General features: G+C 34.1%; 3 protein-coding genes across 3 annotated transcripts; all 3 read left to right on the forward strand.

Moving 5' to 3' along the window:
• The first annotated feature begins 1,413 nt into the window (after positions 1–1,413).
• LOC139515593 (uncharacterized) lies at positions 1,414–25,411 on the forward strand. Its single transcript, XM_071305186.1, has 4 exons — positions 1,414–1,777; positions 3,287–3,513; positions 19,612–19,819; positions 21,777–25,411. The coding sequence occupies exons 1-4, from the start codon at positions 1,507–1,509 to the stop codon at positions 24,386–24,388; spliced, it is 3,318 nt and encodes a 1,105-aa protein (XP_071161287.1). The 5' UTR covers positions 1,414–1,506; the 3' UTR covers positions 24,389–25,411.
• A 10,271-nt stretch (positions 25,412–35,682) lies between these two features.
• On the forward strand, positions 35,683–36,123 carry LOC139518204 (uncharacterized). The gene has a single exon (XM_071309890.1). The coding sequence runs from the start codon at positions 35,683–35,685 to the stop codon at positions 36,121–36,123; it is 441 nt and encodes a 146-aa protein (XP_071165991.1).
• An 8,793-nt stretch (positions 36,124–44,916) lies between these two features.
• On the forward strand, positions 44,917–45,483 carry LOC139518205 (uncharacterized). The gene has a single exon (XM_071309892.1). The coding sequence runs from the start codon at positions 44,917–44,919 to the stop codon at positions 45,481–45,483; it is 567 nt and encodes a 188-aa protein (XP_071165993.1).
• The last annotated feature ends 5,350 nt before the right edge of the window (positions 45,484–50,833 follow it).

Consider the following 50,833-nt stretch of genomic DNA (forward strand, 5'->3'; position numbering starts at 1 on the left):
CTACAAGACCTATATAGTCATTCCCCGTGACACCCCTCATTATTTTTCTCTAGAATCCCTGGAAGAGGCCGACCCTCCTAATTTTTTTACATTTTTTTCAAATTTTGAGCTCTAGATTAAACAATGACATAAAAGGTGCTATGTTTTACAGGGTAGGACTACTTTTACATACGTTCTTAATTGAAGAGGGTGCATAGGTGGCCCTACACCTACAAATAATCCGTTGATAGATGCATAGTTATTGTGGTACTGAATATTAGCCTAAAAAGTTATGCGACTTGTTAAATCAATAGATTGGATAAAAACCATTTCAAAATTGAGTTTAAATTGCTATATTTTAACTGATTTTCTGCCTTTTTAAATATTTTTTTATTTAACGGCCGTTGTTGTCTTATTCTGTTTTTTGGTTTCTCGATATATCGCCTTATTGTTCGCTGGCTTATTGTTCGCTAGCTATTGTTCGCTAGCTTCTGCCTGGTGGGTATTTTTGCGGTATGCAAGTGACCTCAACGTGACCCTTCTCGTTAAAATCCGTTGATCGCAATACGCATAAGTCTGTCATTGCCTCTTTGTTTATTGTTTACTACAAGTTAACAATCGGTAAACTGCGACTTTAAAACACGACATTTAAGTATAGCTGCCATGTTTTCACACAATATTAAACAGACAGAGAGGAAAAACAAATGACGATTATTCGAAACGTTTGCGTAAAAAATGATAAAATCGTGCACAGAAGACATAGTTTGTTAAATATACATGCATTGGTTCAAGAATTGCATAAACATTATTTTTCACCAGTCACTCGTTTCATATATGACTTTAAGGAGGAATTTTAGTAATTTATTATAAATATTTTTCATAAGAAATTTTAAATATTTCCACTTATTCAGTATATATTTTGAATAATATTGACAATAAATCTTTAAGCGGACATTTATTACATTTGTTATACATATATGTGACGGAGACTGACAACATGAGTCCAGATAATATCGGTTTCCTTTTGTCAGAGATTTTTGATAAAAATCTTATATTTTTTTGCCAGAAATGTTATTTCTGGTTATTCCGGTTATGAAACTGTAACTGTTTCCTTATACTAAAATTTATGTTTGTGATGTTGAAAATAGATTGAAATTAGACAAGTTTTCCTGTTTCCTGTTTACTGATATTTTACTATACAAACCATATTTTGTCCTGAAAATACTAATCTCTGGTCAAGAAATGTCAATTTGCACTTCTCTGACTTCTCTGGTGGTATGAAAAACTAAAAAGATACCAAGGAGACAATACAAATTCATAAGCTCAAGAAAGGAAACCAACTTCATCTTGGCATGAAAAACAAAGAAATCAGACTTTGATTCACACTGAAAAAATGTTATACATATTAATTTCTTCTTTTTATATCTTTAACAGGTGATTGACGCTGACAAAGAGGAAAAAAAAAACATCGTTCATGTTTGAAGAGTTTGGATCAAAGTTGTTTCACACAGGCTGTAAAGTTTAATCATGATTTCAGTTTCACAACTCACAGAAGAAGAGAGAAACTTCACCAGATTTTTCTTTCTCAACTTTAAAGTATCCCCAGACATTGCCAGGCGATTCTTTGACGGAGTTTTCCCGCCAACAAACTTATCCCAAACTATCAACACTAACACGCATGCCATTATCAGTTTAAATAAATCAAGAAGAATCAATGCAGCCCAATTAGAAATACTAAGGGGTGTCCAAGGGACAGTATGGCCATCGCATCTTCCTCCAATGCCTGTTGGAACAAAAGGTAAATAGTGATGATATACTTAATATTTTTATGCCCCAACTAGTGGGATTCTGTTTTTCGGTCTGTGCTTTCGTGTCGTATGTTCGTCCGTTCGTTCGCCCGTCCGTTCGCCCGTCTGTCCCGCTTCAATTTAAAGGTTTTGGTCAAGGTAGGTTTTGATGACGTTGAAGTCCAATCAACCTGAAAATTAGTACACATGTTCCCTATGGTGTGATCTTTCTAATTTTAATTCCAAAATAGAGTTTTACCCCAATTTCACGGTCCACTGAACAAACAAAATGATAGTGCGAGTTGAGCATTTGTGTACTATGGACACATTTTTGATTTGATAATGCATGCGAATTCTGCTGAGTAGTATAAGTGAGCCAAACTTATGATTGTGAAAATTTAACTTGCGCAATATAGGAGGTTTATCAACACCTTCTAATGGCTGGGATCAACTTCCGCATTCAAATGATACGGTACCGGGAGCGAACTTGGCTACACTGAAGTGGTACAGAAATCAGTTGGCCCACACGATGAGTATACGCGTACGGTCCAGCTGACCATACATGTTTTGTGATCATATGGAATAAATTCAAACAAACATTTATCAAAATCTTTATTTTTCGTTATACAAATTGTTATAATTACAGTTAGATGGATAAAGTGAATAAGCGAACAATTGAAATTGAATATTTGATTATCCGATAATTCTATTTTGGTACTCAAGGTGTCACTGGTTTCCACAAAGAACGTCATATTTTTTTTTACATTAACATGTTTTGTTCATGCATGTTCCTTTGCTTATACATTTTTTGGTGAAGTTCCTAAATATTCTAAAACTATTGTTTCCCACTCTATGTTTACTTCCGATAACTTCAATTTCAATAAGCATACTGGGCTGCTATTAATGAATTACTGACATGCTAAATACAGGAGATTAACAGATTAAATAAGCGTGATTTTTTTAAATAGTTATAATATGAAAAGTTTTTATTTCAATTACTATTGAACTTTTTATATCAATTTCATATATAAGTTATGTTGATCTGCCATATACATTTGTATCTAATAAACTTGACCAACTTCTTAATATTAGTCAGACCGTACGCGTACAGTCCAAATACTCATACGGTCTGGAACATATACAATAATATTCAGTTTGATTTTATTTTTAATACCGATAACAAAATCAATATTTATACCAATAAAAACAATATGCAAAGATCTCATTGCAGTAAATTTGTAACCTTTAACATGTTTAAGAATAAGCTTATTTATAAAAGAATCGACAAGTTTACTTTTATTTCCGGGCTCGGTAAACAGCAACACTAAAATTAGAATGACTGTGCCATCCCGTTTGAAATAGATTTTTTTTACAGGTATTTAAAAATGTACAGTTTACAAAGTATACATTAAATGGTGTTATACTGTGATTAATTTTAAAAGACAAAGACATTCTTGAAAAGGGCTCAAGTTTGAAAAAGATCTGTAGAAATCTTTTTTTCCTTAATTGTTTTATTCTAGCTACCTCTTCTAAGGACTTTGATCTGACAATGATGATTTGTCTGCTGCGCAATATAGGAGGTTTATCAACACCTTCTAATGGCTGGGATCAACTTCCGCATCCAAATGATACGGTACCGGGAGCGAACTTGGCTACACTGAAGTGGTACAGAAATCAGTTGGCCCACACGACAGTTACTTCTATGGATAACAATGAGTTCAATGACACATGGACTCTTGTTGAAAAGGTACGCAGTATAAACAACCAAGGCACATTTCTTCATTTAAAAAAAATAAGTCATTGTAATTTAGACACGAAAAGTACGAGTTATAGAAAATTTCGGTGGCTTCAGCTGGTGTACAATTTGTCCAAGATAAAGCTAGAAAAATATTCTTCTCTCAGTCAATGCTCCCGACTATCGAAACACAGTGTTAATTGTTCAATGTGTATTTTATATTGAATGCACTTTAACCAAGATCATAAGAAATACACTTTTATTTAATGTATCATAATTTACTAAATGGCAAACTATAAGCACAAACCCATTAGCAGACCTATAGACTATATCAAGGTAACTTTTTGCAAGTGTATGAAAGATTGTAAGGTTTATTGTGAGTTCCATTTAAATACGGTATGAAACTTGACTTCAGATGGCGTAAAATATATGAACGTCAAGTTGGTTACCTATTCCCTATTCCCAATTCGTTACCTATTCGTTACCTATTCCCTATTCCCTATTCGTTACCTATTCCCTATTCCCTATTCGTTACCTATTCGTTACCTATTCCCTATTCCCTATTCGTTACCTTTTCGTTACCTATTCCCTATTCCCTATTCGTTACCTATTCGTTACCTATTCCCTATTCCCTATTCGTTACCTATTCGTTACCTATTCCCTATTTCCTATTCGTTACCTATTCGTTACTTATTCCCTATTCCCCATCGTTACCTATTCGTTACTTATTCCCTATTCCTTATTCGTTACTTATTCTATTTTTAATATCCTTCCCCCTTTTTAATTAAGTCTCCCAAACAAAGTTTGGAGACTTATTGTTTTTGCTCAGTTCTTATTATTTTTATTATGTCACCCGATCGACAAGAAAAATGGTGAAAAAATATAATTTTGGAGTTCCTTGAATTATTTGAGAATGCTTAAGCTTAAAATCTTTAGATTTTAATACAATGTAGGTGCCCACTATATACTGGTTTTGGATGATTTTGGCACATTTTGGAACTGCTATGTTGCCATGGAAACTACACCAAAAATTTCAAAAATATGGAAATGCTCCAATTTTTTTGAAACTTTAGCATAACGATGAGCAACTTTGGTAGATGTGGAATTTGGCGTTGGAACTTCCAAAATGTCTGCCGTTTCCATGCAAACAATGAAAAAAGGTCAAAATGCTCCAAAAACTTCCGGGTTTGGTGAATAACTTTGGTATGCTTGAACTTAAAATCATCAAATTTTTATGCAATATAGTTGTCCACTATATACAGGTTTTAAATGATTTTGATAATCATTGGAACTACTATGTTACCATGGATACAGGAGCAAAATTTTCAGAATGCTTCAAAATTGATGAAACTTGATATGATTGTTAACTGTCAAGTCTAGATATGACTTTTCAAGTTGGAATTTCCAAAATGGCCACGGTTGCCATGGAAATTGCAAAAATGTCAAAAATTCTCAAAATTGTTTTAACTTAATGAAATTTGATATTGTTGGTAACTGACAAGTTAAGATGAGACTTTTGACTTTGAAATTTTCAAAATGGCTGCCATTGCCATGGAAACGGTATAAATGTGAAATACTTTAAAATGCTCTGAATATACTGAAAATTTACAAAAAGATGAATAGCCATGCATATTTGGGCATTTACTGTTAAACAAGTTTGAAATGGCTGCCGCTTAGTGGCAATAGGGGGAAGGGTGACATCCGCTATTGCTTGCAATGGCAATTCTAGTTATTCTTCTTCTTCCTCTTCTTCCTCTTCTTCTTCCGCCACTTTAAAAATGAACTTGTCCGCAGCATTTCTCCTAAACTACTTGTCAGATTTACTTAGGGTTTCATAAAATGTTAGACTAATATGTCTAGGTGAGCCATCAATCGTTCATTTGTGCATTGGGGTCTATTAAGGGGTATTTGGGGGGGGGGGCAGAAAGAAGGGAGGGGTTTATTATAGAACCCTATAGGATTTTATTTTCTAAAATTTTCAAATGAATATAACTTGAAAACTGTAAGTGATAGATACATGCAGTCTTCAGAAATGATTAAAGGACAATAAAAACAAATCACATGAAATATAGGGGAGTCCCTGAGGGGTCATCCCTACCCCCTTCAATTCGAGGATATGCTTTTAACTTGTAAACGGTCCAGATCCCCACCCCTAAACCATATATATTCTTGTATGGGACAATAAAACTAATCAAATGAAATTAAATAAAAGTTCCTTGGGGTCACCCCCACCCCGTTCAATTTGAGAATGTACTAGTATCTTGTAAACCTTCCAGATCCCCACCCCTAAACCATATATATTCTTGAATAGGACGATAAAACAAATCAAATGAAATTAAATGGAAGTCCCCGGGGGTCATCCCCATCCCGTTCAATTTTAGAATGTGCTATTATCTTGTAAACGGTCCAGATCCCCACCCCTAAACCATATATATTCTTGTAGGTGACAATAAAACTAATCAAATGAAATTAAATGGAAGTTCCTGGGGGTCACCCCCACCCCGTTCAATTTGAGAATGTACTATTATCTTGTAAATGGTCCAGATCCCCACCCCTAAACCATATATTTTCTTGTAGGGGACAATAAAACAAATGAAATGAAATAAAAGGAAAGTCCATAGGGGGTCACCCCACCCCCTCTTGTTTGAAAACTTATAAACAGTCAACATCCCCACTCCTAAACTATATATATTCTTGTAAGGGACAATAAAACTAATCAAATGAAATTAAATGGAAGTTCCTTGGGGTCACCCCCACCCCGTTCAATTTGAGAATGTACTATTGTCTTGTAAATGGTCCAGATCCCCACCCCTAAACCATATATATTCTTGTAGGGGACAATAAAACAAATGAAATGAAATAAAAGTAAAGTCCCTAGGGGGTTAGCCCACCCCCTCTTGTTTGAAAACTTGTAAACGGTCAACATCCCCACCCCTAAACTATATATATTCTTGTAAGGGACAATAAAACTAATCAAATGAAATTAAATGGAAGTTCCTTGGGGTCACCCCCACCCCGTTCAATTTGAGAATGTACTATTGTCTTGTAAATGGTCCAGATCCCCACCCCTAAACCATATATGTTCTTGTAGGGGACAATAAAACAAATAAAATGAGATAAAAGGGAAGTCCTGAGGGGGTCATCCCACCCCCTCTTGTTTGAAAACTTGTAAACGGTCAACATCCCCACCCCTAAACCATATATATTCTTGTAGGGGACAATAAAACAAATAAAATGAAATGTAGGTAAAGTCCCTGGGGGTCACCACCACCCCCTCCTGTTTGAATACTTGTAAATGGTGGAGATCCCCACCAGTAAGCCATATATATTCTTGTATGGGACAAAAAATCAAATCAAATGAACATGGGACCATATGAATTGCGAGTTATGGGAGCTTTGTTTGGGAGACTTCGTAACAGCATCCTGTTACAATTACTTCTTGTTGTTTATACTCTTATATCTGGTAATAGTTCTTAATTTGTTGAGGTAAAATGATCTTTTTATGACCTTTTTATATGTGTTTGAGCTCAACCGATCCTTTTACTCTATGTTCGATACTCATTTGTTCCTTATTTGATTTTTATACGTTCTACCTTTTAACTGCTTTATGTCCGTATGTTTGAAGATGGATCTTGGTTCGAAGGAATGAAATCACCGTGTTAGCGCTTGCATAAAAAAAAAGATGTAGTATGATTGCCAATGAGACAACAACCCACAATAGACCAAAATGACACAGAAACTATCAACTATAGGTCAATGTACGACCTTCAACAATGAGCATAGCCCAAACCGTGTAGTCACCTATAAAAGGCCCAGATATGACAATTTCAAACAATTCACAAAACTAACGGCCGTATTTCATATACAAAAAAATTAACGGAAAACAAATATGTAACACAAAAACAAACGATAACTACTTAATTTCAGGCTCTTGTCTAGGGACAGGCACATACTAACATAATGTGGTGGGGTTAAACATGTTAGCAGGGTGTACATCGTTTCGGAGCATGCTATTACCTTGTTTAATTCGTTCCATCACTCGCTTATAATTCGCTTATAATACGTGTATCATACGTTTCACCTTTTAAAACATGATTTTCAATTGTTTTGTTGTCTCTGGTGGTAGATTTGGGTTCTAAGAGGTGATATAACTCTATAAGCGCATATGTACCCGTTCCAGCGCTCGGATAATACCCTGTTAAATATTCGTTACTTATTCGCTTTTAATACGTTTGTTGTACGTTGCAGCTTTTAGAAAAGGATTTTCAATTGTGTTCATATCTCTGGTGGTAATAATGTGTTCTTATAGATGAAATATCCCTATTAGCGCGTATGTACCCGTTCCAGCGCTCGGATAATACCCTGTTACTTATTCGTTCCTTTATTGCTTTTAATGCGCGGGGTAAGTATACGTTGCACCTTGAAATAAATCGTTTTTTAATTGTGTTCATGTCTCTGGTGGTAACAATGTGTTCTTAGAGACGAAATGATCCTATTAGAGCGCATGTACCCGTTCCAGCGCTCGGTTAATACAGTGTTACCTATTCGTTACCTATTCACTTATAATACGTTTGTTGAACGTTGCACCTTTTAGAAAAGGATTTTCACTTGTGTTCATGTCTCTGGTGGTAACAATGTGTAATAAGAGATGAAATGACCCTATTAGCGTGCATGTACCCGTTCCAGCGCTCGGTTAATACCATGTTATCTATTCGTTACCTATTCGTTACTTATTCGCTTTTAATACGTTTGTTGTACGTTGCACCTTTAAGAAACGGATTTTCACTTGTGTTCATATCTCTTGTGGTAATAATGTGTTCTTATAGATGAAATACCCCTATTAGCGCATATAACCCGTTCCAGCGCTCGGATAATACCCGGTTACTTATTCGTTCCTTATTCGCTTTCAATGCGCAGGGTATACGTTTCACCTTGAAATAAATCGTTTTTTAATTGTGTTCGTTTCTCTGGTGATAACAATGTCTTCTTAGAGATGAAATGACCCTATTAGCGCGCATGTACCCGTTCCAGCGCTCGGTTAATACCCTGTTACCTATTCGTTACCTATTCACTTATAATACGTTTGTTGTACGTTGCACCTTTTAGAAAAGGATTTTGAATTGTGTCCATGTCTCTGGTGGTAACAATGTGTTCTTAGAGATGAAATGACCCTATTAGCGCTCATGTACCCGTTCCAGCGCTCGGTTAATACCCTGTTACCTATTCGTTACCTATTCACTTAAAATACGTTTGTTGTACGTTGCACCTTTTAGAAAAGGATTTTCAATTGTGTCCATGTCTCTGGTGGTAACAATGTGTTCATAGAGATGAAATGACCCTATTAGCGCGCATGTACCCGTTCCAGCGCTCGGTTAATACCCTGTTACCTATTCGTTACCTATTCGTTACTTATTCGCTTTAAATACGTTTGTTGTACGTTGCACCTTTTAGAAAAGGATTTTCACTTGTGTTCATGTCTCTGGTGGTAACAATGTGTAATTAGAGATGAAATGCCCCTATTAGCGTGCATGTACCCGTTCCAGCGCTCGGTTAATACCCTGTTACCTATTCGTTACCTATTCGTTACCTATTCACTTATAATACGTTTGTTGTGCGTTGCACCTTTTAGAAAAGGATTTTCACTTGTGTTCATGTCTCTGGTGGTAACAATGTGTAATTAGAGATGAAATGACCCTATTAGCGTGCATGTACCCGTTCCAGCGCTAGGTTAATACCCTGTTACCTATTCGTTACCTATTCACTTATAATACGTTTGTTGTGCGTTGCACCTTTTAGAAAAGGATTTTCACTTGTGTTCATGTCTCTGGTGGTAACAATGTGTAATTAGAGATGAAATGACCCTATTAGCGTGCATGTACCCGTTCCAGCGCTCGGTTAATACCCTGTTACCTATTCGTTACCTATTCACTTATAATACGTTTGTTGTGCGTTGCACCTTTTAGAAAAGGATTTTCACTTGTGTTCATGTCATTGGTGGTAACAATGTGTAATTAGAGATGAAATGACCCTATTAGCGTGCATGTACCCGTTCCAGCGCTCGGTTAATACCCTGTTACCTATTCGTTACCTATTCGTTACCTATTCGTTACTGATTCGCTTTAAATACGTTTGTTGTACGTTGCACCTTTTAGAAAAGGATTTTTAATTGTGTCCATGTCTTTGGTGGTAACAATTTGTTCTAAGAGAATAAATGACCCTATTAGCGCGCATGTACCCGTTCCAGCGCTCGGTTAATACCCTGTTACCTATTCGTTACTTATTCGCTTTAAATACGTTTGTTGTACGTTGCACCTTTTAGAAAAAGATTTTCATTTGTGTTCATGTCTCTGGTGGTAACAATGTGATGAAATAACCCTTTTAGCGCGTATGTACCCGTTCCAGCGCTCGGCTAATACCTTGTTACCTATTCCTTACTTCTTATTTCAAGGTGCAACGCATAACACGCGTATTTAAAGCGAATAAGGAACGAATAAGTAACAGGGTATCAGCCGAGCGCTGAAACGGGTACATATGTTCGATTAAGGTTATTTCACCTCTAAGAACCGACAGTTACCACCAAAGACACAAAAATATTTCTTTTTAAAGTGCAACGCATTACACACGTTTTAAAAGCGAAGAAGGAACGAATAAGTAACAGGGTATCACTGAGCGGTGAAATGGGTACATATGCGCTAATAGGGTTTTTTCAGCTCAGATCAGAGAACACATAATTACCACCAGAGACGTGAAAGCAATCGATAATCGATTTATTTCAAGGTGGAACGTATACCACGCGTATTTAAAGCGAATAAGGAACGAATAAGTAACAGGGTATCAGTCGAGCGCTGAAACGGGTACATATGTTCTATTAGGGTTATTTCACCCCTAAAAACCGACAGTTACCACCAAAGACACAAACATATGTCTTTTTTTAAAGTGCAACGCATAACACACGTTTTATTTTTTAATTTAAACATATTTATTTATAGTGGATTGGGAAACAAGTTTTGCAACTTATATTTACCCCTTTCCACTTTTCGGGTGCGAGTGCTGCCTTGTAGAAGCATCAGCCTACTCTTTTGCGAAATCTACAAGGGTGTCTTCAACGTGCAAGAGATATGGCTCTCTCTTAACACGGGTCAGCCATTTATCGTCCCCTTCCGACGGACTATCATCGTTTCCTGAAGACCATAGTCGCAAATGGTGTCAAGCTATAGCCGAAAATTGAGTTCCTGAAATTTTCATCCCGAACGGGAATTGAACCAGGAACCATTGTGTTCGTAGTCCGATGCACTAACCGCTACAACACGTTTTATAAGCGAATAAGAAACGAATAAGTAACAGGGTATCAGTGTTGCGCTGAAACGGGTACATATGCGCTAATAGGGTGTTTTCACTTCAGAGAACACACACTTACCGCCAGAGACATGAAAGCAATAGATAATCGATTTATTCCAAGGTGCAACGTATACCACGCGTATTAAAAGCGAATAAGGAACGAATAAGTAACAGGGTATCAGTCGAACGCTGAAACGGGTACATATGTTCTATTAGAGTTATTTCACCTCTAAGAACCGCCACCAGAGACACACAAATATTTCTTTTTTAAAGTGCAACGCATAACACACGTTTTAAAAGCGAATAAGGAACGAATAAGTAACAGGGTATCAGTGTAGTGGTGAAATGGGTACATATGTGCTAATAGGTTTTTTCAACTCAGAGAACACATAATTACCACCAGAGACATGAAAGCAATCGATAATCGTTTTATTTCAAGGTGCAACGTATATCACGCGTATTGAAAGCGATTAAGGAACGAATAAGTTACAGGGTATAAACCGAGCGCTGGAACGGGTACATACACGCTAATAGGGTTATTTCATCTCCAAGAACACATAGTTACCGCCAGAGACAAGAACACAATTGAAAATCATTTTCTAAAATGTTCATTTTTATACAAGCGCTAAAAGGTGATTTCACCTCTTCGAACCAAGAACCAGATCTTCAAACATACGAATATAAAACATTTAAAAGGTAGAACGTATAAAAATCAAATAATAAACAAATAAGTATATAACATAAAGCAACAGGATCAGTTGAGCACAAACACATATAAATAGGTCATAAGAAGGTCATTTTACCTCAACAAGTTTGGATCTATAACAAGAGATAAGAATATAAACAAGCTTAAGAGTGCACACGCTGAAATGTCTCGCCTTCTTTACTAATCATTGATATTATGTTGATAGTCTTAAGTATAAAGCTTTATAACAACTGTCACATAACTTAACATTTACCAAGATAACAAAACCCAAATTGAATGAACCAGGAAAGTGAGGTCAAGGTAAGATGAAACATGCCAGACAGACATGTACAGCTAACAATGCTTTCATACAACAAATATAGTTGACCTCTTACTTATAGTTTAAGAAAAATAGACCAAACACAAAAACTTAACACTGAGCAATGAACCGTGAAAATGAGGTGGAGGTCAAATAAAACCTGCGCGACTGACATACAGATCATATAATATTTCCATACACCAAATATATAAGTTGACTTATAGCATATAGTATTAGATAAAAAGACCAAAACTCAAAAACTTCACTTTGACCACTCAACCATGAAAATGAGGTCAAGGTCAGATGACATCTGCACGCTAAACATGTACACCTTACAATCATTCCATACAACAAATATAGTAGATCTATTATGTAAAGTATGAGAAAAAGAGACCAAAACACAAAAACTTAACTATAACCACTGAACCATGAAAATAAGGTCAAGGTCAGATGACACCTGCCAGTTGGACATGGACACCTTACAGTCCTTCCATACACCGAATATACTTGCCATATTGCTTATAGTATCTGAGATATGGACTTGACCACCAAAACCTAACCTTGTTCACTGATCCATGAAATGAGGTCGAGGTTAAGTGAAAACTGTCTGACGGGCATGAGGACCTTACAAGGTACGCACATACCAAATATAATTATCCTATTACTAAAAATCAGACAGAATTCAACATTACAAAAAATCTTAACTTTATTTTCAAGTGGTCACTGAACCATGAAAATGAGATCAAGGACATTTGACATGTGACTGATAAACTTCGTAACATGAGGCATCCATATACAAAGTATGAAGCATCCAGTTCTTCCACCTTCTAAAATATAAAGTTTTTAAAAAGTTAGTTAACACCGCCGCCGCCGTAGCCGCCGTAGCCGCCGTAGCCGGATCACTATCCCTATGTCGAGCTTTCTGCAACAAAAGTTGCAGGCTCGACAAAAATTAAAAATGGTGAGGATATCAAAAATTGAATAAGTAACGAATAAGGAATAAGTAACGAATAGGTAACGAATAGGGAATAGAGAATAAATAACAAATAGGTAACGCATAGGGAATAGAGAATAAATAACAAATAGGTAACGCATAGGGAATAGAGAATAAATAACAAATAGGTAACGCATAGGGAATAGAGAATAAATAACAAATAGGTAACGCATAGGGAATAGAGAATAAATAACAAATAGGTAACGCATAGGGAATAGAGAATAAATAACAAATAGGTAACGCATAGGGAATAGAGAATAAATAACAAATAGGTAACGCATAGGGAATAGAGAATAAATAACGAATAGGTAACGCATAGGGAATAGAGAATAAATAACGAATAGGTAACGAATAAGTAACAGGGTAATAACCGAACGCTGGAACAGGTACATACGCGCTTCATCTCTAAGAACACATTGTTACCACCAGAGACATGGACACAATTCAAAATCCTTTTCTAAAAGTTGCAACTTATAACAAACGTATTATAGCCGAATAAGTAACGAATAAGTAACAGGGTATTAACTGAGCGCTGGAACGGGTACATACGCGCTAATAGGGCCATTTCATATCTAAGAACACATTGTTGCCACCAGTGACATGAACACAATTGAAACTCCTTTTCTAAAAGGTGCAACGTACAACAAACGTATTATAAGTGAATAGGTAACGAATATGTAACAGGGTATTAACCGAGCGCTGGAACGGGTACATGCACCCTAATAGGGTAATTTTATCTCTAAACACATTGTTACCACCAGAGACATGAACACAAGTGAAAATCCTTTTCTAAAAGGTGCAACGTACAACAAACGTATTTAAAGCGAATAAGTCACGAATAGGTAACGAATAGGTTACAGGGTATTAACCGATCGCTGGAACGGGTACATATGCGCTAAAAGGGTCATTTCATCTCTAAGAACACATTGTTACCACCAGAGACATGAACACAATTGAAAATCCTTTTCTAAAAGGTGCAACGTACAACAAATGTATTATAAGTGAATAGGTAACGAATAGGTAACGAATAGGTAACAGGGTATTAACCGAGCGCTGGAACGGGTACATGCGCGCTAATAGGGTCATTTCATCTCTAAGAACACATTGTTACCACCAGAGACACGAACACATTTAAAAAACGATTTATTTCAAGGTGCAACGTATACCCTGTGCATTAAAAGCGAATAAGGAACGAATAAGTAACCGGGTATTATCCGAGCGCTGGAACGGGTAATATGCGCTAATAGGGGTATTTCATCTATAAGAACACATTATTACCACAAGAGATATGAACACAATTGAAAATCCGTTTTTTAAAGGTGCAACGTACAACAAACATATTAAAAGCGAATAAGTAACGAATAGGTAACGAATAGGTAACAGGGTATTAACCGAGCGCTGGAACGGGTACATGTACGCTAATAGGGTCATTTCATCTCTAATTACACATTGTTACCACCAGAGACATGAACACAAGTGAAAATCCTTTTCTTAAAGGTGCAACGTACAACAAACGTATTTAAAGCGAATAAGTAACGAAAAGGTAACGAATAGGTAACAGGGTATTAACCGAGCGCTGGAACGGGTACATACGCGCTAATAGGGTCATTTCATATCTAAGAACACATTGTTACCACCAGAGACATGAACACAATTGAAAATCCTTTTCTAAAAGGTGCAACGTACAAAAAACGTATTATAAGTGAATAGGTAACGAATAGGTAACGAATAGGTAACGAATAGGTAACAGGGTATTAACCGAGCGCTGGAACGGGTACATGCGCGCTAATAGGGTCATTTCATCTCTAAGAACACATTGTTACGACCAGAGACATGGACACAATTGAAAATCCTTTTCTAAAAGGTGCAACGTACAACAAACGTATTATAAGTGAATAGGTAACGAACAGGTAACAGGGTATTAACCGAGCGCTGGAACGGGTACATGCACGCTAATAGGGCACTTCATCTCTGATTACACATTGTTACCACCAGAGACATGAACACAAATGAAAATCCGTTTCTTAAAGGTGCAACGTACAACAAACGTATTTAAAGCGAATAAGTCACGAATAGGTAACGAATAGGTAACAGGGTATTAACCGAGCGCTGGAACGGGTACATGCGCGCTAATAGGGTCATTTTATCTCTAAGAACACATTGTTACCACCAGAGACACGAACACAATTAAAAAACGATTTATTTCAAGGTGCAACGTATACCCTGCGCTTTAAAAGCGAATAAGGAACGAATAAGTAACCGGGTATTATCCGAGCGCTGGAACGGGTAATATGCACTAATAGGGGTATTTCATCTATAAGAACACATTATTACCACAAGAGATATGAACACAATTGAAAATCCGTTTCTTAAAGGTGCAACGTACAACAAACGTATTAAAAGCGAATAAGTAACGAATAGGTAACAGGGTATTAACTGAGCGCTGGAACGGGTACATGCACGCTAATAGGGTCATTTCATCTCTTATTACACATTGTTACCACCAGAGACATGAACACAAGTGAAAATCCTTTTCTAAAAGGTGCAACGTACAACAAACGTATTATAAGTGAATAGTTAACGAATAGGTAACGAATAGGTAACAGTGTATTAACCGAGCGCTGGAACGGGTACACGCGCGCTAATAGGGTCATTTCATCTCTAAGAACACATTGTTACCACCAGAGACATGAACACAATTAAAAACGATTTATTTCAAGGTGCAACGTATACTTACCCCGCGCATTTAAAGCAATTAAGGAACGAATAAGTAACAGGGTATTATCCGAGCGCTGGAACGGGTACATACGCGCTAATAGGGATATTTCATCTATAAGAACACATTATTACCACCAGAGATATGAACACAATTGAAAATCCTTTTCTAAAAGGTGCAACGTACAACAAACGTATTAAAAGCGAATAAGTAACGAATATTTAACAGGGTATTATCCGAGCGCTGGAACGGGTACATATGCGCTTATAGAGTTATATCACCTCTAAGAACCCAAATCTACCACCAGAGACAAATAAGCGAGTGATGGAACGAATTAAACAAGGTAATAGCATGCTCCGAAACGATGTACACCCTGCTAACATGTTTAACCCCACCACATTATGTTAGTATGTGCCTGTCCCTAGACAAGAGCCTGAAATTAAGTAGTTATCGTTTGTTATTGTGTTACATATTTGTTTTCCGTTAATTGTTTTGTATATGAAATACGGCCGTTAGTTTTGTTGTTTGAATTGTTTGAAAGTGTCATATCTGGGCCTTTTATAGGTGACTACACGGTTTGGGCTATGCTTATTGTTGAAGGCCGTACATTGACCTATAGTTGATAGTTTCTGTGTCATTTTGGTCTATTGTGGGTTGTTGTCTCATTGGCAATCATACTACATCTTTTTTTTATGCAAGCGCTAACACGGGGATTTCATCCCTTCGAGCCAAGATCCATCTTCAAACATACGGACATAAAGCAGTTAAAAGGTAGAACGTATAAAAATCAAATAAGGAACAAATGAGTATCGAACATAGAGTAAAAGGATCGGTTGAGCACAAACACATATAAATAGGTCATAAAAAGATCATTTTACCTCAACAAATTAAGAACTATTACCAGATATAAGAGTATAAACAACAAGAAGTAATTGTAACAGGATGCTGTTACGAAGTCTCCCAAACAAAGCTCCCATAACTCGCAATTCATATGGTCCCATGTTCATTTGATTTGATTTTTTGTCCCATACAAGAATATATATGGCTTACTGGTGGGGATCTCCACCATTTACAAGTATTCAAACAGGAGGGGGTGGTGGTGACCCCCAGGGACTTTACCTACATTTCATTTTATTTGTTTTATTGTCCCCTACAAGAATATATACGGTTTAGGGGTGGGGATGTTGACCGTTTACAAGTTTTCAAACAAGAGGGGGTGGGATGACCCCCTCAGGACTTCCCTTTTATCTCATTTTATTTGTTTTATTGTCCCCTACAAGAACATATATGGTTTAGGGGTGGGGATCTGGACCATTTACAAGATAATAGTACATTCTCAAATTGAAAGGGGTGGGGGTGACCCCAAGGAACTTCCATTTAATTTCATTTGATTAGTTTTATTGTCCCTTACAAGAATATATATAGTTTAGGGGTGGGGATGTTGACCGTTTACAAGTTTTCAAACAAGAGGGGGTGGGCTTACCCCCTAGGGACTTTCCTTTTATTTCATTTCATTTGTTTTATTGTCCCTTAAAAGAATATATATGGTTTAGGGGTGGGGATATGGACCATTTACAAGATAATGGTACATTCTCAAATTGAACGGGGTGGGGTGACCCCCAGGAACTTCCATTTAATTTCATTTGATTAGTTTTATTGTCACCTACAAGAATATATATGGTTTAGGGTTGGGGATCTGGACCGTTTACAAGATAATAGCACATTCTAAAATTGAACGGGGTGGGGATGACCACCGGGGACTTCCATTTAATTTCATTTGATTTGTTTTATCGTCCTATTCAAGAATATATATGGTTTAGGGGTGGGGATCTGGACGGTTTACAAGATACTAGTACATTCTCAAATTGAACGGGGTGGGGATGACCCCAAGGAACTTTTATTTAATTTCATTTGATTAGTTTTATTGTCCCATACAAGAATATATATGGTTTAGGGGTGCGGATCTGGGCCGTTTACAAGTTAAAAGCATATTCTCGAATTGAAGGGGGTAGGGATGACCCCCCAGGGACTCCCATATATTTCATGTGATTTGTTTTTATTGTCCTTTAATCATTTCTGAAGACTGCATGTATCTATCACTTACAGTTTTCAAGTTATATTCATTTGAAAATTTTAGAAAATAAAATCCCATAGGGTTCTATAGTAAACCCCTCCCTTCTGTCTGCCCCCCCCCAATACCCCTTAATAGACCCCAATGCACAAATGAACGATTGATGGCTCACCTAGACATATTAGTCTAACATTTTATGAAACCCTAAGTAAATCTGACAAGTAGTTTTGGAAAAATGCTGCGGACAAGTTCATTTTTAAAGTGGCGGAAGAAGAAGAGGAAGAAGAAGAATAATAACTAGAATTGCCATTGCAAGCAATAGCGGATGTCACCCTTCCCCCTATTGCCACTAAGCGGCAGCCATTTAAAAAAATGATTAAAATTGAATGCACAAATATACATGTCTATACATCTTTCTGTAAATTTTTTAGTTCATTTAGATCATTTTAAAACAAATTTCATTTCTGTCGTTTCCATGGCAACGGCAGCCATTTTGAAATTTTCAAAGTCATAAGTCTCATCTATACATGCCAGTTAATCAAAATATCAAGTTATATTAAGTTCAATGCATTTTGAAATTTTTTTACATTTTTGCAGTTTCCATGGCAACGGTGGCCTTTTTGGAATTTCCATCATCAAAAGTTTCATCCAGACTTGCCAGTCTACAATTATATAACGTTTCATAAAATTTTGAGCATTTTGAAATTTTTGAAATTTTTGACACTTTCGATGGTTCCTATGGCAACAGAGACCATTCCCAAAAGTTAATGGCATATACCACATCGGTACATGGGAGGGACCATACCATCAAAGTTTCGATCAATTTGACCTACCATTTTAAGAAAGTAAATGCCACTTTAAGGTTTTTGAACCATTTTGACCTGTTTTGCATTGTTTCCATGGTAACGGCAGACATTTTTGAAATTCTAACGCCAAATTCCACATCTACCAATGTTGCTCATCGTTACTGTAACGTTTCGGTAATTTTGGAGCATTATGATATTTTTGAAAATTTTGGTGTAGTTTCCATGGCAACATAGTAGTTCCAATGATTGCCAAAATCCTCTAAAACCAGTATATAGTGGGCACCTACATTGTATCAAAATATAATGATTCTGAGTTTAAGCATATCCAAATAATTCATTAAAACCAAAAACTGATTTTGTCACATTTGTTCTGTTACCATGGTAAAGGCAGCAATTTGTTAGTTCCAAAGTTGCTCTGCAACTCGAAAGTCAGGGTTCCTTGTTATAGTGAACTATCATTTAGATTGGTTCCTTTGGTTCCGAGATAGCGGGCGGACAAAATTAGGTGGAAGAAAAATAATAATAGGGAAAAAGAAACAGAGGAAAAGCAATATGTCACCCAACATTGTCGATCGGGTGACATAAAAATTATAAGAACTGAGCAAAAACAATAAGACTCCAAACTTTGTTTGGGAGACTTAATTAAAAATGGGGAAGGATATTAAAAATCGAATAAGTAACGAATAAGGAATAGGGAATAAGTAACGAATAGGTAACGATAGGGAATAGGGAATAAGTAACGAATAAGTAACGAATAGGGAATAGGGAATAGGTAACGAATAGGTAACGAATAGGTAACGAATAGGTAACGAATAGGGAATAGGGAATAGGTAACGAATAGGTAACGAATAGGGAATAGGGAATAGGTAACGAAAAGGTAACGAATAGGGAATAGGGAATAGGTAACGAATAGGTAACGAATAGGGAATAGGGAATAGGTAACGAATAGGGAATAGGGAATAGGTAACCAACTTGACGTCCATGTAAAATATTAAAACTTTGAAGGTTTTCGTAATAAATATGACAACCTAAACATTCTAAAGATTAGAAAATAAGTTGATTTATGCTTAAAGTTTTTTCAAATGTCAAATAAAATTTTGTATGTTGAAATGTTAGAAAAAAGATATGTCACTATGATGATTAGCTTAACGTCAATTACTTGTATATTTTTCTCATTTTAGGCATTGATATCTTTAAATAAAGGTCAAATACCAAACGAGGTCACTGAAATCTTAAATTACGATCTTGATGGAGAACAAGCAAAATCATTAGCAAACTCAGAACTCAAGCAACTGAAAAAAGAATACATGGTTTGGGAAAAGAAAAAAGAACAGATAGAAAGTGATTTCAGTTATTACAGAAAAGGGAATCTCCCTAAAAATATTGCAGGTTTGTTTCAATTTTAAAGATATAACCATTTCCTAGTTTGAAAACGATAGGCGAAAGATACAAAACGGATGCTCAAACTCTTAAGTCGAAAAATCCGCTGACAATTTTATGGCAAAAAATGAAAAACGAAAGAAGACAAATTAAAAACCAATTGTTCAGAGAACAATTGCAGGTCTTTCCACCAAATATAATGTATTTTAATATGAAAGTTGTAAAATTAAGTTTAGAATGATAGCGTATTGTATGCTGATTCCAAAAATATATGGTTTCTATACAATATTTTTTAAATAAGGGAGATAATTTGTTACTTCCGGTTTGAAAAATTTACTTCCGATTATATTTTGATATTTTCTTGACACTGATTCCAAAAATATCTGGTTCCATATACTTTTATATTAATAAAGTACACAAAATAGCTACTTCCGGTTTACACTGGGTCACGTCCGGTTGTTTTTTCAAGGTTAAATGGTTTGATACCTTTTGCCAAAAGTCTCATGGCTTTATCATGTATACATATGAGGTAAAAGCAAAGGTCAAAATCTAGAACATCAAATTAAGCTATGACCTTGAGATAAATTTCAAGGTCATAAACCAAGTACCTAAAATCAAAAGACCATAGGTCTTAATTATATTTGGTCAATGAGTTATATCACCATACTCGTATTTTTAAATACAAAAGGGGAGAAAACTCCCTTTTACGTTCAAAATACCCTTGCGATCAAAATTTACGTGTTACGACATGTCTCAACTAATAATTTAGTAAAAATAATTTGATGATATCTTATACGGTTTTTGGGAATAAGTGAAAATAAGCCAAATTCAAAAAAAGTCAAACATTAGAAAATGACCTTGACCTTTGACCTTGACCTTATTTTCATTTTTTTTGGACCAGGGACCTCAAAACAAAAGATCCTAGGTCTTTATCACTTATGGTTTACAAGATAAAAATGCATATCACTTATATCAAATGCATAAGGGGAAATAACTCTCATATGGAGCATTCATATTGCTTCGGTCAAAATAGGACAAATCATGCGAAGGATATAACAAGCAATTTTATAAAATAAATTTGTCATTATCTTTTACGGTTGGGAAGGAGTAGTGGACACAAGGAAAACAGTGTTTGGGGAGATAACTCCTACAAAGAAAAGTATTCGGTTTCGCAGGGTAAATTTGAAAAGTTGTTCGATATCATTAAATTTGATAAATTGTTCGATATCATATACCAAATATCTAAGTGACATATTGCGAAACAAATATTTATTGCAAGAACAAAATTAGGCGGAAAAAAAAACCAAAAAAATAATCAGAAGAAAAACAATAGGTCTTTCCACAGAAAAGTGGAAAGACCTAATAATAGTATACAAAACACAACATAGAAATCTAAAGACTGACCAACACGAACCACACAAAACAGGGGGGATCTCCGGTGCTTCGGAAGCGTAAGCAAATTCTTCTACTAAAAGAGGCACCCGTTACATTGCTCCGAGTAAGTATACACCCAGTAATAAGTCTAATAAGTTAGGTCACATTCGAGGAGGACGGGATTGTGGTAACGACAACTGGAATCATGTTATATATGCCCGAACGGTCAACCATCTCGTGATGGCGTACATTTTCGAAGGGATGATTTCGACTTCACAACTTGGAACTCCTGATTTGATTACAAATGGGATATATATATTCCATATACAGACGCTGTTGGTATGTTTCTTCATAGAAATAGAAAGTTAACAATTTGAAAGTTTGAATTATCTTCTGTGTTGTTGTAATGTTTTGTTTTCAACTGACCCTAATTTTTAATTTATAAGTCGAGACGTTACTATGTGTGTCCGAATTTTGGTTGTCTCTTTAATTTGAAAGTTGACATTTCCTGTTTTTTTAAGAAGTTTCTCATGATTGGGCCGTTTGATTGCTTCTATTTTAAATATATACAATATGAACATTTTATTTACAGAAGCGAATGCAACTTTAGTTGAAACATGGCTTAATGATGACAAAACGTTTTACGAAACAGAGGGATCGGAACTTGTTTATGATAAACTACATGAGTGTAACTGTATTTTGGTGACATCTAGTTCAGGATTAGGAAAGACGGCTATCATCCGACATATTGCATTAAAATTTGAACAGGAAGGTTTTGAAATTATTAACGTTCCTATAGAGTCACCAGAGTATATAGTTAAGTACAAAACAAATAAAAAACAAATATTTCTCATTGATGATGTCCTTGGTAAATACGATTTAAGTCCGACACTGTTGGAAAAATGGGAAAGAATAAATGAAAAACTTATCAGCTGCATGGAAACAGAATTAAATTCAAATAAAATATTGTGCTCATTAAGATTACAAATAGCACGCAATAAAAGATTTGAAAATGCATCGACAATTTTAAACAAAGAAGTCATTGATTTAGAACACGAGTTTTATGCACCTTCAAAAGAGGAAAAACAGGAAATGTTGATGAATCATCTTAGGACAAATGACTTAGAAAAGGAAATTAAAATACAGGAGGTTGAGATAATGTGTGAAACGACTTATGCATTTCCTCTTCTTTGCAAATTAGTTTCAAATGATGAGGAAATATTTAAAAAAAAAATCGAATTCTTTAAGCAACCATTATCATTGTTTAGGAAGGAACTTGATACAATGATTAATGAAAATAAGAAGCTATATTGCATTTTGGTAATATGTATGGTGTATAATGGTTCATTTAGTAAAAGTATATTTGATGTTGACTCAGATGAATGTGATGAGAAAATATACAGAATTATGAAAACTTGCAAACTTCAAGAAGACATGTCTAAGAAAGAACTTGAAGATATCGTGTTTTCTGCTATAGGATCGTATTTCAACAAGGATGGCTACAATTTCCAGTTTATTCACGATGGATTTAAAGAGACTGTTGGTTGTCATTTCTATACATTTGATCCGAAAGTAATGTTTTCAGACTGTGATATCTTGTTTATTAGAGATCGGGTCAGAGTTCATTCCATTGAAAAAATGAATGAAAATGTTGATGAAAATTTTGTGATCATTCAGGAAGATGAATTGAATGAGAATCATTTTAATTCGTTATTTGATAGATTGTCGGATGAAGTAAATAGTGGGAGGTTTTCCAGTTTGTTGATGAGCCAGCTTTTTAAGAATAGACATTTTGTGTATAAATTTGGAACTTTTTATAAAAATAATAAGGGCATGCAAGGATCAACAAATTCGTTTTTGAAGAAGGTGAGCTCCGAACGGATTTGGAGCCATTTATTTAGACAAGTTAAGAATCTTTTTGAAACAGATCAGTCAGTCAGTGTAGCGATAAAGGTAAAAGAAATATTTATATCGAATGAAGAATTTATAGATAAGCAGCATGCCATTAGTCGAGTTATAGAGGCCATAGCTGCTAGAAGTACATTTATATACTGGATTGTGGCATTTGGCTGTAATGAATTATATCAATATGCTTGGAGCAAGATGACATCTTTGGAGCATAGATGGATTTTGGGAAGAGATTATACATACAACCCCTTAGTAAAGTCATTCTTTCCTCTGGCTGTGTTGGGTGGTAATTTAGATATTGTAAGACAATTAATTTCTACTGGTGCAGATGTTAATTGTTTTTCCGAATTTTGGGAAACACCTTTATATCTAGCAGTAAGGTCCGATAATATTGATATGGTACGCTTACTGGTGAGTAATGGAGCAAAGGTAAACCGACGAGGCTGGTTTGCAATGAAGATTCCAATAGCAATCACTTCAAAGAAACAGGAAATTAATAGTTTGATTCTTGAATACGATTCAAACCAGACTGAGCTTCATAAAGCAGTCCAACATAACGAATTACAAAATTTAAGATCAAATATTCGGTCAGATAATATAGATTCTAAAACAAAGAGCGGGTGGACAACTCTACATTACGCTGTAATATTGAATAATTTAGAAGCTGTAAAGATTTTATTTCATGAAGAATTGCCGCAAAACCATGATTCTTATTTTGACTTTACACAAGATGAACAAGAGAGCGCATTATTGTGCAAAGAACCGACACCAAAAATAAACATTACTGACAATAATGGACTTACTGCTATGCATCTAGCAGTTATAAATGATAATATCGAGATGATATCTGTTCTGCTTCGTTATAAAGCTGAGGTGAGGGTTCATGATGTTTTTAATAGAACGCCGTTACATTACGTAAACAGTGAAAGAGCATTAAAATTACTGCTGTCTCATACCTCTCAGAATCTGTGTTCAGAAGATTATCAACGCGTAGAAGAGGGGGGAGTGCTCGGAAAGATATCAATGTCAGTTTTCAGGACCATGTGTTTAAATATTACTGTACAAAATTCTTTCAGAAATATTAGTCGTGACTATTTAAACATGCCAGACAGGGAGGGTAATACCCCCTTGCATATGGTTATAAACAAGTGCCTTTTAAAAAAGGAAATCACTGGTTGTATAGAAACATTGTTAGAGAATGGGGCAAACCCTTATCTATTTAATGATAGTGGCACTTCATCATTAGAGTTGATTAAAAAAAAACAATTTCGATACAGTCAAAAACACAAACAATAGTGAAAACTATAAACAATCACATGCGAATATTTATAACGTATTTGCTTTAGTTATGTTCATCTTAACGGTAGTGACTTTGGGACTAGCGATATATCTGTCCTCTGTAATTAGAAAGGAAAGTCAAACTGAACTTTTCTGCGTTGGACAAGGTGCAGGATCTATTCATATTTCCTTGGTGCAGGTGACTAGAAGCATAAACGTTGTAATATTTTCTTTTGTACTTCTTTGGTTATTATCACTTACCTTTTACATGACGTTTTCTGATCTCCGTCGACGATGTTTTGGTTTGTTTTTAGTATTAACACTTCTGGGCTGTGGTTCTTTCATATTATTTGGTCCATTTGTATGTATTCAATTCATATACAGGTTTATGTATGGAATGATTGTAGTTGTAATGATATGTTCAATCTTTATAAAATTGATGTCAAGTTTAACACCTATAGTATTAGTATGTTGGAACAGAGGGAATATAGCTGTTCTAATGTGTTTATTCCTTATGATCCTTGCTATTTTCTATGTATTTGTATCTACAGCATCTACTGATGACGAAAAATTTGATAATTTTGATTCCATGCGCAATATAAATACAATGAACATTACAAATTCAAATTGTACAGACTTTAGATCTGTAAATATCACATGTACAAGTTTAGCCTATAATATAACTTATAAGAATGGTGTTGATTTCTCAGTACAATGTCGTACTGACCCAAATATTACAAAAGATATTGTTACACATGGTACACTTACAGTGGAAACAGGATTTATAGACTGGTCGGAAATAGGACTAATGTTTTTATTTTGTTTGAATCTTTCATTGCATGCAACATGTGCCTATTGTTTCTCACACTGTATACTTGCAATATTTGTTAGGAAAATAATCGACCGGGAAAAATCGTTCCCGATTCTTAATCGAGTGGCAGTGTCCTTTTTATATTTAGGTATATTGTGTCATATTATGTTTTGATATAAGCAAGTTTAGTAGAATGTTGTAGTAAATGAAAATTAAAACAATAAAACTAAGAATGATGTTTAATAAACTCATCATAGATACCAGGATTACAATTTTATATTTACGTCAGACGCGCGTTCCTTCTACAAAAGACTCATCAGTGGCGCTCGGATAAAAAAATGTTTAAAAGGCAAAATAAAGTACGAAGTTGAAGAGCATTGAGGACAAAAAATCCTAAAATCCTAAAATCACCAAATTAACCTAGCAATAGTTAATAGTAAAAACTGGAAAGAAATAGCAGGTGCTCCGGAAGGGCCGCATCGTAATATTCATAGACACACTTACGAGAAGAGTATTATCAAAGGGATAATTAACCCCCCTCTTTCCAACCCCCCCCCCCAAAAAAAAACCACCAAACCAGTCAAAACAAAACACAACAGAAACAAACAATCAAACAAACAAGTCGTTTATTAAAGTTACATATGTGTTTAAATTAATTTGACTCATCTTAGATCGTTTTCATCCGACCGTCGTTAATTTAAATCAAAGTACTGAATTACTGAACATCGGATGACCGCAAGTTCTTGTGGATGGTCAAACGCACATGTCAAAGAAAAAGATCACATCTCTATACCTGAAACTGAGGTTAATGTACAGAGATGTATTTTTTTCTGAGAAAAGTTCGTGCATGGATGATAGATAAATGACAGGAAATTCAACCGCAACGTAATAACTATTATATTGTAGTGATACAAATCAATATACCTGGGACTATTATACTAATATGATAATAGTCCCAGAGTTTAAACTAGTTTTTTGTTATATATTATATTAATATAACAGTTACATGTCTAAATAACTTTCATCCATTTGTATATCATTCTTTTCTACTATTCTAATAATAGTGCAGTGCAAGTGCAAATCGAAAAGATTGGATATGAGAAGATGTCATATTTTCCCGCAAAAACAATTACAGAGTTACCGGTCCTTGCCGGGAGTGTCGCAAGTGTTCTTGAGATATTTTTCCGCAAGCTTTAACACAATATTTCGGTATGTGTGCATAGATATTATCAATGATTTTTTACTTTTATATATATATCTAACGACAAAAAGTTTTCATATTATTAATTTGTGTTTAAAAAAAATATTTATAAGAGTATCCATTGAAAAATGAATTTAGAACCAGCGATAAGGAATGTTATTTTGCACTAGATAATGTCTGCGGATCTATAATTTTTATAGATCGGTTAAAATCCCCAAACAAATTTGCATAATGGAAATTTAGGTGATAGCAATACATCGGAATGACCTCAAGGTCATCATCTATGTAAAAAACAAATTCTCTGAAACCACTGGGAAATCTGAACCTGCAAATTCCCCTTAGGGTATATATATACAATTCGTCTCAAATTTAGCCCATAAAATTTTCCCTGAGAGTATTTCAACCCCTGTATCTGAGACACCATGGCAATACCACCTAGACTTTCCATCGCTATATACCACTTGACCAACTAGGCTATATAAAAATAAAGCTTTTGTTAGTCTGATAATGCCTTCCTCATCTGCTGTATCTAGGGTTGTTACACAGTGCATGATGTACAGTGGCAAGACGATGGTATATAAAGGCAACAGTAGTATACCGCTGTTCAAAACTCATAAATCCATGGACAAAAAACAAAATCGGGGTAACGAACTAAAACCGAGGGAAACGCATTAAATATATAAGAGGAGAACAACGACATAACACTAAAATGTAACACACATAGACAAAATCCCACGAGAATAACAAATATAACATATATATATAACATCAAAACCAAATACATGAATTATGGATAGACAAGTACCGTGACACGTCTTATCGCAATGTGAATTTACACTCAAAAATAAGAGAAAACAAACGACACAACGTTATAATGTAATACACACAGAAACGAGCTATAATATAACAATGGCCATATTCCTGACTTGGTACAGGGCATTTTTAAAGGGAAAAAAATGGTGGGTTGAACCTGGTTTTGTGGCATGCCAAACCTCGCACTTTTATGGCCATGTGAAATATAACATCAAAATGACAACACAGGACTACAATATAAATAAATTGGAGAACACAATTGACAAAGAATCACACGAACAACAGTATAACGTGCAGCTCAGCAGTTTTTTGTTTGACGTAATAGATGATAATTTTACGTATCACGCCGCTACAAAGGTAGGACATCAGATGGATTGACTTCGAAAGACAAACAAAGAGTTAAATCTTTTTTGATAGAAAATCAGAGCTTCATCTGATGTTGACTTCGGACGGACCAATATTGTAAAGGATACTACAGATACAGTTAAGTCGGCCTCATATCTTGACTTACATCTAGAAATTGACAATGAGTCGGTTTAAAACAAAACTTTACGACAAAAGAGATGATTTCAGCTTTCCAATTGTGAACTTTCCATTTCTAAGTAGCAACATTCCAGCAGCACCTACATACGGGGTATATATCTCCCAATTGATAGGAAATGCAAGCACGGGTATCGGATATGTTCCTAACGTCGTAACTACAACCCCCTTCCCTTTCATGAATTTGACCTACCGAATTAGACTATTTACCGGATTTTGTTATCACATAAGCAACATGACGGGTGCCACATGTGGAGCAGGATCTGCTTACCCTTCCGGAGCACCTGAGATCACCCCTAGTTTTTGGTGGGGTTCGTGTTGTTTATTCTTTAGTTTTCTATGTTGTGTCATGTGTACTATTGTTTGTCTGTTTGTCTTTTTCATTTTTAGCCATGGCGTTGTCAGTTTATGAGTTTGACTGTCCCTTTGGTATCTTTCGTCCCTCTTTTGTAAAACACGAAACACGAAATCAATGCGGGAAACGCAAGGTCATTGAAAAAAACCCGCCTCGTCGTTAACCTTATCATTTGAACAAGGAAGTAAATGATAATATTGACAAAAATGTTACAAAAAGGGATTATTGAACCCTCCCACAGTCCCTGGGCGGCAAGGATAGTCTTAGTTAAGAAAAAGGACGACAGTTATCACTTTTGCGTAGATTATAGACGCTTAAACAGTGTGACCCTTAATAAAGACGCGTATCCTTTACCGAGGATTGACGATTCGTTAGAATATTTAGCGGGAAATAAATGTTATAGTACTCTGGATTGTTGTATAGGATATTGGCAGGTGGAACTGGCCGAAAATGACAAACACCTAACAGCTTTTGCAACGAGAAGGGGTTTATTTCAATATCGGGTCATGCCGTTTGGGTTGTGTTGCGCTGCACAGACATTTTAGCGATTGGTGGAAACCATACTCGATGGTTTACAGTGGAAGACATGTCTGGTTTACAGTTGAAGACATGTCTGGTTTACAGTGGGAGGCATGTCTGGTTTACATTGACAATATAATCGTTTTGGGAGGCTTAAATCGGCTGGTGTAAAGCTTAAAGCAAAGAAGTGCACATTTTGTACCACCAAGATTCGTTTTTTTGGACATATTGTCTCTGATGAAGGAATTTCCACTGACCCCGATAAGATTATAGCTGTTAAAGAGTTGCTCACCTCATCATATATAATTGAAGTTCGTTCCTTTTTAGGTCTTTGTGGGTACTATAGGAAATTTATTAAAAACTTTGCCCACATTGCTTAACCATTACACAAAATAATAGAGAAAGAAACAAGATTTGTTTGGAATTAAGAATGTCTAGAATCATTTGACCAATTGAAAGGTAAATTACTAAACGCACCAGTTCTTGCATATCCAGATTTTAACAAAGAATTCATTTTGATACTAATGCAAGCAATTTGGCAGTCGGAGCTGTCCTAAGTCAGAAATCTGCTGAAGGGCTAGAAAATGTTGAGGCTTATGATAGTTGTACACTTTCAAAATCAGAACGAAAGTACTGTGTGACATGCAAGGAATTGCTTGTTGTAGTTTGATTTGCTAAACATTTCAAACCATACCTATACGGTAGAAAATCCACAGTAAGAACTGATCACGGATCATTAAAGTGGTTGCTTAACTTTAAGAACCCAGAAGGACAGATAGCTAGATGGATAGAAACTCTTGGTTCATTTGAGATGCAAATTCAACATCGACCAGGAACTCAACATAGTAATGCAACCGCACTTAGTCGCATTCCCTGTAAACCACATGGTTATCATACTGGTTTAGAAAAAGAGACTATTACGACTGAGACTGAAGAACAACATGACACTGTTAATACTATCATCCGTTTTGATGGTAGTAATAACAAAGATGATGACAGATATTCTTGGTGAGTTGCCCGTGGCAACCAATATATATTGGTAGTTTCTGACTACTACACAAAGTGGGCGGAATCTTTTACCATGCCAAATATAGAAGCTAAGACTGTGGCTAAGATTATAGTTGAAAAACTAAAAACACGCATTCGTCACTTAGGAGTCACTGTGATCCTTGAAACACGTACTAGCTCAAGAGACCAGTGGCATATTCGCAAGCAATTCCGTTGTTGCTAACTTGCATAGAACTTTTATATACGCCGTCACATACTGTTATCACTATTGATAAGTTAATTGACTTTGCTTCAGATATGTTTTTTGTCTCCAGTAAAATACATATATACTATGCTTGCATATTTGTACATATATCTACCATTTCTGATATATTTATTATTTCTTTTATACATTTTAGAATACTACAATGAGTGTAAGTATATGTGTGTTGAATTGTTCTTACATGTGCTTCTATGTGCTTTTAGTTTATGAGCTGGCATTTGTTAAAAATCATGCAAATGAGCAATGGATTCAATCCTAAAACTATAAACCTACATGTAACTCTCATTTAAATGATCTAAAATATAGAATATCTCGCTCAAATTACTTTTAAATAATGATTAAATATTCATGAATCAATGAAACAAAACAAAAATTTTGAAGAAAAAAATGAAAAGGGAATCAGTTCTCTTTTTCAGACAACTTTCTAAATATGCATTTATATATTTATTTTTCATGTGGATATTTAACCACGGGCTGAAAAGTTTAATGTCTTAATTGATAAATTATTTCTGAGAGAATAGTTATAGTTTAGGGTTGAACCCAAGTTGTATTTATCAACTACAGCCATTTTGTTTTATTTGCTTTAGGCTTGACATGCTTACTGTTGTAACGGTTTAAACATGTTTGCAATTGCTTGTGTTCATTTATATGAAAGTGCATGCTACTTTATGCTAAATTGTTTTTTTCTTGTTTTTTTTTTTGTGCTGCTTTGTTCAATTAGTTGGTTATTTATTTTGTTATTGTAGTACATTTTGTACAAGAAATTTGCATCCTCCCTATAAATGACCAACATACATGACATATAAAAGGAAAACATTTTAAAGTGTCAAGATATGTGTCCATTTTATGGTTATGAGACAAATGTCTTTCTTTAGACAATAGTGAAAAATTGAAGAAAAAAAATAATACCCTAGGAATTACTAGAATAACTATATAACATTCAAAATAAGACTTTGATAATAGCCATAGAATTACTATACCGACTAAAACCTTGACTGAAACATACATGTTTGCAATCTTACAATTAAGGGGAGATAATATTTTGGATTATCTCTCTTTGATTGTTGAAATTTAGTTTGAATGGGTATACATTTGTTAGTTTTTTTCTCCATTAACCCCTTTCTTTGGAAACAGGTAATCCCAAATTTGTTTTTATTTATAAACAAAAATCAGAAAACATATCATAATATGACAATCATGATTGTTGTTACTCTTGCTTTTTTTATTTATTTCAATTCTTATGATGTTTGCACAATGTTTTATAAAGATTTATTTATGCATGAAGGTAGATTTATATACCAACTTGTTTATTCATATATAATATTACAGCTTTGTGTTATCATTGACAGTTGTATGAGTCAAAGTGTTATTAAAGGAATGAAAATCATAAATGGAATGTTTATGCTTTATCTAAGCTATTTAAATGACTAAGGATTCATTAAAATTTTTCTCATACAACTGTCAAGGTTTAAATTCTAGAGAGAAACGGAGAGATGTGTTCGAATACTTGAAATCAAAGCTCTGTCATATTTACTGTCTGCAAGACACACACTTTACTGAAAAAGATGAATCATCTATTAGAAACCAATGGGGAGGAGAATGCATTTTTAATTCTTTTGCTTCAAATCAAAGAGGAGTTGCCATTTTATTTGCAAATAATCTTGAATATAAAATAAATAAGATAAAGAAAGATGATAATGGAAATTTTCTTGGTGTAGATATTACAATTGAAGGTAAAAATATAACACTTGTTAATTTATATGGACCAAATAATGACTCACCATCTTTTTATAATAAAGTTAATGAAATAATAGAAAACTTTAATTACCAACAAGTTATTCTGACAGGAGATTTTAACCTAGTTCAAAATCAGGCATTAGATACATATAACTATTTAAATATAAATAATCCAAGAGCAAGAGAAAAAATCTTTGAACTTATTGAAACTTATGATCTAATTGATCCCTTTCGAGAATACTACCCAGACAAGAAACGATTTACATGGAGAAAAGTTAATCCTCTGAAGCAAGCTAGGCTTGATTTTTTTCTTATATCTCGGAGTTTCTATCAAAATGTAAAAGAAGTAGAAATTCAAAACAGCTATAGATCTGACCATTCACCAATAGTTCTACATTTTAAAATAAGTGATTTCAATATTGGGAAGGGTTTGTGGAAATTTAATAATAGTTTATTATATGATATAGAATATGTTAAATCTGTTAAAGAAAAAATAAAACAAGTAAAAGATCAATATGCAACTTTAGTATACAATAGAGACTCACTAGACCAGATTGATTGCTTAGATATTCAGTTTACAATAAATGATCAGCTGTTCTTAGAAACATTAATGACAGAAATTAGGGGTAAAACAATTTCCTTTGCATCATATAAAAAGAAAGAAAAAAATAAATTGGAAAATGCTTTAGTAAATGAAATTCAAAAATTAGAAGAAAATATACTAACCACAGAAGCTCTTGAAGATCTCAACCAAAAGAAATCTAAATTACAAATTTTAAGACAAGAAAAAATGCGTGGTCATTATGTTCGCTCAAAAATGCAATGGATAGAAGAAGGAGAAAGATCCTCAAAATATTTTCTCAACTTAGAAACTAAGAACTTTGTTAATAAAACAATTCCAAGACTAGTCAATAATGAAGGCTGTTTAATAAACAAACAAGAACATATTTTATTGGAAGCTAAAAACTTTTATAAAAATTTATATTCAAAGAAAGATACAATAAATAGTGTTGATCTCAATAAGGAAATTCCATTTTTAGACGTTCCCAAGTTAACAAATGAAATAAGGGATACCCTTGAGGGGAAAATCTCCTATTCAGAATTAACAGCTGCTATTAAAAGAATGAAAAGTAACAAAAGCCCAGGATCTGATGGATACACCAGTGAGTTTTTTAAATTCTTTTGGATAGATTTAGGTAAATTTGTTCTTAGATCAATCAACTATGGGTATAATATGGGTGAAATGTCAGTATCCCAAAAAAGAGGGATAATTACTTGTATACCAAAGGGAGATAAACCAAGACAATATATGAAAAACTGGCGACCAATAAGTCTTTTAAACACAATATATAAACTCGGGTCTAGCTGTATAGCAGAGCGTTTGAAGTCTATTTTATCACTTCTAATAAATAATGATCAAACAGGGTTCATTCCTGGAAGATACATTGGTGAAAATACTAGACTAATTTATGATATTTTATTGTATACAGAAGAACATGATATACCTGGTATTCTCCTCCTTATTGATTTTGAAAAGGCATTTGATTCAATTTCTTGGAGTTTTATTGAAAGTGTTTTAGACTTTTTTAATTTTGGACCTTCTATTAAACATTGGATCACTACTTTTTATACCAAAACTCAATCTGCAGTAACTCAAAATTGCCATCTCTCAGATTTTTTTGAGATTCAGAGGGGCTGCCGACAAGGGGATCCCCTATCACCTTATATATTTTTACTATGCGCAGAAATACTTGGTATACTTATACGAAATAATGACAAAGTTAAAGGAATCACTATAGATGACTCAGAGTATCTCATCTCACAATATGCAGATGATACCTCTCTTATACTTGATGGATCACCTGAATCTTTGGATGCATCTCTCCGTACTCTAGATAAATATGCAGATTTATCAGGTCTTAATATAAACTTAGACAAGACCAAGGTTGTTTGGATTGGGAAGAAAAAGTTTAGCCAAGAAACTATGTGTGTTAAGTGGGGATTGGAATGGGGTTCCAGCAGATTTACACTTCTTTGGATAAATTTCTCAGTGGATATTAGTGAAATTGAAAATTTAAATTATAACCCCAGGTTGAAAGAAATTGAAAACATTATAAAAACTTGGACTAATCAAATACTCTCTCCAATTGGAAAAATAACAGTGATAAAAACACATATAATATCAAAATTAAACCATCTATTCCTGTCCATACCTAGTCCAAATAGCACAAAGCTTAAACATTTTACTGAAAAAATATTTTCCTTTATTTGGGATAACAAACCAGATAAAGTCAATAGAGACACCTTATCCAAACCGCACTGTTTAGGAGGACTAAAAATGATTAATATTGAAAACTACATAAAAGGTCTTAAACTAACCTGGATAAGAAGAATAAATAGAAATAATTCAAAACTAGTAAAACTATTCCTCTTTTCAGAAAATCTGAATTTTTTGGAAATGCAATTTCTTGGTCCTTATAAAAAGTTGAATAATCCATTTTGGAAAGAAGTATTTGATGCTTAGCAAGATCTTCAAAATGTACAAAATAAGTCTCAAATTAAAACATGCCCTTTATGGAAGAATGATGGAATAAAGATTGGTAACCAATCAGTATTATATAAAGATTGGACAAAAAAAGGGGTTTGGCTGATCAATGACTTGTTACAGGAAGATGGAAACTTTATGACTTTTGATCACTTTAATAATGTATACAATATTAAAACTAATTTTCTCACATATCAAGGCCTAATTTTGTCAATAAAAAAGTATTTAAAAGAATATCAAATATGTCCAAATGACTTAAAGAGAGAAAACGGTCCAGTTTTGCCCTCAGTATTAAAGGTTTTTTTTAAATCCCAGAAAGGTTCAAAAGATATGTATAATATTTTGAATGGTAAAAAGTCAAATCCTAAACAAAAATATGAACAAAAATGGTCATTAATTCTCAATGCGAACTTCAATTGGAAAAATATCCATGTATTGCCCTTTTATATTACAAAAAATTCAAAATTGCAGTGGTTTCAATATAGAATAATACATCGAATTTTAGGCACCAATGAACTTCTCCTTAAAATAAAAATTAAAGATACAAATATTTGTAGTTTTGGGTGCGGAGGGGTCGAAACAATAGAACATATATTCTGGACGTGTCCATATATATCAAAATTATGGGAAGACCTTGACTCCTGGATATTTGAGAAGACAGAAATAGAACTAACTTTAAATATTGATTTGGTTTTATTTGGTATTTTAACAAAAACCGATAAAAATGATATAAGAAACATAATACTTCTGTTAACAAAATTCTACATTTATAGAAGCAAATTAGCTATGGAACAAACCAATATAATAGCACTTAAAAATTATTTGAAGGAAAACTTATTAATAGAAAAAAATATATTCTATAAAAATAAATTACTCAGTAGGGCAGAAAACTGCTGGAACCCCTGGACTCCTTTATTATCATAAAAACAAAAAACAAAAACCAAATAGACTCCACATATAATGTATATATTTGTCTTAAAATCATTATCTGCAATGTATCAAACTAAAACTGCTGTGTCTATTAAATAATATATTATATATCTTCTTATTAGTGTATATAACTATTATGCGTACAAAAGTGTGTAACTTATTATGTTTATGTGCAAACAAGAAAAAAAGAAATTTAATACAAAAAACAATATATATATATTTTTTTTCTAAACCTGTGCATTTGTTATAAAGATAATTATGTTTGAAAATCTTAATAGTAAACTTCTTTCTTTTTGAAATTACTGACATGGTATATTTTTTTAATTTTTTCCCAAATATTGAAAATTGAATGTATAATACTAACAAATACTAACAACTGTATAAATATGATATTTACTAATGTTAACGAGGCCGGGATAAGGTACCGGTACTTGATGTTTTAAACTAACAAATGTACAGATTTCATTAAAATATGATAAATTTAAAAAAAAAAAAAAGATTATAGTTGAAGAAGTCCTTTTAAGATTTGGTGTTCCTCATTGGATACATTCAGATCAAGGCAGGCAATTTGAAATTTTGTTGTTTCAAGAGATGCGTCGTATTCTGAACATTCAGAAGATACGTACAACCCCATATCATCCGAAATCTGATGGTATAGTGGAAAGGTTTAATAAAACTCTTGCAACAATGTTAAGTTCATCTGTGAAACAGAATCAAAGGAACTTGTATGAATACATTCCTTTTGTCATGATGGCATATAGGGCATCTGAACAAGAGACGAGTGGACAAACGCCAAATAGTCTCATGTTAGGTAGAGAACTATCAACCCCTTTAGACATCATGTATGAAATGCCACCATCCGTTAAAGATATTCCTGCACATAAGCTTACAGAGAAGTTAGAAAACTCCCACAGTTTTGTCAGAGGTAAAATCAAAGTGCAAATGCGAAGACAGAAACAATATCACGACCTTAAATTATCATATACCAAAATTTCAGAAAAAATGACGAGGTGTACGTTTATTTCCCAGTAAAAAAAACCGGATATGTCATCAAAACTGACTAGTTTCTGGAAAGGTCCTTTCAAAATTCTCGACAAATATGGTGACCTTACATATAAAGTTGATTATGGACATAGAGAAAAACCACAAATTATACATGTCGACAGACTTAAGGAAAAGAACAAACAGACATTAAGAACAGAATCGAATAAGAGCACTTTTATTCCCTTGGACACTGAAAATACTAGTGCTGAAGATGCTGAAGTAGAGACTCCTCGTTCGCAAGACATTGCTGTTCATGAGTCAACGTTGCCTAAGGCAAATACACAGGAAAGTAATCCTGAAGTGCGTCGTACAAGGCGAAAACCAGCATGGATGGATGATTATATTGTTGAATAGATTTAGTACATTTATTGAGTTAGTTTAAGACATGCGGGACGCAAGTGTTTTTGAGGCGTGGGTTGTGTGATGATTTTGTATCTAAGGTTAGATTGTTAAAGGGATAATTCGCGATTTTTCACTTTTCGTCTTATTATGTTCATAATACCATAAAAAACATATTCACCAAGTTTTATTTTGATATGAAAAGTAATAAAAAAGAAAATTGGGAATTATTAATTTTGTTTCTTCAAACTTCCTGACTTATGTTCCATGAACATTTTAAGTCATTGTGCTCATCAGACACAGATGCTGTACTGGACGACAGCCAATTTCATGATACTGATGGTGAATGCGTCTATGAGGAACTTGATAGAGAAATTACAGAAAATGACATTTTGAAAGCTATTCGTAACCTTAAACGTGATAAAAGTCATGGAGTTGATGGAATTCTTAACGAATATTTTATTGAATACAAAGATGTGTTTATGCCTGTATTACTGTACATTTTTAATGGAATTTTACAGTCCGGAATTTTCCCTACAGATTGGGCTAAAGCCATACTTATACCTATATTCAAGAAGGGTAGTGTGCTTGATCCGAACAACTACAGAGGGATTAGTTTAGTTAGTAATTTTGGAAAGTTATTTACGTCCGTTCTTAATCAACGTTTGAAAGACTGGTCGGAAACGTTTGATATTGTGACCGATGCCCAGTTCGGCTTTCGTCCCGGTCTTGGTACAGTAGATGCTATTTTTGCTCTTACATCATTAATTTTCAAATCCTTATCATCCAAAAATCGTTTTTATTGTTGTTTTGTAGACTACACGAAAGCTTTTGACACTGTTCAAAGATATATGTTATGGTATAAACTATCAAAAATTGGTATACAAGGTAATTTTTTAATGGTTATCAAAGCAATGTATTCTAATGTCACTTCTTGTGTAAGTGTTGATGGGTTCAACTCTGATTATTTTACTAATGAAGTAGGTTTGATGCAAGGTGAAGTATTATCACCGATATTTTTTTCTATGTATGTCAATGATTGTGAAATGGCTTTTATAAATAGTGACTCTATTCCTTGTGAGATGAAGGAACTAAATTTATTTTTACTAATGTACGCTGACGATATGGTTATTTTTTCAGAAACTGTATCTGGATTACCAACATTACTTGATACTTTGTATGATTATACCTCCAAATGGTCATTTAGTGTGAATATAGCAAAAACGAAAATTGCTGTTTTTAGAAAGGGTGGAAAAATACATGACAATGAGAAATGGTATTAAAATAACCAGGAAATAGAAGTTGTAGATAAGTTTAGTTATCTTGGTATTTTGTTAAATTTTAATGGTAAATATAATGTGTTACAGCAGAAACTCTCAGAACAGGGTAGAAAAGCTGTGTTTGCCTTAAGGAGAAATGTTAAAGATATATATTTGAATTTTGTAACTTTACTTTCGCTTTTTGATACTTATATAAACAGTGTACTTTGTTATGGTTGTGAAATTTGGGGTACTCACAAGGCACCAGCTATAGAAAGGATACATCTGGGCTATTGTAAAAATATTATGAAAGTAAAAAGCTCTACTAGTAATGTCATGGTGTACTACGAGCTAGGTAGATTGCCATTATTGCACACCAGAAAATGTCGAATTTTTAAATACTGGTTTAAGCTGTTATGTACTACAAACTGTATTTTGAAAAACTGTTACTGTGTTTTATATGACGATTTACAAAAATGTCCAAATAATAAGACAAATTGGTTGTATTTTATTAAAAATGAGTTGCTCAGTATAGGTTTAGGTGATATTTGGTATAATCAAGGTTTATTTTTAGATAGTAAGCTCTCCAGTAGTTTTTACTTGATAATTAAACAACGCCTGTTTGATTGTCTGAAGCAAGATTTTGACAGCCAAATGAATAATTTAGTTAAATGTACAAGTTATAGATATATGGTTCAAAATTTTTGTTTACAAATTATTTATGTAAACCAATACCAGTTATTTATAAGACATGTATTACCAAAATAAGACTTAGTAGTCATGATTTAGCTATAGAATGTGGTCGCTATTCTGCAATTCCAAGAAGTAATAGACTATGTAGTTTTTGTAAAAATTACATTGAAGATGAGATGCATTTTATTTTAAAATGTCCTACTTATCAAGGTCTTAGATCTTATTTTATAAAACCATATTATTGGAGAAAACCTTCTATGTATAAATATATACAATTAATGAGTTCTAATAATCTTAGAGAATTATGTAATTTGGGTAAATTTATATTTCGTGCACAAAAACTAAGATCTAACATGATGTAATATGTTTAACACATTTCCTTCTGCTATCTATGTATACTTTGTGTAGTTTATATGTTGTATGCCTATAGTTGTTATGACTTTGGTAAATAAAGATATTATCAAGTCTTTTGGCATGCCGGGAGTGAAATTAATCTCATTTAAGTCTTGTTCGTTAACCATCTAATAACGCTATTTAAAGCGCATCAACGACTTTTGGAGTAGCTATCTATTAACCAACGAAAAGTAAGTGATAGCCATGCAACTTTTAAAATTAGATTGTAGGATTTATTATGGATTTTTTTTTATATAAATTTTAGTAATTAAAGTAAATAATACAATAGAACATTTTTATGATTTTTTTCTACAAAACAAACATATGAAACTGACATGATGCATTCCAGCAAACATTTTCACTTGCTTGTACTGTGGAAATAAAATGTGTATTAATTTGTGACACTTAGTGAATGTTGAATGCGTAGTTAAACTCAAGGTAATTAAAAGATTAGCATTATGTAATTCTAATCTTTTGATCTTCATTCAGTGACATCTGGGCTTCACGGTTCACCATTTCAGGTGTGAACAACATTTCGTATGAATGATATACGGGAGTAAGTTATAGTTTTAGAGGGAGCGTCTAAACACCACCTAGGCCGCCTTGGTGCACTAAGCTCATGAAACTGCACTAAGCCCATGATTGGATGGTGCTATGAATGAAATAAACATAACATTGGACGTAGTTTTTCATGAACATAATGTATCTGAAATTTTTAGTCATTAAAAATTGTAGTTAAGTCGTAATTTGATTTTTTCTGTCATCAAAGGTTTTGTCCGACGGCACGTGCCGGTAATTAACCAGGTAATAAAATCACTGATCCATGAAGAAATAAAGAAACATAACAATTACCCGGCATATATGTAATTACACCTTCTTGTTTGTCCTGTTACATATTTTGTTTATGCGTGTATTTTGTTTTTGTAGGATTTTAAACAAAACTTTGAATTTCTTCCTTGTTTTGTGTGTATTTTTTGATAGGTTATTTTGAATTTATGATACTTTTATTTGTTTTTAATCAATACTTCATTGTAATTCGAAAGTGCACAATAAACGACTATTATCATAAATTCATTAAATAAGAGCCTTCCCAGTGCAGAAATAATCAAACCAAATCAAATACATGTAATTTAATTGCCATATAAATCTGTGAGATGTGGGGTTTAGTATTATTTTAAGTTTAAGCATGTCATCTTTAGCAGTATCTTTCCACTCCGAATTGATATCTATGAAGTCAAAATATTTTTTTTCTATAAAAGTTATATTTAGGGCAGTTGAGAAAGAAGTGTTTTTCGTCCTCAATCACAGAATTTGCAATATCTCTGATCTCTAGGGATCTTAAGATGTCTACCCTTTTCTATTAGAAGAGTGTGTTCGCTAATTCTGAATTTTGTAAATAGTTTTCTGAAGTCAGAATGGTTATGTTTTGGGTAAAATTCTTGTTTCAAGTTAATCTTAATATTTTTGTATAGGAAACTTTTATTACTTTCATTTAAGTCCTGTATCTTTTTTTTCCAATAGATTATTGAAAAAGACATTGCAATTAGATTTTATTTGCTTTTTTATGTTATTTAATGCTGTACCTGTATTTTGTACAGTTGTTATTATTTCTGGATCAATATCCAATTCGGTTAAATTATCAGTAAGGTGAGTATACCATGTATATAATAATGGACCAATGAATTTGGGAAGAAGAAGAACATATTTTGATTTTTTTTTAAATTCTATGGAGTGGTTCACGTGATTTATTTATTCAAGAAACCGAAAATTGTTGTAGAAAAATATTGATTTTCCCTATATATTCAATGTTATTTAGTACCCTATCGGAACATTTTAAAAATGACTTTTTCTTGAAAACGAAGTCTGTGACATATATTTTTTTACATTTTCTGATGTATATTTTCAATATCTAATTGTGTTCTTAATTCGAAATATAAATTTAATAATATTACCTCTTGCAGAATTTCAAGCGGTCTGTCATACTTGTTGAAAATGGGTTGCCTTGAACCCCAAGGACGCCACATTTTAACTCTTATGTTTGAAATAAGTCTGTATAAATTTGTGTCTATTCGTGCAAATATTAAAACACTAAACGGGGAAGAATAAAAAGAAAGAAATAGACTACAACATACTCCGCTTCGAGTAAAAGCTTTACTATATTTCCGCAAATCTTTTATTTCGAAAAGCGCAAACAAACACTTTTCCAAAAATAAATTTCCAACAAAGCATCACAGAGACCTTTTATCGATCATTACTAATTAGGAACAAAGAAAATAATTTACTAGTTAAACGATAATCCCTCAGAATTGATTGGACCAATTAACAAGGTGATCAGACATGCATTACACATGTAGAGCGCGTGTCACGTTAAAATGTTAATAACTTTTAAATCTCTTTATATCATGGAACCAACTTTTAACATATGTTTTTTTAATATAATGATTTATCTTAATTAATGATCTTGGTGCATATTTAACCTTTGCTTCGTATCCTTAGTGCAGTATTTATAAATTCGTCAAGCTTCATTGGATTCAATCAACAATATGACAACTGGACACATTACACAAAATCGGCGCGTGCCATATAACAGTGGCGTAGCCAGGGTTCATATGATGTGGATGCGAAACTGTCTCAAAAAAATGTTTGGACTATTTCATGCAAAATATATTTTTTTGACATTTTCCCTGTATGCATGTGTACGTCCCTACATTCCGACACTGGCTTGATTTTTGTTTAATTTCAAAATACCCACCAATATATATGTTTCTCGAAGGATCCGAATTGACTCCCTTTTGTTGGAATTCGAGCCTCCAAATGAGGTTTTTGATTACTTTTCTTAACACGTTGCAGGTGACATGGAAATATCGGACGTCCGTCCGTCCGGACTTGTTAGCCCTGTCATGTGTACAATTCTTGCCATATTTTTGTGATATTTATATCATCAGCAATTTTTTTGACTCTTGCGATAAGTCCTGATCGAATATTTTTAACCAATTAATACCTTTGAAATATAAATTATAACGGAAATCCCACTGCATTAGGCCTGAAGCTTTTATTTCTCTCAAGATATTAATAATAAAAAAAAAAAATAAAAAAATCCTTTTTTGTTATTTCACTTGTATCTTGGATAGATAAAATATGAACAATGGGAGGACATTTATCGTTCTTTTATTGAAAATAAAATTAATATTTGTACCTAGATGGAAAATGGAATTTATAAGTCCAGGAATTATCAAACTCCGTTATCAAATACTAGTCGTGTTTCATGTCCCAGGAAACGATATCAGGATATGATTGATTAGTTGTTTTAAAAACTAATAACGTTGTTATGTCATCGCTCTGCTTGGCTCAATTTCAGACCAAACATGTCCGCAGATCTGCGTATCATCATCTTCTGCACTTGCCGTAGCCGACGATGCGCTACGATGTAGACTTTTAACGAAAAAGTCGAGAGCACTTTTCAGTGATTTATCCATAAACTAAAAGAGGGACGAAAGATACCAAAGGGACAGTCAAACTCATAAATCTAAAAGAAACTGACAACGCCATGGCTAAAAATGAAAAAATACAAACAAACAATGAGCCTAAAGGAAAGACCACGTATACTGCTTCGGAAAAAGTTAAACGCTATTCTCAACTCCTCACTATGGTTCGTTTAGATACTAGTACATCTGTGTGTTTCTGCTGCAAACATATGCAATTATATACATTTATCTATACACATGGAAAAAAGTATTGCAACACCTTGATTTTTTAAAACTTGAAAAATCAGCCTCTTTTTTTAGATGAAATATAATAAAATATATGTATAATATTATTGAAACATAGTTTATAATAACATTGGCATTGAAACGAACAAAAAATATTTGAAAAAAAAATGATTTATATAACCACAATTTTAATAACAAAATCAAGTGTTTTTTGTACAAAAAAATGCATTTTACAACTTTTACTGTAGTCGAACTTTACAATGTCAGACATTTCAAAATTAATGTTCAGATGACTGTTCACATCATGGTTGTTCGTTATACGCCAAAGAATTAGTACTTTGTGTGCAGCCTCCATTCAAACAGATAACCGCATCTTAACGTCTTCTGATTCCTGCCATATTATCTTGGAAAGGTCTTTAACAGCGTTTATTGCCTGATTTTTATTCTCAAAACGACTAATAGTGAAATGGTCTTGTCGCACGATAACCAGTAGCGATGAGGCGGCCTAGGTGGTGTTTAGACGTACCGGTTTTAGACACAGAAATGTAAGAAAAAGAATTAAAATTAATTTACGGGAGTAATAAGGTCGCACAATAACTGGATAGCTGTTGAATATTTTTATATATTTTGCGTAAGCTCACTTTAAAATGAATTATGACTTCTGATTACTTTTGTAAAGATAAAATACTGAATTATTTTAATTGAATAAATTTATTAATAAAAATAGCCTTCGAAACACGAGCCATTTGAAAAAAAAGATGTTTTAAAAAAATTACAGGAAATTCAAGGATCTTCTTGGAATGGAATCGAAAAATTACGAATAGATATTCTTTTCAAGTGTAAAAAACGTCAACCAAATTTATTCATAATCGGGAACGTCCTTATCAAAATAGTCTTCGTCTCACCATGTACAATACTTTAGCTATTTGACCAACGATGTTTAAAAAAAAGACAACGAATTTTATGTCATCTTTCCCTATTTTTGAATGTAATTATAAGTCTGTTCAACTGGCAAGAATACCCCTAAAGCGGACAAGCAGTTTATTCTTTAAATTGCTGTCATTGAATATCAAGAAAGAAAATAAATCCAGAAATTGATTTGAAACTTTAATACTCAATAGTTTTCCATGAAAATATTCACATCCCTGGGGGATTATTAGTGTACGTCCAGTTGCATATATATATATATATAAGTCTATAAAAAAGACCAACCAGGAAATTTACTATGTACCGGATCGTCTAAAATAGGCGATACTATGCAGATAAGGAAACAATTATATCAGTCTAAAGATTTGCACAACGGTACTGATATAAGATGTTATAATACGAAAATGTTGTTATTAAATCGTGTTGACAAATATTTCGGCTCAACAAATGGCCTTCTTCAAGTGTCACAAGTTTTAACTATATTGATACATAATGTATAAGGTGTAAAAATAGATCAGTAATAATACAGGTTAGTTTTGGTCGATTGATTTTAATCCAAAATCCTGAATATCATAATATAAACAAAACACTATAATTCAATATACGTGACTGTGTATATTAACAATAAAAATGAGTGAAAAACAAAACTGTTAGTATTTCTTATTGATGCCGTTTGGATGATGTACATTAAGTTCCTTTATCCAAAAGCTTTCCTGAACCTGTCGCTGGGCATCACTCCAGTGAATGTTTTGTTCAATTACTAGAATTTTCATGCGGTTAAAGTCATCAGGTTTGTGACCCGACTGTCTGAAGTGCTGAGAAACTGGGAGAAGTGGCTTCTTAGAGATATCACTCCTATGGCCATTGAGGCGTTTGTGGAAAGGCTGCTTTGACTCACCAACATATTGGAGGCCACAAACCGAACATTCTAGTATGTAAATAACATTCATACTTTTGCAGGTAACATTGCAAAATATCTTATAGTTGTTTTCGGTTGCCTTACTGTGAAATGTTGATGAATGCTGCATCTGTAGGCAGCATTTGCAGCGTTTTTCTTCACACGAACGACATTCTCCAGAAGTACTTCTATTATCAGACACTTCAGCCCGCACCAGCAGGTTCCGCAGACTACTAGGTTGCCTAAAAGCTATCATTGGAGGCTCGGGGAAAATCTTGAATGGTTTGGAATTCTTTTCAACTGATTTCCAATGCTCACGAATGACACCAAAGCTGTTTTTGAGAGATGGGTGGTAAGTAAGAACACATTGAGTCCTTTGATTTTTCCTTTCAACTTTGTATTCAAATAGTTCACTGGCGAGTTTAACACCCTTTTGAATAGCTTCAAAAGAGATCTAACATCTGACAATTGTGATGCTATCAACACTCGCCTCAAGGACATAACTACTATACAATCCAACAATTTAAGTGAAAGACAAGAACGAAAATTCCGCAGGGATGGTATGGAATACATCCACCCTTCCTTACCATCAGAGAGAAAGACTAAACGAATTAGACGCTTTAAACGTAGACCTCAAAAGACTGATTCACCCTCCAACATCGTGGTCAATCTTTCTCAACACCATTTAACGGAATCGGAAACATCTCTTCTCTCTAGAGGCCTTAATTTCTGTCCTCTACATGCTCCTGTCAATGACACCAAATTGTCGGAAGACCTTGACAATTTTGCTAGAAGTGTACGTATTAAGGAATATTTCGCGTCGAAGGAGGACAACACTATAAGCTCGGATAGGGACTCAGAAATTTCAGAAGACGTGAACAACTACAAATTTATTAAAAAGAGTTCTTGGATCCCTAAACCGAGCAAAAATGCTACCCTGGAATCATTTATTGATAACGTTAAGTCGGACATTATTAGAAATACTAAAAATAACAATAAACCTTTTGACAATCTTACCAATGAAGAACGGACTGCACTGAAAAACTTAAGATCTAACAACAATATCGTCATTAAACCTGCAGACAAAGGCAGTGCAGTGGTTGTCATGGATAAATCTGCCTATATTTAAGAGGCTGAACGACAACTTGGCGATGCAAGGTTCTACCAAAAACTAGACTCTGATCCTACAACATCTTTCAGCAGAGAAATTACTGATAGTTTGGTAGAAATGCATAACGATGGTTTCATCGATGACAAAACTCTTGAATATTTGAAACCAGAAAATCCAAAACCGGGCAGATTTTATCTTTTACCTAAATTTCATAAGGCCAATAACCCATGAAGACCTATAGTTTCAGCGAACGGTCATCCGACAGAAAAAATATCGGAATTTGTTGACTTCCATCTTCGTCAACATGTTGAAAACTTACCATCTCACATCAAAGATACAACCGATTATCTAAGAAAAATACAGGCCTTAAATCCACTCCCCTCCGACACGACTCTTGTTTCCATGGATGTCACCTCCCTCTACACTAATATTCCACATGCAGATGGCATCGATGCATGTAAAGAAGTTTGGAATTCCAGACCAGTGCCAACATATTCATGGGCAAATTAGAGAAACAACTCCTTGAAACTTCGATCGAAAAACCGCTTTCCTGGTTTAGATTTATAGATGATGTGGATAGCGGTTTTTCGATCGAAGTTTCAAGGAGTTGTTTCTCTAATTTGCCCATGAATATGTTGGCATATGACGGAGCCATTTTGGTGCCCATGGCAGTTCCATTTACTTGCAAATAATGATCTCCATCAAAAGTGAAGTTGTTTTTCTTAAGTACCAGCGTGAGCATTTTGACCAAGCATTCAGTAGGTGGATATTTCACTGGTCTGGAATTCCAAACTTCTTTACATGCATCGATGCCATCTGCATGTGGAATATTAGTGTAGAGGGAGGTGACATCCATGGAAACAAGAGTCGTGTCGGAGGGGAGTGGATTTAAGGCCTGTATTTTTCTTAGATAATCGGTTGTATCTTTGATGTGAGATGGTAAGTTTTCAACATGTTGACGAAGATGGAAGTCAACAAATTCCGATATTTTTTCTGTCGGATGACCGTTCGCTGAAACTATAGGTCTTCATGGGTTATTGGCCTTATGAAATTTAGGTAAAAGATAAAATCTGCCCGGTTTTGGATTTTCTGGTTTCAAATATTCAAGAGTTTTGTCATCGATGAAACCATCGTTATGCATTTCTACCAAACTATCAGTAATTTCTCTGCTGAAAGATGTTGTAGGATCAGAGTCTAGTTTTTGGTAGAACCTTGCATCGCCAAGTTGTCGTTCAGCCTCTTAAATATAGGCAGATTTATCCATGACAACCACTGCACTGCCTTTGTCTGCAGGTTTAATGACGATATTGTTGTTAGATCTTAAGTTTTTCAGTGCAGTCCGTTCTTCATTGGTAAGATTGTCAAAAGGTTTATTGTTATTTTTAGTATTTCTAATAATGTCCGACTTAACGTTATCAATAAATGATTCCAGGGTAGCATTTTTGCTCGGTTTAGGGATTCAAGAACTCTTTTTAATAAATTTGTAGTTGTTCACGTCTTCTGAAATTTCTGAGTCCCTATCCGAGCTTATAGTGTTGTCCTCCTTCGACGCGAAATATTCCTTAATACGTACACTTCTAGCAAAATTGTCAAGGTCTTCCGACAATTTGGTGTCATTGACAGGAGCATGTAGAGGACAGAAATTAAGGCCTCTAGAGAGAAGAGATGTTTCCGATTCCGTTAAATCGTGTTGAGAAAGATTGACCACGATGTTGGAGGGTGAATCAGTCTTTTGAGGTCTACGTTTAAAGCGTCTAATTCGTTTAGTCTTTCTCTCTGATGGTAAGGAAGGGTGGATGTATTCCATACCATCCCTGCGGAATTTTCGTTCTTGTCTTTCACTTAAATTGTTGGATTGTATAGTAGTTATGTCCTTGAGGCGAGTGTTGATAGCATCACAATTGTCAGATGTTAGATCTCTTTTGAAGCTATTCAAAAGGGTGTTAAACTCGCCAGTGAACTATTTGAATACAAAGTTGAAAGGAAAAATCAAAGGACTCAATGTGTTCTTACTTACCACCCATCTCTCAAAAACAGCTTTGGTGTCATTCGTGAGCATTGGAAATCAGTTGAAAAGAATTCCAAACTATTCAAGATTTTCCCCGAGCCTCCAATGATAGCTTTTAGGCAACCTAGTAGTCTGCGGAACCTGCTGGTGCGGGCTGAAGTGTCTGATAATAGAAGTACTTCTGGAGAATGTCGTTCGTGTGAAGAAAAACGCTGCAAATGCTGCCTACAGATGCAGCATTCATCAACATTTCACAGTAAGGCAACCGAAAACAACTATAAGATATTTTGCAATGTTACCTGCAAAAGTATGAATGTTATTTACATACTAGAATGTTCGGTTTGTGGCCTCCAATATGTTGGTGAGTCAAAGCAGCCTTTCCACAAACGCCTCAATGGACATAGGAGTGATATCTCTAAGAAGCCACTTCTCCCAGTTTCTTAGCACTTCAGACAGTCGGGTCACAAACCTGATGACTTTAACCGCATGAAATTCTAGTGATTGAACAGAACATTCACTGGAGTGATGCCCAGCGACAGGTTCGGGAAAACTTTTGGATAAAGGAACTTAATGTACATCATCCAAACGGCATCAATAAGAAATACTAACAGTTTTGTTTTTCACTCATTTTTATTGTTAATATACTAGTACACAGTCACGTATATTCAATTATAGTGTTTTGTTTATATTATGATATTCAGGATTTTGGATTAAAATCAATCGACCAAAACTTACCTGTATTATAACTGATCTATTTTTACACCTTATACATTATGTATCAACTTGTGACACTTGAAGAAGGCCATTTGTTGAGCCGAAATATTTGTCAACACGATTTAATAACACCATTTTCGTATTATAACATCTTATATCAGTACCGTTGTGCAAATCTTTAGACTGATATATATTACCGTCATAGAAAGAGTATTTGGGACAGAAACTTACAGAAAAACCAAAGAAGCCTTTTGGATAAAAAAATTAAAAACTTTAGAACCTGAAGGACTCAACACAATGTATGAACGATAATAAAAATATTTATATTAAAAAAGCGAAAAACGCGGCAAATGAACGTCATAGAAGTTATTATAACGTAATGTATCCAAGCAATGTAATTGTTGTTTCAATGTTGTAATTTATTCCAATGAAGAAGGCCGTAATGGCCGAAACGTATGGGAATTTGTGTTATAGTTTTTATTATACAATCATTCAGAGACTTTACATATAAACAGTAAACAGCATGGAATACACACAATTGCAATCTGTTGGAAACATTGAAAGTTGGAGTAGAAGACTTTTTAAACTATGTGAAAAGAAATGCCGCTACGGAAGTCATCTTTCATTTTTGGAAACCTGTGATAGACTTAAAATCATACCAAAGGGATTTAATTTAAAATGGACATTAAACTTAGGTAAAGTGGACGCCAGTCATCAAGAAAATGTGAATAATATCTTAGACAACTCTTCATATCAATTAATCAAAGAAAGTATAAAGGTATGTGCTACACAAATTCAAGAAGTTGATAACAATTTAACACAAATACACAGCAACATCATAAACATTTTTGGAATTGATATTTTACAAGAAATTCAACAGAATCATGAGAATGAACTGCAAAAAATAGAAGAAAAAATTAAAAGAACGAAGAGTAAGAAAATCTCCGCAATAAAATGTCAAAGCAACGAATTACGTAACAACAATAAATTAACAACAGATATTCAAACTAGAACTAACCTGATTAAAGAGCAGAATATAAACATAATAAAAGACGGGAATTGTTTTTTTTCGATGCATCTCAAAATATTTATTCGACACCCAAGAAAGACATGAACATGATGAAGATATCCGTCACAGAATTCTAACAACAATTTCAACAGACAAAAACTTTTATACGGAATTTATTGACGGTGATTTCGATACCCATATAAATAACATTTCAAAAACAAATGGACACTCCACATCCTGGGCTACGGAAGCAGAAATTATAGCAGCTAGTGAAACATATAATATGGATTTTTTTTATTAAAACTAAAGTCGGTCTCATAGCTGAATGGAACCAATTTTCAAGAAATAAACATTGCAACCATGGCATGCCGTATATCACAATACTACATGAAAACAATCATTTTTCGCTTATATAACAAATATACCAAGACCGTGTTCATGCAATCCAATTATGAAACCTAATTTAGCAAAAGAAACAAATTCAAAACCAAAAGACAAAAACAAATCAGAAGAGTCAATAGATAATTCGAATAAACAAAACCGCAACCCAAAATGTGAGGTTATTAATAAATCTTCAAAACAATTAACGAGCGCACAGAAAACATTATTGTCAAAAGGTTTTAAGTTTGTTCCAACTAGAAGAAAAGTAGAGATGGGGAAACTTATAGCCGATCTCAAAATATGGGAAAGAAGAATGCGTCTTCGCGAACATTTTTTCGAAGAAAACAAGGAAAAAGAAAATTACCAAAACGAATATACTAAATTCAAAAAATCAAGTACGTTCACACCCTCCCCAGGAAAAGAAAGATGGTTAGATGAGTATATACAAACCATAAAAGATGAAATTTTAAGTAGATTAAGTCGAAAATTCAAAATGAATATAACTATTGAAAAAGAAAAAGCAATGCGGGAACTTTTGTATGATACAAGCATCGTGATACGACCAAGCGACAAATCATCCGGAGTTGTAATAATGAACACAGAAGATTATAAATTAGAGGTAGAAAAGGAATTAGATAACAACGATACGTACAAAGCAATAGATAAGGATCTAACACAGAAAAATGAAAATAAAGTAAAAAAACTCGTAGAAAATTTATGTAAAAGAGAAATAATAGACAAAGACATGAAAAAATATCTCTTACCGAAAGGAACATGTCCCGGAAAGGTACAAGCCAATCCGAAATTACACAAAAAAAATCACCCAGTTAGAACAATTATTAATGGGCGGAACCATCCCACAGAAAAAATCGCGGAAATAGTCGAAAACGAGCTTTCGGAGAATGTTCGAAACTTGCCCACCTATATCAAAGACAACAGATTTTTTAAACAAATTAAATGCAATACAACAGCCTTTACCAGACAACGCAATGCTGTTTTGTTTAGATGTAACTAAATTATACCCAAGCGTACCAAGAAAAGAAGCGCGAGAAGCATGCAAATCAGCACTAGAAAATCGAACTAACACATCAATCCCAACTGAAGATGTTCTTAAAATGATGGATTTAGTCATTGAAAACAATAATTTTAGCTTCAACGGAAAACACTTTTTACAAACCGAAGGAACAGCTATTGGTTCCCATCTAGGCATGAATTATGCTTGCACCTACCTCGGACAATGGGAAGAAAATTTATTT

Source organism: Mytilus edulis, chromosome 3 (genome assembly GCF_963676685.1).
Source record: "Mytilus edulis chromosome 3, xbMytEdul2.2, whole genome shotgun sequence".
Taxonomy (NCBI): Eukaryota; Metazoa; Mollusca; class Bivalvia; order Mytilida; family Mytilidae; genus Mytilus; species Mytilus edulis.

What these genes read in the sequence shown, in the direction of transcription:
- LOC139515593 (XM_071305186.1), top strand. Translation starts at nt 1,507, where the DNA reads ATGATTTCAGTTTCACAACTCACAGAAGAAGAGAGAAACTTCACCAGA. An exon ending in AATGCCTGTTGGAACAAAAG is followed by an intron (nt 1,778 to 3,286) that starts GTAAATAGTGAT and finishes GTTTTATTCTAG; the next exon opens with CTACCTCTTCTAAGGACTTT. An exon ending in CATGGACTCTTGTTGAAAAG is followed by an intron (nt 3,514 to 19,611) that starts GTACGCAGTATA and finishes TTCTCATTTTAG; the next exon opens with GCATTGATATCTTTAAATAA.
- LOC139518204 (XM_071309890.1), top strand. Translation starts at nt 35,683, where the DNA reads ATGCGTCGTATTCTGAACATTCAGAAGATACGTACAACCCCATATCAT.
- LOC139518205 (XM_071309892.1), top strand. Translation starts at nt 44,917, where the DNA reads ATGGAATACATCCACCCTTCCTTACCATCAGAGAGAAAGACTAAACGA.